We start from the raw sequence: 72,089 nt of genomic DNA, 5'->3' as shown, positions 1-72,089 counted from the left end.
TTCATAGTTTCAATATGAAGGGAATTAACATAGTGCATAGCTTGGTTTATTGAATTGCAAAAAGATTAACTTCCTGTATATTTGGGTATTTATTATATGAACGCATAGACAGGTAATCTAATTTGAAAAGTATGGGTCCAACTTTCTTGAGCTAAAATAAGTTTGGTGTGTTTCTTTTAAAATGGTACCATGGTTTATTCTTGAACAATACACGGATACTCTACCAATCGTACCTCTTAACCAAAAGATGTGGATTCGAAGATGTTTTTTTTTTGGGGGGGGGGGGGGGGGGGTCAGCTGTTGAGTCCAGGGGACACAATTCTTATTTTCCATGCACTGTGTAATAAAAAAATGACACAGAATGGAATTAAAAGTTGCCGACACTTATATTTAGTGACTCGCAATAGTATGATATTTAAATACATGCATAGTCAGCTTTTCGTGTCTCAAATATAAATATAAGAAAATTTACAAGTTCAAAATAACAAAATTGTTTTGTTTTTCAAAAAGAATGTCATAATTAAACTTTGGAAACATTTTAATGGATACCAACCTACTATAAAGACTTATTTACATAAATCTAAAAATATACCAAAAACCCTGTAAAAAAAATTGTGCAATATTATATAACAAAGGTTTTCTAAGTGATCAATGCTAAGTTACAGGAACAGAAATTTAAACCAAAATTTATCAGAAATACAACAAATGCTTTAATAAAATATATTTATATGTAAATAAATTTCAACTTTTCCAACATTTAACTCAAAATATGCCGAATGTGGAATAGCAATTATGCTTACTTTTGTGTTTTACAGTATTGAAAAATTCAAAACTAAATTTAAAAGCTTAGCGCGAAGATTCAAATTACAAAACGTACACAGATCAGTGTTGGGAAATAAACGTCAAAAACATACATTATAATAAAAATAAATTTTAAACATATTAACACGATTGGTTATTTACAAAATACTCAATTTATTAACTTTACTTTCGATGAATAAATTTAAACGATAAAAATATACAAAGGTTGAATAAAAATCAAGCTTTGCTTTAAATTGAAATCTTTATATTTTTCTTAATAACCAAATAAGATAATTTACTAAAACTTAGAATTAAAACTGTATCATGTTGTAATTTTTGCGTTTAACCCCCCCCCCCTTTCCCTTGTAAATTAAAAATTTACAACATGATACCAATTCGTGCTTTGGTCTCTGAAGATGTAATCCTTCAAGTGGATTATCTTGATTTTTTTTTTAATAAAAGAGTAATGAGGATTCTTATCATACACATGTACCTCTAAATAATATAAGAAGATAATTATTATTTCAACATCATTGTATATGGAGAAAAAGGAGCATCAGAATAATTCTAAAAATGGTATACATGTACACGTATTGTAGAGGTTGATGCGTAACTTTAAACAATTGGAAAAATTGTAAATTTTATTTGAATATACTGTTGTAATTTTATTTTTAAACATGAAAATTTTGACACGTCTCTTCTTGGTCTCTCATATGGCTAGTTTAGATTCGGTTCTGTTCAGTTAATAATAATTTATTGCGACGGGATAACCTTCTGCAAGACTTACCTGTAATGTTATAAATATGGAGTTTAAATGAAGAACCAATAAACCAAACCATGTACATTTATATTTAGTTTTTAAATACTTGTACGTTTAAAATAGCCGCTTTTCTTTGCTTCGTCGTGCATACCAAGAATGATTGACTACAGGTATGTGCACTTTTTTTACCTACTTCTAAACATTCATTTAAGCACATCTATTTTTCATGTTTATCTGTTGTTATATTATATCATTGTACTTTCATTGTTAAAAAATCCTGATGTATTAAATGTATTTCGCTAGTTATTTATCACTGATAAATGTAAACACTTTAATTGAAACCGGAAGTATATTACAGAATTCATTTCACAATGCGCATTTTCTTTTACCAATATCATGAATATTCATTACAGAACGGAGTCATACATGGCTCGTAGAGAATTTGTCCTCCTACTGGGCCTCATTATCTCGACAGAAGTTGTATTTTGTGGAATTGCTTCGACATGGGACTACTGTCACTGCAGGTGGGATGATTGGGCGGCCTGGTCGGACTGTTCGAGGACCTGTGGTGGTGGCCGGCGGTACAGGACAAGGAAAGTCTGGATAAGGACTGACATATGCACACGTGAATTTACCAACTGTGCCAGTAATGATATGGGTTCTGAATTTGGAGATTGTAACGAAATTTGTTACAATGGAGGGACCTTTAGGTCTTATGGAAGTTGCTCGTGTGTGACAGGCTGGCATGGAAGCTGCTGCTTACAGGGTATTTTTTAGCTAATCTCAAATATTTTCTGAATTTATCAGTTTGTCTGTTTATCTAATTATTCATAGTAGGATTCATTTACCTACCTGATTCTGACTGAAATAGATATCTACAAATATTTACATTACATATATTTTTTGCATATAAAGTGAATGGAAATATATTGCATTCAAAACGACATAACACGGACAGGGTGCCAAAAGATTAAAGCATGTGTTTTAGTTTGACGTCATGATCGTTGAACGCCGAGGAATTACAACGTCACAAGCGAAAATCGAAAAATCAGGCTCAAATTTTAAATAAAAAACACATTTGCATCTAAGGTAGAAAGTTCAAAAATGAAAATATAAACAATGAATCAAGATATCGTCTCATAACTGCAACGGTGAGTGCAAACGAGTATTCATAACGCGCTAACGCGCGTTTCTCAATTTGTACACATCGTTGCAGTTATGAGACTTTATCTTTCAAAAAATAATGATTCATTGGTTAATATCAATTCTCATAAAAATCAAAATTTTAAATAGGGTCGTGGACATGACATATCTCCGATTTAGCTGAAATTCACACCATTTACTATAATTGGTATGTCTTTAATAAATTTGATGTTAAAGTCTAACTTTTCAATTTGGTTGCCATGGTAACAGGGATGTTATATTTAGAACCCTCTGATTAAGCAAATTTTGCTCTGTTTTAAATTAAATTTGTGCACATTCAATTAATTAGTAAAAATTCACATGAAAATTATATTATGTGAGCTCATATTACTTAAATCTGAGAAATTAATTTCATTCAAAGATATTTGAATGAAGATTAAGCGAATTTTCATTGCAGCATTAAGGCTGTTAGCAAATTGGCAATTTGCCAAATTTGTCTTTTTTAGTCATATTCAATGAAATTTTTCACCATTTTTACAACTGATATATTTGTAACCATGTATCATTAAATAAACTATATATTCTAAGGTTTTATGAGAATAAAAAAAATTAATGGGTAAATCAAAACTTTCTAGAAATTATTGCATGAAAATTGGCAATTTGCCAAAATTGACTTTTTAGTCATATTCAATGAAATTTTTCACCATTTTGACAACTGATATATTTGTAACCATGTTTCGTTAAATAAACTATATATTCTAAGGTTTTGTGAGAATAAAAAAAATTAATGGGTAAATCAAAAACTTTCTAGAAATTATTGCATGAAAATTGGCAATTTGCCAAAATTGACTTTTTTAGTCATATTCAATGAAATTTTTCACCATTTTGACAACTGATATATTTGTAACCATGTATCATTAAATAAACTATATATTCTAAGGTTTTGTGAGAATAAAAAAAATTAATGGGTAAATCAAAAACTTTCTAGAAATTATTGCATGAAAAATTGTCAATTTGCCAAAATTGACTTTTTTAGTCATATTCAATGAAATTGTTCACCATTTTGACAACCGATATATTTGTAACCATGTATCATTAGATAAACTTTATATTCTAATGTTTTGTGAGAATAAAAAAAATTAATAAATAAATGGGTAAATGTACAGCTTTCTAGAAATTATTGAATGACATGAATGCATCAATGACCCCCCCCCCCCTTCCATTAATCACAAATAACAGAGAAGATCATCTAAGAACATGTTTTACCAAACTGAACAAATTGTTATGTAGTATGAATATATGCCAAGTGTTTAAATTTCTTTTCAATAATTAAATAGAACTTCTGAAATTAACTTGGTGACAGGTAAATTAAAATGTTGCCATGGAAACAAATCAGGCTTCTAGTTATTTTACGCGAGTGAGTTAAGGCTAAATATGAATATTTCTATACAAATGAGCTGATAAAAATTCATAAGCTGTATATTTTATGCTCGTACAGAGAAAGTTCAATTTGATTTTCTTATACATACTAAGTACCCACAGTTTATTTATGCAAGTGCATATTATGACGTCATTGTTCTCTCCCATTCAAGGTTATAAATCATATCAACAAAATCAAGTCGGTGCAAGGTCATGTCCTATCTAATTTAAAATAAACAATGTATAATATTAAGGGGAATATTATTAAAATTAATAAAATTGCTGCACAAATCCTATGGACTTTTTCAATCGATAAAAATTTTAGGAAACTTACACTGGACTGTGAATTTTTACCCTGTTTAAACTTAAAACTGCACAGATAGTAACTAAATAATTGCCGTGCCGACATTTGTGCAGCAATATCGTAAATCCTTGGAGTATCCTTCGTCCTTTTTATACCTTGCTTCTGTAAAACAAAGTAAGGTATGCCCTTGCGCCGAAGCGATTTTGTTGATGTTTCATATAAAATTGTGTAGTAGAGCTCTATGACGTCATAATATGACGTCATAATGTGTACTGGCTATTGCATGTCCTGGGTACCAAGAATGTATAAGAAAACAAATCTTATCATTTTCCGTGCAGTAGGTAGAGCAATTGTGGAATTTAATCAGATATTTTGCATAGAAACCTCCATATGTAGCCTTAACTCACTTGCGTAATCTAAATATGAAATAAAACAAGTGAGTTTCCAAAAATTCTTACAAATCTTTTAATGGCCTGTAATTGTGTCCAATCTTTTTGATTTATTCACTAAAATATGTTCAAATTCAAAACAATTGTTTTCAAAATGGTTAATTTTTTAAAATGTATGATCAAAGTAAAAAGGCAAACTCATATTTAATAAATGATATGAAAGTATTTTATGAAAATATGAAAGTAGGTCAGACAATATAATGTCAAAACAAGTTGGTACGACCATCTTGATTATAATGTTTGTTTGCCCTCTCCCAACTCGGGGTAAAATTATTAAGTCAGCTTGGTAGGTAGGTTGTAAAATCTTTTCCCCAGAAAATTTCATAATATTTGTTGATGAGATAAGATGGATAAAAAAAACCATCCTGTCTTGCAATGTAAAAAAAAAGTTTTGAATTTTAGTTAGTCTGTTGGGGGAAGGCAGCCAAATTTGTTTAAATGGCCTTATATGCTAAATATTGTGGAATTAATTTTTATTACCACATTGCTTATCAGCATATTCAGATGATCAGTTACATGTATACTATGTTATTTTAATGGGTATAAATATTTTAAATTATTTGACCTTGACCTTAGACATTGACCGACTTAAAAAAAACTTTAACCTTAACCACAACTTTTGAAGTTGGACTAGATTTTCATATTTCACAGTTGTTTTACTTGTGGCAAGACCTTTCATGGGATACCTCGTGGGAATCTTGACATAAGCTGCAATGTATGGGGGAATCTGTTTCACAATTAATCTTGTTCTCAGTTTTGTTAAAATGTATTCATATATATTCTAATCATACATGACATACTGTGTGAAGCCTGCCAATATAAAACTCTAAATTTGTGAGCCCATGTGGGGGTATATAATAAATCAATATGGCACCTCTCCTGCAGAGTGGGGATATAAAAAGGGAAGAAACTGCTTCTTTGCACAATACTGCTTTTATAGAAAAAAATAAACAAGACATTAATTGGAATGTATGCTTCACTTAAACAGTGACATTTTTTGAAAATACAAGAAATCAATTTAGAATACACATATTCTCTAAGGAAAACAGATGCCCTGCTTAAAAAAAATTGCTAAAATTTGTTCCTTCATATTCTCTCATTTGATGTCAGCTTGGTTTCCTCGAATTCACATTTCTTTATGTCCTTTTGTGTAAGTTTGAAAAGTAGCTCAGCCTTGCAATATTAATTTGCTGTGGATTTTAGTATTAATGATCATTAGAAAACCCTCTCTATGTCCATCTTGCACCAGTGACAACTTTTACTGGATCCTCTTTTCTTTCTGTTACTTTTCCTACTTTGTATTTTTCATGTAAAATTTACTTCCAGTCCACTGTGATTTTTTTTTGGGGGGGGGGGGGGGCTGTCCTCTGCTCTGGTCATTTCACATGAAAATAAAAAAAAAAAATAACATTAATTTTTGGTCACTTTGGATAAAAATTCATTTAAAAATTGTTTCAAAAACTTAAAACTGGAATCTTAAAATTTTGCAATATATAAAACATATACATTTTCAACCTATAAACATTATTATCTCCCTTTATGCATTGTTGTGGCAATCATGTCTTAAGTCACCATGAATCCATGCAACTTAATACACAATACATGTACCTGTGTGGTCTCCTTGCTAGAGGATCTGTAATCCTGAGAATCTTCATTAGGAAAATCTTGCAAGGGCTGCAATGATCAATTTAAAATTATTTTTTAATTTGAAAGTTTGGGTTAAAATCCTGAACATCATATATATATTACATGTACCTAATATTTACATGTTATCCTGAAAATTTTCTGAATCAAGAGGAATGATTGATAAAGGAGTGGATTTAATGTTGTCATCAAGCATTTTTTTTTCAGTTTACATATAAAGCTTTTCTGCAGTTTGGACAAATCGCCAGAGATATAGAGACTAAGAGTAGAAATGAATTTGACAACAATTAATTTCTAAAGTGGAAAATGAAATGTATTTATATTATAAATTAATTGTAATAAAAACATACATGTTTTATGGATACTAACGTAATGTGGAATAATTTATTTTGTTCTTTAATGCGACTATTTTTAATTTGTACAATATGTCCTTGACATGTAAAGTACACAGCATCAGAATGATCTCATCTGTACAGATCAATATTGTCAAAATAAAACTATTCATATTTAAAATGTGTGCAAGATTGATATACCTGCAATATATAGCTGAAAAACAGTGATCAGTAAAATTAAAATTATGAGACAGAAAGCTGCATCTTGGAAAGTACAAATGGGGTTGCCATATTCTAACACCCTTGGATAGATTTCTTTACCTACTTTACAATACATCACCTTGCAGAGCAAATAACTTCATTGTATCAAGGTCCCAAAAATGATTTCACAATAGTATGACAAAGTATATGTACTTAGATCTAGAACACTATTAGCATCTGTAAATCTGTGTGTCTGCATGTACTTTCATAATTTTACACTTACACTTTTTTAATCAATTCTTTAAAATATTCTACAGTCCTGATATTGCTTAAAATTTCAAAAAATCTAACACACTATTCTGTTATCATTGTCAGAAGTCAAAGGTTTAATATTTCCGAGGTATGATTTCTACAAATCCTGTTTGTAAAAATAGATTGGACACAAGCATATTATCATTTGGAAAAATAAATTCATACAAACAATTTTCATCAAATATACTGAATTTTATAGAAAATAAAATACCAGTACCCAAAACGGGCACATATATTGCACAGTAGTATTTGATTCAATGTCATGTACATGTAATATGTGCAACTGTGCATCCAAGTTTTCATGGTTTTGTTTGTTTTTATTGTCTTATATTTCATTATACAGTCAGTTACCTAATCCGAGATTCCTCTGACTCTAACCCCTGCTTTTATATTGTGACTTGTGCGTACACATCGTCGGAAATCCACGGTCGGTCTCGTTTCTCTTACCTCGAAGAGAAGCGAGACCGACCGTGGGTTTCCGACGATGGTGCGCACAAGTCACAATATAAAAGCGGGGGTTAGAGTCAGAGGAATCTCGGATTATCAGTTAGTGCATGCAGGTACATGTGACACCTGAATAGAATTATGAATAAAAAAAATACTTACACATTGCAATCGGGATCGGTCGGGGACTACCACACCACTACATGTATCTCTCGATCTCTATTTCAAAGACGTCTTGAAGGGAACAGCTAACATCCTCTCGGCCTTCGCCCCATACCACCCTGATTTCCTCATATTTTCTTTTCTACGAGTAGCTATACGTGTGATACTCATCATGTCCAGATCAACCCTTTGGCTTTTCTTAAAGATTATCCCAACTTTGTCAACTGTTTTTCATCAAATTCTGAGTCTCTTGAGGTAGAATTTTCCTGAACAAGATGTTTCAAAACAAGAAGAAAAACTGCAGATTTCATTGTCTGCCATCTTGTTTACAATTTACACATTTTGTATTCTTCAATGCCGAAGAGCTCCAACAAGGGAAATAACTCGGATAGAGAAAAAGCGCATTTAGACCAACTTTATAGTGTAATAAAATGTTTATTTTTGATTTACCCATAAATGTTTTAAATGATATTTGCAAAATAACATTTCTTGAATCTAAATCTCCCTACTAGAATTTTCACATCACTTGTTAAAGTCTTTAAATATTAAGTCTAACAAGGGAGGTAACGAGGACTAATTATTCACTTTTTTGGCATCAGAAAATTAGAAATTGTAAAATCTTTGTGACCTTGGCTATTTTTTACATAGATTTGATTGTCATGAAGGATATAAAAAAATATGAACATAAACAGCTTTGTCTAGTAAATATTTTTTTGATATTATTGATAAATAGCAATATCCACTATAATTTACACCTTCTAGCCCCGTTTCCATGGCAACCAGGTAAACTACCATGCTTTCTTTCATATAGTCAATCTTTTTATTCATTGAAGTTTCAGTGAGAAAAAAATTAGCTGAATCCAAGACATCGCGTGGCCACGTCATTTTGATATTTACGTAGAATTGGTATTAAATAGTTGTTAGAATCGTCAACTTGACGATTTTAACAACAAATTAGAGATATATGTCCCGGTCAGGAACTGGAAATGAAATCAATTTCCTATTTCTGATGGAAGCAATTTTTTCTCAATACCCTCTAGTTCTTATAAAATTATTGCCTTCATTTTATTCACAGAAAACTGAAATTTGGGCGTTTTATTCACTGTGAAATGTCAATTTATGTTGAAGGCTAAAATACATTATTATCAAATTTAAGATTTATAAAAGACCACCTATCTGATAAAAAAAGATATGATCTAAGTTTAAATATTGCAGAGATAACTTGTGGAAATCCGGGGACAATAGCCAATGGTGTCGTTTCGGGATCGACATACACGTATGGTAATACTGTGACGTACTCCTGTAACACACACTTTAATCTGACCGGTGGATCAATCTCCAGAACATGTCAATCAAATTTTCTATGGAATGGAACGCAACCAAGATGTGCATGTGAGTTTTTGAGCATCAATCTGAAATTCATAATTTTATTTTTTTAAAAGTTGTCAAAAGGTATACAAAATAATATTTATTTTTAATTGAATAATAATGAAATACACAGACAAGTCTTTATTTGCGTTTATAATCTCTAAAAAATGATAATTTGATGTCAAAGTAAAAGAAGACAAATGAATTCGGAGGCCCATATATTGGCTTTGTTTAAGGGTTCATTTGATCGATAGCGTTCTTGGACGTCAAATGCATGTATATATATATATATATATTTTCATCTATTAGTCACCATTTGTATAGGGTGATTTTTATTTCTTTTTTAAATTTTTTTTTTGGTGTAAACATGGAAAATTTCCAGTCAAGGTAAAAAAAGAAAATTAGCTTTAGAGCGATATTGGCATGTTCAATACAATAAGAGTATGGTTTAACTTTATTTATGCTGTGCTGACTAGCAGGTTTCAATATATGTTTATATGTTTGCTTTCTGTACGGAATTTGTTCGGTTCTTTCTCTGTACTTTTCCATTTCGCTAATGTTGAGATCAATTGTTCCTAACTGACCTAAGTCGACATTCTGCCCGGTAGCAAAACATATGAACCTAAAATGCCCCTGATACAGCATAATCAATTGTCTGAAGTTCGATTATTGTTTTCGATATTTTTCAATATTTCTAGAAGAAAAAATTACAACATAATTATACTGTAAAACCAGTTAAGTGCATTTTTTACTCTGTTTTCCATATTTCACTTTTATCATTTTTTTTAGTTGTGAATTCATGCGCCAGCAACCCCTGTCTGAATAATGGCACATGTGTAAATGGCTTAGACAGATATGACTGTCGCTGTACTTCAAGTTACAATGGCATCAACTGTGAAAATGGTAAGTTCATGCATTTGATATGTTTCCGTCAATCTATCTTGAATTCATGAATACTAGTTAAAGACCTAGGGATTAAAAGACTATTCTGTATGGAATTTTGATCAGATATTCAGCCACCAGTAATGAAGAATTGTCCAAATGACATGTTCCTATACTCCACAAAACCAACTATTTTTGCAAATTGGACGGCACCAACTTTTCACGACCCTGTTGGAACAATTATAGACATAACATCAAACTATCCACACGACAGCTGGGTGTTTCCATGGGGTGATTACGTCGCGCAGTATGTTGCACTGAAACCTACCAATGGTCTTCGAACATTGTGTCAGTTCAATATTACAATTCGACGTAAGTTTATTTGATTTGTTTTATATTTAAGGGCGTGAACACATTTATTTTTTGTGTTATTTCTCTCAAGCTCTTTGATAAACGTCATAACCTAAACTGTTAAATCGTTAACTTCCCTTGCTTAAATATGTAGTAATTTGATTTCATCACCTGCATACGGAGTTAAGATATCTCAGTTGATTCAAAACACAAGAGCATGCTCTTACATGTATGTACAGTATCTAAAACGAGGTAATTTATAACAAACAAGTTTCTGAAACATGAATATCAGCAGTCTCTTTTAAAGTCATTTTTTAAGTTCTTTGAGAGATGAAATGACCGTTTCAGTAAATATAATTATCATTGAGTTAAATGCTGACTGATGTTTTACATACTATTATTGACCAATACCTATACAATGAATTGACGACGGAATTTCCCTTTATTTCCTGAAAATTAAAAGGTGCACACGGCGCGTTTTGACCGGTCAGCAGGGGATGCTAAGTCCTTTATAGGACCTGATTCCACCTCTGAATTTTTGAGGTCCGTGTTTGCTCTGCACCTATTTGTATAGTTTTAAGAAAATTCGAGCTTGAATTCTGTTCTTTATCTCCATATCTTTAACAAAACGAATTTCTGTTTCATTTTTTTTTAAATTGTACAGCTCATCCATGCCCAGAGCTAAACGTACCAGTAAATGGTGCTCGTGTATGTAATGGATGGAAGACCGACTATGGTAAATTCTGTTTAGTATACTGTGGCGGGAACTACAGCCTGAGCTTACAGTTTGATCACAGTCAGTGGTACGTGTGTGGATCCAGTGGGAATTGGATTGCTAATGGACCCTTACCAAACTGCACAGGTAAATGCTTTTCAGACGATCTTATTTATATAACTGAGATAATTGCTATTCCTTGTAGCATTACACAGTTACATGTAACCAAAACGCTAATGTTTTAAACCAAGTTGCTGATTCATTTCTTCATTCATAAAGGAAACCTTTTCCCAACCCTGTTGCAACCACTATTGAAATAACGACCACTATTGAAATAATTATTTCAATAGTGGACGTATTTCAATAGTGGTTATCACCTATGTTTTTTATTAAAATGCACTCTCAACCACTATTGATATAGTTATTTCAATAGTGGTCGTTATTTCAATAGTGGTTGCAACACACCCCGCTAAAAATGGAATTAAAGCCTCAATTTCTTTAACATCCACATTGTATGTAACCAAAGCCCGTTGCAAGATAATTTTATCAGAGCATAAGAGTGATTACACAATATTTACAAAGGTGGATGTACTCTGGGTTTTTCTCTTTTAACTAACTGCAAAAAACCCTGCAAACAAGATGAATCTAAAATTGGAAACAGAGATCTTTATGTTAAACGTCGAAACAGTCGACATAATCGGGACACTTCCAAACAAACAGTTTAGGTTCTGTTTGTAATAATCTTTATTTTATACGAGGGTTGTCCCGTAAAATCGTGGACAACACGTTTTTCTCGAAAAGTAATGGGCGCACTAAGCTGAAATTTCAGTAAATGTTTATTTACCATATTTAAGTGCATGATAATTTTTTTGATAAAATATAGACAAAAATAAAGATTTTATTATGCTCGGATGTGCACGAGGTATTGTTCTACGGCGCACGGTAAACAAACCAAGGTTTTATTAAAGAATACACGAGTTTGAATTCAAAATAAAAGTTTTAAATAAAAAAGATTTGGATTAAAATTATCCTAATTTCATCCACAATCAATTTTGTAGTCTTTGTAAAAATTTTAAGGCATTTGCTTAATTTTTGGCAGTTTCTCGAGCATTGGAAATGGGAAAGTGGTAAACACAACACACGAAAAATGGCGACGTTTTATAACGTTACGGCGCACCGGAGAACAGTTCAGTTTTATTTCGATGTTGTAATGACACCTTTAGAGACTTGAAATGACCATAGTAGATAAAAGATTATGAAAATATCACCATATCTTATGTATACAAATGAAATAGGAGTTTTCTTAGCGAAATTTTTTTTGATCGAGTCCCTGAGAAGTACAAAACATATGGACAAACTCCTAATGTAATAGCAAAAGACGCAGTTACAGTAGACCGCCGATATGAGATTTTCTATTAGTTGAATGATGGTGAGAATATTGTCCGTAACTTACTAATAAATCTTTAGAAGATCGCATGAGGGTGCCAATTGGTTCTTCGGCTGTTTATGGAGACTAAAGAATGTGTATCAATGAAATTCCTAAATCTAAGTCGGACTCATCCAACTTCATTTTCAGGAAAGATGAAACGTGACGCTGTTTTATACACTTTGACGTTATAATCCATGCGCCGTAAGGTGATACAAAACATGGCATAAAATCTCATAATTTGTTTATTTATGCATATATTTATCTGAAATTTGCTGTGTATATTACTAAAATATGTACTAAATAATAGTGAAAATTTCAGAACGCAGTGATGTTTATTTTTCACAATAGACAACTTGTCCACGATTTTACGGGACAACCCTCGTAGATAAGACGCAATAATATCGTTCAATTGAGGAATTTCCAATCATATCATGCAACACTGAAAATCGTGGCTTCAGTCTGCATATAGTTTTAAATCTTTATCATTTTTTAATTTGATTGACAGAATCTTGAGACTGATCCACCGGTCACCAATTTAACGTGTGCATTCTTATTTCATAAAATGTATGTAGAACCCGATGCAAATCCATTACATCTAGTCCCGTAGATTATACAAGCTGTATACATCTCTGCTATGTTTCTATTCATATCTGTGTCCAAGGATTGGCCCCATAAAAGGATATGATTCGAACATTAAAGCATTTACCATTTATAACTCAACTAATGTTGGACAAATTCAGAAGTGAGCTGTATGTTTCTATTTCAAGATCAGATTTTGACGCCCCAGGTTCTGAGTTCCTCCAGTTCATACCGATACGAGGATTGTTCAGCCTCCAGCGATATAAACAAGATACAGAATTCTTACATAGAGAGACTGAAGTCTTCTAATTACAATGACTTTTGTGATGAGAATATAAACCTATGCTCCGCTGAAAATGTAGAAGTTGCATGCTGAATGTGTACTTGTCACCTTGTTAATTGTAATTGATTAAATTCACCATGATTTTTTTTAATACAGAGATAAAAAATGATTTAATCATTCTAAATATTATTTGTTTTATACATGTAACCAGAAGAGGTTGTCATTAATTTGCACTATACTTTGCATATGTGTTATAATTGTCCCCCCTTGAAAAATGGGGGGTGTTGATTTGGGTCTGTCCGTCTGTCTTACTGCCTTTCTGTAATGTTTTCGTTTCTAAACAAACGATATCTCGAGAACCCTTTGAGCTTTCGCAATGAAAATTCGCATAGCAACTCCTTATGGAAAAAAAGAAGAAACCTATTGATTTTGAGGTCATAGGTCAAAGGTCAAGGTCATACAATTCATAAATTCCTTTTGTTATAACTCTTTCTTTTCCGCGTGAGATCTAGAGAACCCTATGAGATTTCGCAATGAAATTTTATATTACCACTCCCTGTGGCCTCAGAAAAACTACTATTGGTTTATTGGTTTGAGGTCAAAAGGTCAAAGGTCAAGGTCATGAATGTATATATTCTGTTTTTGTGTAAGGCTATCGTTTTTGGGCGATATTTCAAGAAGATTTTGAGCTTTTGCAATGAATTTTTATACCAAAACTCTCTTACCCCTCTCAACGTGTCCCACCCCGTTTGTTTAATCAGGATAAAGTGTCAATTGGCACTCAATTATTACGTACGTGTATAATACATGTTGTTGGCAAACTTTTCATTTTATTACAGCTTTTAGTCCAAAACTGTTTAATAAAGGCTAAATTAGACACCATGTATTGTGTAAACTTTTGACAATAGCGAGCGTAAATATATAATAAATATGTATGTGACCTAATGTGTGCCTATAATTTCCGAAAGCATAAAGCGGCTCCTTGGTGAAGTGGTATTTCTCTCGCTTAACATGCAAGAGGAAATAGAATTTTGCTGTTGATTCTGGATGAATGATATGTTTACCTGGCATGAATCTCATATAATAAGTGAAAAATTTTACAAATGTTAAAATTTCTTATCCGTTAATAACAATATTTTTGTATGTTCTACAATATTCCCTTACTGAAGCTGTTTGTGAAATTTCAATGAATTGAATTTAGAATGTTTTAGTCATTAAAATATCCATACTACATGTATGATCGGTTTATATTTGTGTGTACTTGACTTGATAACCTTAATACACTGGACCTTGCAAATAAATTAGCCATTGAAATTGTTATCTCTAAAATTCACGTAATATAGCTCACTATGATGTTATCTCATATAGGCAAGTAGAATATTTGGCTGTAGCCTTAACATACCTGCGCGCAAATCACAATATCCGTGTTCGTAATCGACTTTTACGAGAAGCACTGGCTTCGACAGTTGACGATTTACTTGGACATTTAAACTTGTATCATGTACGGAGATACAGAGTTGATAATAAATAAGAAAACCTTTCTTGTGATCATAGGTATGATGTAAGGGGGACTTGAATGTGAAGGCAGGAAGTTGAGGATAGGTTGGTTGTTGTTTTCTTAAAGACAACTTATATGTACATTGAAATAACCCATTAATTTCGTTTGTTTAAGTCTTGAGCTAAATACATGTATTTAAATCGTAAGAGAGCTTCCATACATTGTCCTAGTTTAAAAGTAAGTCTTCTACTGTTAAAGTCAGTGCTCCTCGTAAAAGTCCAATAAACGATTTTTACTGTTACAAAAAATTGAAATATAGGAGCAGAGCAAACAGGTGCCTCTAAAACATTAGATGTGGGATCAGATGCCCTGGAGAAGTAAACATAGCATGCCGTCCTGTCACACCCGCCGCTTGCTCTTTGTCATTATTGGGGAAAAACAGAAAAACTTTCAACAATTCAGAGTGTAAATAATAATGCAATATGTATGCAGATTGTCAGCATTTGAATGAATGATAAATCTATGGAGACAAAGAATAACTATAAGTTAAAAATTGATTTTTTAACCAAAATATTAGGTTCATTGACTTTAGTCAACAAGTTGTTTTTTCTATTGTAAAATGTACAATTGTACATATTGCATTTAAAATTAATAAATTTGCAAATTCAAATAAGGATGAATAATAAAACACAGGCCCCACAAGTCCAACATCATCCCCCATACAGATCTTAAATCATATAAATAAAATATATTTAACTACCAGTATAAGTTGTAAAAGTAATTACAAAATCTTTAAAACTTTGATTCACTACAGTAAGGAAAATCTTGAGACTTTTATTTACTATAGAAAAAAACTTTGGAACTTTGGTTTACTATGGTAAAAACTTTGGAACTTTAATTGATTTACTACGATGAAAACTTTCGAATTCTGATTAACGATAGTAAACTATAGTATTTTTTTTTGTTACGGCAAAGTCATCTAATCTAAAAGATGTGAATGGCGGAAATTCTTGAAGGCGATCATCTGGTAAGTCTGCCATCTGAATCCATCCAAACATACCACAAAGTCATCTACAGGTAACACAGCAGTGAATCCCAGATGAACCATATGCTTGCTGCTGACAATTAAGGAAGCAGAAAATTGGATAACTCCTGTCAATTGTCTACCATGGTGATGTTTGCGTATTTTGGAGTGTGATGACGTAATATAAGGAGATAGAGGTCCATTCATAACATTATAACAGTAGCCTGTTCCGAAGAATAAATTAGTGATTCTAAAGAGATGTGCATTTTTGAACTTACATAAGAATTATTCCCGAAATGACCGCAAATATAAACTCTTTGCTTAAATCAAACCTTCTGTTAAATTTGAAAGGACAAAGAATCCTTAGTTGGTACTCAAAGAGAAACTTTGTTACAACGATAAACTATTTGAAATATGAAAGCCCGGAATTCAACAGGAATTTAAAAGGAAGGGTAAGGAAAACTATATTTTCACGAATTTTCGAGTTGATGAACATAAAAATGACACGTAGTTCTTCATATTTAGTTCAAGGTTGTTCTATAGCGACTATCTGAAAAACGTAAGACTTTTTCAATGTCTGTAACTGTATATCCGTACTAACATACATGTTAACAGCGTTGTCTTGTTTAAATAGCGATAAACTGTATCTAGTTACATGTATTTAGGTAAGCATTGGATTTATTTTGTGTATGTATTTTTCTGTTTTTAAAAACTCAGTTTGTACAAGTAGTCAAAAATATTTTTAAGCTTTTTAATGTTTAAGAAGCTGGTATGTGAATCTTTCAGACGCAGGTAGACATTCCAGGACTATTTATTTAAGTTTGTTTTAAACCCATTTTTTTAAATAAGTCTTCTCAAAAAGTTAAAGTGTTAACAATACGAACAAAAGAAGATTTGTAATTTTATTCAAACATATATATATATATTGTAAGAGATTGAATATTTGTCAATCGGACCAAAGGTTATCAATGTAGGATATTAGTTTAGGTGCAGTATATAAATTTTTGTTGTTAAGGTTTCGTCAAAGTTCAACATGTCTAAAAAAATCTTTTTGCAAAAGCTCCAAAACTGTGTCTGGAGTCAAAGCGTTTACAGTTTATAAATATATCATTGATTAATAGACAGAAAGTATCGCTTAATAACAAATATTTTTAAAAAGATTTTTTTTGAGAAAAATTGTATCAGAAAATGTGCATATTAAAAAAATGCACCTGCTTTATTCTGTCCTTTTTGTGAAAACCATCATTGCAGAAATAATATATGTTTATCATTGAAGGGTGAGTTGGACGTGAATCGTCTCTGAAAGGCTGTTATTAAAAACATGACATGTATAAAGACAAGACCCCTTTAGAACCCGCCATTTGCAATGTACTTTCACTTTCAAGTCTTAACATTTGGACAAAATAAACAGGGAAAACAACTTTCCAGAGACTATCTAAGTCCAACTTGCCCTTCATTGATAAACATAATTTGTTTCTGCAATAATGGTTTTCACAAAGAGCACGGAATTAATTAGGTGTATTTTTTGAGAATATATGCATTTTTAACAATACTTTTTCTCAACTACTATTTTTTCCATGTTTTTTTTTTATCAAGTGATACTTTCTATCTGTTAATCAATAAAAAATTGATAAACTGTAAAAGGTTTAACTTTATACCTCATATAGTTTTGGGGCTATTGTAAAAACAAATTTTTGAACATGTTGACCTTTGACGAAACCTTAACAACCGTTTTTCCTTGGCATATTACCGTTCACGGTAGCTCAGTCGGTAGAGTGCTCGCTAGGTGATCGGGAGGTTGTGAGTTCGTATCTCGGCCGCGACTGACCTAGTCGATAAAATGGGTAGCAACTGTTCCTTCGCCATGCGCAAGGCCCCGCCAAAGGCGTTTATGCATAAAATTATCACGCAAGCCAATCGATTGATCATCTTCATGAAATTGAAAAATCTGACAGTTATTCCTTATATTTACATGCTTTGATTCCGCCTATCCACGTGCACCAAGCCCTGCTCCTGTCTAGCTGTATGTCAAGCCCTGCACGTGGTTTTCTTGGAAAGGCGCCAATACATTGGTGTGGAAATGAAGTACATTTTCAATTGGTAATTTTATCTTAGACAAAGACATTGGAAATGTAAATATTAAAATATATCCATAACATTAAAAAATATGGAATACATAAGAAAAAATAATTTACTTTCAATATATTGAATTAATGAAACAAAAATACTGAAGCGTTGATTTTTTATGAGATAATGAAATCCTAGTAAAAATTGCATAAATCTGTCAGAATTTTCTTAAATTACTTTCTACATGTACAGGGTTTTTTTATTTAAATACGAATTTCTCTATGATTTTCTTAACTTTACTTTTGGTACCTGACAAACTACTATGACATTGTATTAATTGTTCATTTACCAACTGGTACAAATGAGAATTCCAATAGATTGATGGAAGACAGTTATTACCACCGTTATCAGGCACCGTTATTAACAGACCTATTTTTATTCTCATACAGTGCAGGGAACTAATTTTGTTACACAAACCAGCTTCAGGATCAGCATAAGTAGGATCAGGATAGAACTAGCATCAGCATCAGCATATAAAAATACAGCATTACTTGGATCAGCATCAGCAAGCAAAGGATAGAACTAGCATTGACCAAAGTGAAAACAAATAAATGAAAGTCATTTAATACAAATTACAAATAAAAATTACCCCAAAAATTATTTTTAATGGCTTAAAATAGCGATGCTGTTTTTGAATTATCCACTTCCGGCAGGATATTCAAACTTTTGGTAGCATTATTAGCATTGACCTATTTCAAACCAGCATCAGGATAAGGATCAAACCAGGATCAGGATAAGGATAACTAGCATCAAAATCAGCAAGCAAAGGAAGCATCAAAATCAGCAAGCATAGGAAGCACCAAAATCAGCATTGATGCTGTAACAAAATTATTTCCCTGCACTGTATGAAGCAGAAGTTTTGAAATAATCTTATGCGTTGAAAGAAGAAAACTATTGTTGTGGCCTTCAACTCTTCAACATTTAGATATATCGACGACGTTTTGTCAATTAAAAATCTTATGGTAATTTCCATTCTTATGTCAATACGATATATCCCGGTGAGCTTGAGATAAAAGATACCACAGAGTCTGACACATCTGATTCATATTAAAATATTTTACTTGAAACGATGTTAATGGTAATCTAACAACCAAGATCTATGATAAACGCTATGACTTTAACCTTTTCTATCATCCACTTCCCTTAATTATGCAGCAATATACCTTCATCATCATCACGGAACTTACATATCTCAGTTAATTAGATACGCAATAGCATGCTCTACGTATAACCAATTTGTTCAACGAGGTAAAATATTGACAAAAATGTTTATGAAACAAGAATTTCAGCACGCTCTTATTAAGTCATCATTTCGCAAGCTCAATGGTTGATACAATGACCTTGTCATCAAATACAATTGATAATTCAACCAAATGTTGACAGACTTTTCCCATACTTATTGTTAGTCCGTTTTTATATGCTGAATTTTCAATGGATTTTTCTGTTATTTCCCAATCATGACAAGGAGCACACGGCAGATGTGACCGGTCGGCAGAGAATGCTCACTCCTCTCTGGCACCTGATCCAACCTCTGATGTTTTGGAGGTCAGTGTTCGCTCTGCTCTGTTTCAGCTGCTATTCAATAAGTTTCAGTGATCATTCGGGTGTTGAAAAGATCAATTTTATTAATATAGTTGGTTTGGTTTATCGCTTTGATGAAAACATGATTGTTTATTGCTAAATTCATCCATAAAAAACACCATAATTTGTCCTATCAGGTCAATGATGACTTCCACATTGCACATTTTCTTCAAATGAAATTATTTTTTTTAAATAAATCAAATCATGCAATACAAGCTATACAAAAGAATGTAAACATATAGATATACTTATAAACAAGTAAAAAAAGACAAATATATGTTGCTGATTTCCATAAAATATTTAGGTATTCCAAAACAATTTAGAATTAATAAGATTATCAATTTTCCACCTTAATTAATTGAAAATCACAAAACATTATTTTTGATTGTTATTCTTAAATTGCCTCTTCAAAAATTAACCTTAAAGGTTTTAATTTTGAAGCTAAACATTGACACTGCTATCCTTTTTTTAATGTTGAAGGATATCCATCTCTTGTCCGCAAGCAATCATATGTCACTGAATATTTATCGATTGTGTGCTGTTTAACATCTCTCCCGAGAAGTTTTTACACATTTGGAGACAGCACCACTTGCGTTGGAGAGCTACAAATGTTGTCCTATACTCGGCATTCAAGGCCATTGAGCAAGGAGGAATCTTTTTTTCGTGTCAGCACTGGGGACCTTGGTTTATACGGTCTCATCCGAAGGACCAGTCTTCACGTCCCACAGTGGTATTGGAACCCGTAACGTAAGGATCGACTTTTTACTTCGCAACTCTAGAACAGACGCTCTATATAGCTATCCACTGCGCCAAGCGGGCGACTATACCACTGAATAAAATTTATACTACTGAATAAGATTTAATGATAATTTTGTACAGTCCTCATTTATAATGTCATTGTGCATCTCACATTTTGTACTTTTTTCAATTCACTCTAAGCAAACATGAACTTTGCCATTATTATCATATGAGGGACGGAGAATATCACTGAGTGACCTCTGTGCTCAGGCTACCTCATTTTTCTTACGTATTTACTTCATATTATATATACTTTTGAAAAACTTTTAATTGGGCAATAGCATCTGAATGGTATGAACAAGGGCTTCATAGTTTACACTGCATTCAATTTTACGAGAGTCTTCTTTAGGTATAAACATATCGATTAAATGGAGATTTAACTTATTTTGAATTTTTTTTACATGTGCCATTGGTTGCCATATGAAGGAATCTATATTTACCTGTAACAAGCACATCTGCTTCGAACCATTTTTTTTCAGTTGTATTATGAAATTCTTCATTATATTGGAATTTTATTATTTATATAAAAAAAACAATGATGCCTCGGATAAAATAAATTATACAAATTAGTAGCCTTATAAGTAAAGATCAGCACTTGACGTTGGTAGAATTCAAATGCAAAAAATGTTATGTTTGAACACACTGATAAAATTAGTGTAATTCTATATCGGTATCGGTATTTAAATGTTTATTCAAACTCTTCTCACGCTGTGTTATACGTTTCAAAACGTAACTAGGCCATTTTATTTTTATGAGCTGTTCCCATTTTCATCCAGGTCTGAATGAAATATGACAAAGATATCTGAACGCAATCAAACTCATTTTTTTTCGAAAATCTTTTTCGACATTACAACAAAGAAAAAACTGGGCTCGAAAGAAGGGAAAGTTTCCGTGCCAGAAAAAAAAAACATTGGTTTTTAAATATATTTGGAAAATATACTGGGCAAAATAAGTTAGGGGTCATATTTTTACACAAGAATAATTTTTTCATACCCATGAATTTATGTGACAACAAGGCTTAAGTAGTTTTAAAAACATGTCATTAACATGATTCGATACTTAAGTCATATGTGTTTATTGGGTTTTGTGACATATTGTTCAAAAAAGTACGTGGCGTTAAAAAAGTAAGTGGAACAATGGAAGTATAAAATTATCAAAGAGGGTTTTCTTTAGTGAACATAAGAAAATTTCAGTATATCTGGCCAGAACTAGTGATAAGACGCTATTAGGAGGCATATGAGTATGGACGAACACTCCATGGCAGCATGGATGCTGGAAAAACGCAACGTCACGTTGCAGAGAGACTTTATCTTTCCAAAAGCGGAAATAACGGTTATGGAACCGATATTTACAGGCAGAAAATTGTCAAAAAAGGCTAAAATCGGGACGTCCAAGGTGTACGACATGCAGTCCGTGAGAATCAGTATTTGGCCAATTTTGCTGAGACGCACCGCTTCCAAAGTGCTCTTAAGCTTAAAACTGGGCATTAGGGAGCAACGGACAGACAGATTTCTACTCAAACTGTTTAAAACAGACTTTAGGAAGCAAATCTCAAAGCTTGCCGACCAGCCGCACGTCCTGTATTAAAATTAGAGTGCCGCAGAAATCGACTACAGTGGGTAACAGAACACAAAAATTTGGCAATAACGTCATTGGTGTTCTGTTCTCTTCTCAGACGAGTCACGATTTTGTTTTGACATCCATGATGACAGAAGACTTGTTTGGATTGCAAATGGGGAAAGATATGCTGATTGTGTCATTTCTGAGCAATACAGATTAAATGGAGGTTTGATGATGATTTGGGCAGGCATAAGTATTGACTGCAGAACTGAGCTGCACATTTTGGAAGGCACATTACATAAACTGAAAGCATCTTAAGCAATACAGGAAGACTAAATAAAGACATGTAAATTTTAACTCTTTTCAGCACAATTTATTAGAGATATAGCTATATCTCTAATAATTTGTGCTGAAAAGAGTTAAAATTTACATGTCTTTATTTAGTCTTCCTGTATTGCTTAAGATTCTTTCAGTTTATGTAATGTGGCGCTCCTTTTAAAAGATATTAGTTTCTGAATACATATGGACTTGATAAAAAAGGCATAAAACCATGACGTTGGAGGAGGCCACGAAGCAGCGAGTAGCGATGAAATTTTGCTTTGCATTCAGAAAACGTCTTTAACAAAATAAACACATTTTGTATAAACAGGAAATGTATGAACATAAAGCCGTGTATTTGTATAAAATGGAAAATACAGTTTTTAAGTGGAAACGAGTTTGAATTGGACGATGGATGGTCTGCAAAGAAACATGTTATGTTTAAAAAGCTCGTCAAAAGAGTTAGGAACGTCATTAAATGGCATGTGTGCTTCACTGTTGCGGTACTAATAGTTATGCGGTAAAGAATTTGTTAACACTGAAAATCTAGTTCAAGGTATTTGCACAAACAGAACTCGGTTATAACGAAGTCACTAGGACCTATGAAATTACATCGCTATATCCCTAATTCGTTATAACCGTATAAGAAATTATTAAATTAATATAACTGGGGATCCAAGATGACTTCGCTATATCCGTGAATTCGCAATATCCGTGTTCGTACTAAACGAGTTTTACTGTATCAAGTGTGTTGGATAAGTTTTTATAAATGGAGAAGTTGCTATAAAACGTCTATGAAATCAAAAAGCAGAGCTCGAGTAATTTTCAGAAACATTCTCAACGGTTTTTTAAGATGTTAAAATGTTCATCAACCGTGCTTCGTCGTAACAAAACATGTTGCCTGAAAAATTTGCGAACATGAGTTCTATTTAATCAAACGGAATGAAACTTCACATTTCGACAAAATAAATGTTTTTATTTACGAAAATGTGCTGATCCCTAATATTGTAATAATAACATGACGATAAGGAATGCGAAAATTTACCTGTATATAGTACTGTAAAACGAGAATATGTGGCGCACTACTAATTTTAGCGCCTTTGGCGCAAGAGCCCCTGAGCGCTAAAATTTATTGTGCGCTAAAGGATTTCTAAATAACATTTTTGTGTGTGTTCAAAGCTTTAACATAAGTATTTGATAACTGTTTAACATGTGTGAAGTAAATTGAAATTAGCTGATATGAGTATTTCTCAGTGTCGATAATTCAAAAACTACAAGGGAAAAATCTTTAACAAATAGAAAATCAATGACGGAGTTGTGTATTGTTTTGAGCAGTGCCACACGTAAACTTATAAAAAATGTAAATTCCGCACTCAGGATCAAATTATTTTAGTAGGTCTGGCGAAAAAATGATTTAAAAAATCAAACTGTATAACTTTTTTCTTTATCTTCTCCCTTTTCAAAGTCACTTTAATATTTTAACATTATTTGACAATTTAAAGATCTTGAGGTCTACACCACATAGCAGTAGTTTAAGCATTTGTAAAGCCTTATACTCAATCTGTTTTTGTTTGAATTAAATTTATTCAAAAAACCAGTAATTACTTAAAGGATGAGTGCACTTAAGCTATGAGAATTGGATCCCGATGTTTTGCGAAAAATAAAATTCCATTTTTATGCTTTATAGGTAGTGAACAAAATCTTAAGAGAAGGTTTTGGTATATTATATTGCATTAAAGTATCAAATAATGCCGAGTGACACTAGCTTTTGAGACGGGGGTCTAACAATTTTATCACATTTCTATTGTCATTCATATGTATACCAGTTTTCAACGACATTGTTAACATCGAGCCGCAACTTTGCCATTGGTCTCCTTTGCTCAGAATGCGCCTTTTAAATTAAACGTATACATATCCAAAGGACAATATTGGCCAAGTTGCAGCTCATATCTAATTTAAAAAAATGTCCCCAAACTACGCTCGGGCTCGAGTTACCTACTTAATTAATAGGTCCTCAAGTGTCAACGATTGATAATATAATCAGTTTACTCCTGTGACATTCCACTTTTCGATACGCTAACTCTTTCATTGAACATTTCATTGTGTTTGTCATTGGAAGTTTCTTTTGTGCTTCTATCGTACTTCCAACCTCAAACTACGGAAGATGTTTGCACAAACTAAAATGGGATTTGAAGATTATATGTCTCTTATTTACTTTGTATTTTTTGTTAGGGGTGCTTTAAAAGAATTCTGATATTGATAATCAATGTTGTTAGTAAATATAGGCTTGTGTCGCCTCCGTATTTAGGTCTGTAGGGTGAGATATTTACCCTATTTCTATACACTAGAATCAATTATATTTTGTGCACCATGAAACCAAACAATCTCTCTCTTCTTCATTTAAATTCGTAGTGTATGATCTGATTGCGAAAAAACTTATTTCGTGGTAATGTTTACATTCCACATCCATGGGATTTAAATGTCTTCGCCTATTTGCGGATACCTCAAATTCGAAAGTGGTTCCGTTCAAATTTTCAGAATTTCATGCTTATACATGTTCTTTTCAATGACATTATCTGTTATTATAGAAATATTAATGACAAAAATTTCAGGGCATAAATACCAAAATTATATGCTTGCACAATAATCATAGATTAATTCAGCAATATAGTGTAATGTAAAGCTGAAAATGGGTAACCGAAAAGGTTAATTCCAAATGACGTACTCTAGTGCGCTCATTTTTATAAAAAAAATACAGATAGTTTGAAATTATCCAATGTTTGCTCTAAGAATACTATGAGAGCTACATTAACTCGATACCTTGAAGTACGAAACAGACACGAAAAGAGAAACAAGATATTTTTCCCAACTAATTTGACATTGATTCCATTAAAGAATAACATTTAAGTTAGAGACTGCATCGGAAAAGTCTTCCTCACAAAATTTGCAAACTTTTTAAAATGATAAATAAGCACTCGCTTATGAATCAATATCAAATTAAACATCATATTGTCAATTTTTTTTTTTTTTTTTGGGGGGGGGGGGGGTACCTGTCATGAAGAGAATATTGGAAATCGCAAAAATGCTTTTTCAAACATCGTCGTTTATAGACTTTATTAACTTAACAGTATGAAGCAATATTTCTCAAAAATATATTCTTTTTTGTTCAATTGACATGGAAGATTAGCCGTTCAATTGACATAAAAGATTAGCCAACTTTTACAATTTAATATAAAGGCAAATGAATTCTAATTTTTAGTCAATTTTCTAGCCTAAAATTGTAATTATTTTAAGAAGTCTTTGTCAGAGTATTTTAAAAATTTTTAATATGAAGAAGAACTTACCAAAATGATTGCAAAAAGTGATTTTAAAATTTACCTCTCTCCACAAACGAATGTTATTTGTCTTTACTTTTGTTTTACTTGCACAGGATTTGATTATTAAATGACTGTATCAGATTTACATTGTGAAAATCAAAAAATGTATCTTTCTATTTAAAACGATCATATTTGATAGAAGAAATGTAATCAAACACCAACCATTGAAAATATTCGTGAATAGTAAACAAATTATTAAGAATGGCAATGTACATCATTTTTATCATGGATTTCACACAATTAACACACAATTTTCAACAAATCTTTGACTCGGACACATTTATCAAGATATTATACTATATGCACAAATATTATTAATTGGGTTTTTTAATGACTCTCTAGCGCAAATTTAAAACGCCTAATAATAAAATTTGTTATATTAAACAATTCAGGTATACATGTGTTCTCGTTAAATCATTATATTCGGTTTTCTTTCACGCTAATCTCATTGTTTTTCTTCAACAGAGGCTCTTATTTATATCGATGAATTTTCTTGCAATATATTGCCAGTCTGTACTTGTGATAATTGCCTAAACGAAAAAAAAACATATTTTTTTTTTATAAATTATCAATCTGATGATACAATAAATGTTACAAAGTTTTCTTTACTTACAAACTGTCAATGGATGTTTTCAATGCGACGTTTCGCTCTCTTGTATCAACATTTAACTCAGAAGATAAGCTGTATTTCTGTTTATGTGACCGGCCTCTGAAAAGAAATTAAAAGCGTTATGAGTAAAAACATTTTTAAGGTATAAAATTAGACATTTATTGAATTCATTCATTATGTTTCATTTACTTACAAACATTTCCTCCAAATTACAGCAGACACTACAACAATACTAAGTAGAACAATGGATACCAAAACTCCAGTAATGATCAGAGTGGACGCTAAAAAAATATTATCGATTTTTACATAAAAAGAATAACAAGTTATCATGAAATATAATGTTCTTTAATAAATGATGATTTACTTTGACTTTTGGTTTCGAGTTTGACAGAGCATTCCGTCGCTATGCGCGACCCTCTTCCTGGAGTTGTCGTTTCATTTGGACATTCTTTACAAGAAAGCTGCCCCATTCGATCCTGGTATGTTCCAAAGTCACATTTCACACATTCGTTTTTCTTGTAATAGCGACCAGGAGCACATTGGACTAGAAAAAAGACACAATCGCTTTAATCTTAATCATTTTAAAGAGAAATAAGAGTATAAAAATATTAGAAAATCATAAGAAGCGAAGATATAAAATAACATACTGCAATAGAACTTGACTGGCACCATTCCAGTTGGACATGCTACATCACTTTCAGCTTGAGCACTGGTTGTGTTAATTTCATATATAATATCGTCTATATTAACATCAAGCGTGTGATTCATTGCCAATAATTGTAAGTCATTTACTGCAGTATATAGGCTTTGATAGCAGATTTCATTGCCGTCTGAAATTTTATTTTAAGAAAGTAATGGTCAATATCAAAAAGATTAAATAAACACTTAAAAAAAGGTTTCCCTTCTCCAAAAGGATCACAATATTAATATATATTAAAATAAATATTGCTTAAAGAACTCACGGATAGCAGGGTAACAAGACAAAGACACATCTACTCCTGCGGTGTTTGCAATGGTGGATCTCTTTTGTCGCTGATTACAGTTTGTGACAATAACCTGGTCTAGTTGACAAAGTCCGATAGAAATGCATTCAATATTGTTTATTGCAAGTTGAGCAGTTTCGGCGATTTCTCTGTGTACAGATGTGTATTTGTTCCCACCGTCACATTCTAATTGGTTGTATGACGCTTTATAGAATACCCGGAGAAGTTTACTCTCTTGAATTTCTAAAATGTGAACAGACATTTGCAATATAAGCCAAATATTGTAAGAAATAAAGAAACAGTTATCTATTCAAATGTTTTACAATCAACACGGTTTTCATTTGTATATATCAAGTTATCATGAATATATCCCTTATTTAACAATCCCAAGGTGAATACTGAAAACTCGGCAAGGTTTTAGGCACAAAGGAACATGAAAAAAATATGTAATTTTCTGACAAAGGTTTATGTCGCTATTTGCATTCTTATATGTACCTGAGCAATAAGGCATTTTCCCATCTGGGTTATCATCCGTCTGAAAATCCCAATGATAGAACGTATCTTTTCCACACAAGTAGTAAGGTTTTATTTCATGGTCAAAATCATATCCAGCGGCACATTCAATAGTACAGTTTATGTTCTGGCTGTCGTTATTACACGTCCATATTACGTTCTCAAGCCGTTCTAATGTACTACATTCTAGAATAATATTTAAAACGATATGAGTTTGTTATTTGAAGTCTTTTTTTCCTTTTTTTTTAAGAAGGACACGTTTTACCTTACCAGGACATTTTCTTTCATTACAACTCTTCTTTTCTGTGCTGCTATCGTGGCAATCCATTCCCCCATTATCAGGGACAGGATTGTTGCAAACTCTTGATCTCTGCTGGGTCCCATTCCCACAAGATACACTACATGATGACCAGAAACCCCATTCTCCCCATAATCCATCAACTATAAATAATTGCATCAGATATGGATGTATCTAGATACAGCAGACTGAAATATTTTGAGCACTTTACAATACCAAATTAAGGGTTTGTGTTCAATTACCAATTGCTATTTCACAAAGCTCTCCTTTATATCCCTTCTCACATTCACAGGTGTAATTTGCTGCACCATCTACACAAGTTGCGTTATTTTCGCATGCATGGTAGGCGCAGTCATCTATGTTTTCTTCACATCTGGCACCAGAAAAGCCGTAAATACACCGACATTCGTATCCATGGAGGAGATCGATACATTCACCATTCAAACATGGCTGAGATGCACAGTCATTCACATCTGGTATAATGATATATTTTAAGTATAACAGAAATTTTCTAGTTAAGTGAGTGAATGATTGTACAAAGATAAATTTTATAGATCCATGATTACGTTGTATAAAAGAGTTAGAATACGTTAGTTCTCTTACCATCACATTCACTTGGAGTTTGTTTAAAGACATTGTCGCTCATGGTAAATTCAAAGTCTTTCCAGTTCACTAGATCTCCAGTTTTAGCAAACTTACATTTTTGGATTGAGTTGAGTATCTTTTGGGAAAAGGTAGAATTGTCTTTCCAAATATTTAACCTTGAAAGTGTCCCCTTTCCTTTCAAAATATTTTTATTCAAATTAAAGCAGAGTGACAAAGGTTACAGTAAAATACCATGCTACAAATATATTTAGAACGTTTTGCTAAACATACCTTTAAAAGTCAATGTAATATTTTCAGAATAATTAAATGTAAAAATTTTCAATTCTGTTTCTAACTTCCCGTCCACATAAAGTTCTGTCAAATCATCATCTTGTTTTATTGCGTAGAAATGCCATCTTTCATCTTGAAGACTGATATTTGTCATTTTCATTTCTCTACATGTAAAAATTTTATTTTGATAAAAAATATTGTTTAAACAAAATAAGAAACTCTTATAAAGATACCAGTTATTAAGAATAAATAGAAATAATTATCTGTGAATACGATTCAAACTAATTAAATGTAAAATGAACAAGAGAATTCGATTCCTTTTTTAACTGACAACCTAGTCAAAAGATGCAATCCCAGAAAACTAGTGTACATGTAAGCATTCTTGATTTGTAATCGAATGAACATATGTTCGATCCGATGGAAAAAGCGGTGGTACTATTTAGAAGCCTCACTATTTAGAAAGACGACTTGATATGAAGCTGACAATGCTTTCATATCTATGTGAGTGAAATAAACATAAAAAGAAAAAAAAACAACAATATTAAAGCCATCAACCTGATTCCTTTGGAATGAATATCATAATTTGGGTAAAAAAAGAACCTTTTTCATCATTATTATATTCCTTGTTCGCTTTCTAAGGTCTATCAGAGAATATAAATGAAAAAAAGAGTAATAATTCAAAAAAAAATTATTCCTGACATTTTTGCTTCATTTTTGCATGAATGCTTCATAATTCTGAATAATAAATAAATATCATTAATGAATCAAATGCTGCCAAAAATTAAAGCATACTTAGTCTAGTATTAGATACTTACGAAGGATATGGAGAATAACGAACAGTATTCCATCTCAAAGTCAAATAAACAATACAAAATAGGAGCAAAGCAAGCACGGACCTCCGAAACATCAGAGATTGGATCAGGTACCATGGAGGAGTGAGTATCCCCTACTGATCGGTCACACCCGCCGTGTACTCCTTGTCATGATCGGGAAATAACGCAAAAAACCGTCGACAATTCAATGGACTAACAATTAATATGAAAAACGTGGGTCAGCATTTGACTCAATGATAAATTGTATTTGCTGCCAAGGTCATTTTAACTTACAAAATAATGTCTTTAAACGAGAAATCACTCGAGAATTTCCCCCATCAATTTATTCTTCATTCACATATACTGTTTGATTTGAAAGTATGGAGAAAATTACAGAAGATTGCACCGGTCACCGTAGCCTACTGGTATAGCGTTCGCTTCGTGATCGGGATCCCCGGGTTCGATTCTCATTCGAGGCGCCGTGTCAAACCTAAGACGTAAAGACAGGTAGTGATTGTTCTTTATCTCCGAGCGCTCGGCATTTGATGTGAAAGTCGCAGGTCTTTTAGATATGACCTTAAAAATGTAGGTCCCGTGTCACGGAAGAGGCTGGCACGATAAAGAACCCTCACTGCTCAATGGCACTGAGAACCGATAATAGGTTTGAATTTGAAGCCTTTCACCGGCATACGTTGACGTCTTCATGTGAGTTAAAAATTCTCGAGAAGGACGTTAAACGATATACAATCAATCAAAAGACTGAAGGAGTTGCAAAATATTTGAAATTGAATCAGTGTTTGATGTAGAAAAAAAAACAATGATGAGCGGCAAACACAGGACACACAGACAAAAAAACAACATGTAGTTTAACGAAAAAATCATACTTTTCATTCCCAATGATAATCTCAGAGCCAATGGCGATAAAAAATATTGTCATGTTTACATCGTCACTCTTCAAACCAAGGCGAAACTGGTCGCTATGGGAAATTTCTTTTTGTAAACAGAATGATATAAGGACGGCCTTGGGATTTTCAGCAATGAAGTTTATCGATGCTTCACTTTCAGCTTCCGTCAAGCGTAAATCGTAATCTAAAATAGAAAAGAAATCATTTAAATCTTCCAAAACAAAATTAAAATGTCGATTACGTTTAATGTTTTTTTATGTGATAATTTAATTTTGTTTTTTAACGTTTTCGAAATTCTTCATTACCTTGACAATGAGAAATACTGCTAGCACCCTCGTTTATAGTAGTCGTAGATCCTGGACAGCTTATACACTGTACAGAACCATAATCCGTGCTAAAGGTCCCAACTGCACAAAGAGAGCATGTAGGTGTTCCACTCACTGACCAAGATCCTGGACGACATCCGTCTACAAAATTATTATAATAAATTAACGCATGTATACATGTAGCTGCATATATTGTTTAAATTTTATCAAAGGTAAAATTGTTCCGAACCTTCACATTGCGATGAAAGTTTGCCACCTTTTGTCTTCGTTGTTTGACCCAATGGACATCGCAAGCAATGTGCTTGTCCAGTAGTTGGCTGATACGTACCACGAGGACACATTTCACAGGTTGCGTTTTGTTCATTAAAAAATGTGCCAGCTGCACATTCAACTAAAAGTTAACATATAGATACCATTGAAATTGTGGCTATCTCAAAAGACCCCCCTTTCAGCAACAAAAATAAAAATGTAAGGTAGCTGAAATGGTTTTATTTTGAAGAGGAACATTTGTGTACTATAACTAGATATGTAGTTTGAGTCTAAGAGGTAAAAAAAGTATGTACTCTCTGTAAAAATAGTTAATTTAAATAGGAAAATTTAAGAAGTTCATCCTCTATAAATTGTCGCATATCTTTAACAAAACCTGGAAGAAAATAAAAAATGATACGTGTTCAAAGCCATTTGGTAAAAACTAGACTTCTGGGGAAAGAAATTCTGTAAAGATTTTAATATTTTATTTTGAGGCTATTGTTGACCTCAACCCTTGAAAGTTGACATCAAGATCACAACACATGCACTGATCATTTAAACAATACAGCAAAGGAGAGAAGATATGCTCAGGAAAAGGATTTTTCATATCCTTCTGCTTTGAACTTTACCTTAGACCCAGTAACATGGTTTAAAATTACTGCACAATCTTTGCCTAAAGACATTCTGTGGTAGATGTTTCAACTAGATAGAGCCGAGGCGGGTGGAGACATGCTTCGGACAAGAGATCTCAGACGGGTAGACTGACGGAAGGAGGGCAGAATGGACCGACTGATCATTATATGCCGCCCACAGATCTTACAGGTTTGCTGTAATTTGCAATTGATTTGAAACATGCAATAATCGTTCATTCTACAATCTTTGAAATTTGTTTGTTTGTTTGTTGTTAAAAGATTTTGTAGCTTGTGAACGCGCCTCAAATTGTACGGCAGACAACTGCAAACTTTGACCTTTTCTTGGTACTCAAGATCAATTAACAGTGAGAGACAATTATTCGTGCTAACATCAACCTCCATTTCCATGGTCTCCCCATCCGAGGGACATGTCAGTATATTTCTCACTGACCAAAACCTTTTCTCTCTACAGTTTTGCAAGTTGTGCTAAATACAACTTATTTATTTGCCATGCGTGTCTCTTTGTCTCTTTCTCTCTCTTCCCGACCTTAATAAATATTCCTGAACACATAGATTTGTCGTCAAATTTACAAATATTTGCAGTACATATTGTCATAAGACAAATGTGCAAATGTATGACTGTAGATTATGTCGTTTGTTATGCAGGAAGAGGAAACAACTCGTCTCGGTATATATTGTCGACTGGAAACATCTGGATATAACGAACAGAATTCAGGATCAAAATTCAATAAAACAATACAACATAGGACATGGCATAGCAAGTACGGACATCCAAAACATTAGAGGTGGGTTAAGATGCTATAGAGGAGTGAACATCCCCTGCTAGCCAGTAACACCTGTTATGTGCTCCTTGTCATGGTCGGGAAATAAAAAAAAGCGTCATTGATAATTTTTTGCAGACAAGGTCCTTTCATCGACCATACATGTAGAACGTAGGAAATAAAATGGTGTTTTTAAACGAAACTGCTCAAATTGGTGTGTCAAAAACTTGTTTGTTCATAACCAACCTCGTTCCGAAAAAAGCAATCTTAAAAGCTTCTTAAATCTTGAAAAGTAAAGTTAAAATTAGTATTGAATACAATTACCACACGATGTAGTCCTGTAGGACGGTATTGTATTTTCTGGGCATTCCAAAACAACGTCAAAATTTTCTACATCTTTGGCCTCCATATAACCATGAATACTAGCATTAAAGTCCAATGTTCCTGCAAGCATAGCTTCGATAATCTTGCCAGTAATATCAGATTGGTGACGTCGAAACATTTTGAATGATTCAGTAAATATTGCATTATCAAATTCTGCAAAAATATCAATGTCAATCTGCAAATCCCCACCACTAGAACGCTTCCTTCGTACTTTTTGACCACAAATCACCTAAAATGTTAATAGGATATCAATAGTTTTACATTTTTGCATGAAATCTAAATAAAATGTATGGGTCCATTTAAGCTATGAAAGTTTGGAAGAAGTGCTTTAAGAAAAAAAAAATTAACGTTCTTTATCAGATTTGTTATTGCAATGTGTTAAGATCAGGGTATGATACATTATGTTAATTGTGAGTATTGATACCGTGCGATACTGGCTATGGGAGGAGGGTCTAACAGTTTTGTCCCATCTCTATTGTTATTCATATGGATACCATTTTCATTGTCTTAAATTACATCATGCTACAACTTGTCCAATCCTCTAATTTACAAAAATGTATTTTTAAACCTTAACATATCCAAATGACAATGTGGCTCATGTCTGATCTTTCGAAAATATCCAAACTACGGTCAAGTTAGTCACTAAATTATCAGGTGCGCTTAACCCGATTCATATTAAAATCACTCTGCACACGTGATATCTCACTGTTCGACATGCTTACACTGTTGGTCATTGAAAGTTTCTTTTGGGACAGTGTCTATAGCAACCTCCGACTTCAAACAAGAGTTTTACAAAACGTTATTATTGATTAAAGATGATGTATTCTTTTTTACTATACATTTTTGTTTGAATTTTGGTATTGTCAATCAGTGCAAATCAGGTGCATGATTGGTATATGTTTAAGTATAGGGACATGTCCCCTATGAATTATTGTATGCAGGGTGAGGCATCTACAGACATGACCGTCCCTTAAGACTAGAGTCATTTATTATTTGTGCACCATGAAACTACATGTACACCATCTCTCTCTCTCTCTCTCTCTCTCTCTCTCTCTCTCTCTCTCTCTCTCTCTCCATGAATTTAAATCCGTATTGTGGAATCGGAAATTGAAAAAAATAATGTGCAAATGTTAAAATTCCATATCCATACGATTTAAATGTCTTCGGAAATTTTCAAATGTAAACCTATAGGCTTTGAGACAATTATTTTAATCAAGAAAATAGAATAAGATTATTAAAATGTACTCGTGATAGAGTGCACTGACCCCTAATTCAAGAAGGATACAGAAGTGTAAGACTTTTCCGTAAAAGTAAACAAACAAGTTAATCGGATTAAGTACTATATAGCATACCAGGATGTTTATCTATCTACGGACATATATCCAGGAACAATAACTGAACATTATTAAAGTTTATATTAAAGTTATACTTACTTTTGCCTAATACAAGGACACTGACCACCAGTTTACAAAAACTTATGTTTAGATTATAAACTGTTTTGTCAAAATTCCAGGATTAAGACCCATTTATTGAATAACTTGTTTATCGTATATGCAAATGACTATTATGTATTGTACATTATAAATACTATCTACGACGATATGCGATTTGTCTTTGCTTTTCACCACTATATGATTCACGTTTGTTTTCTCTGCTAATTCCAAAACTGTTAAATAAATTCTAAAAAAGACAATTATTCTTTCTCATTGGTTCACAAAACCAAATTTGATGCCGTGACCAGGATGTGCGAGGTACTGGAAGATATCAAAGGTGAAAAGGAAAACTTAGCAAGGTAGGAGAAAATGGTGATGAAGTTAACGTCAGATTCCTTGTCTCATTTTTATGGATTTTGAAAATTGACTGAATTTGTCTCGAAGTTTCTACCTTAATTCGGACAATATTGCAACAATTGTCAAAGAAACATTGGATTTTATCGTGGACTGCATTTGAAGCATATTTTTATTATATGACGTTTGTACATTGTGTGATACCAAGGGCGGAGAAAACGTCTGATCCAGTGTTTTTGGGTCCGTCATATGTGTTTGTACTGATCCTGAATTAATTCGCTCAGAGATGTTTATGTTTTTAGTATATTACTGTGGAAATCACAAGAAGTCGTGGAAATGAAGAATACGACAGGTGATAACAGTAAATTAGATAATGTTTACAAATAAAAACGACGCTAGAAACTAATGATATAACTGATTGCTGTTGCAGTATTGTACGAATTTATCATTGCTTTTGTTAATTACAAATTCCGATCTACAAGAATATAAACTGTGAGACTGAACTTAAATAAGACGTACAAGGTATACTTATGACTTTTTACAAACACCAGAAATGTTTCCATTTCCTCAACTGGTAATGCGTAACAACTTGCATCACCATCAATCCTGCTTAAAGCAAGGAACCGAAAAGTACACATCCAATATGAGTGAAATAAAAGTGAACTTTTGTATATCCATAATTTAGTATAACTATAACTGTATAATCCACCGTATTCGTTTATCCTTTTGATACTATATAGTAGTGAAATAAAACTTGTACAAAAAGAAGAGAACCTTGAAACACTGTTTATATCCAATGACCATGATGGACGTATTGCGATTACTCATGTGAACCATTCGTGAGATTCTCGATTTTGCAAAGGATTTACATAATCTGTTTCCTATCACAGTCATGTGAACCAAGTCAAAATAATTCTCTTGTTTTAGTTCAGAAATTTCCTACCGAAATTTCTAATTACATGGGGTCAAATGTAAACCTATAGGCTTTGAGACAATTATTTAAATCAAGAAAATAGAATAAGATTATTAAAATGTATTCGTGATAGAGTGCACTGACCCCTAATTCAAGAAGGATACAGAAGTGTAAGACTTTTCCGTAAAAGTAAACAAACAAGTTAATCGGATTAAGGACTATATAGCATACCAGGATGTTTATCTATCTACGGACATATATCCAGGAACAATAACTGAACATTATTAAAGTTTATATTAAAGTTATACTTACTTTTGCCTAATACAAGGACACTGACCACCAGTTTACAAAAACTTATGCTTAGATTATAAACTGTTTTGTCAAAATTCCAGGATTAAGACCCATTTATTGAATAACTTGTTTATCGTATATGCAAATGTCTATTATGTATTGTACATTATAAATACTATTTACGGCGATCTTCGAAATAATCTTTGCTCTAGCTCACTTTCTCCCTCTTCTCTGGACCGCACTTCTCAGAGCAAGGCTCTTCGGAGCCTTGTTCTAGGAGGGACCGAGAGAAGCTATACGATTACGAGCCAATTTACAATCGAAATGATCTTTACTCTTAACCACTATACGATCATTGTTTGTATTCTTTGATAATTTCAAAACTGTTAAATAAATTCTAAGAAAAGAGAATTTTCCTTCTCATTGGTTCACACAAATGCTTCAAAATCGAGAGAGTGTTTAAGTTCAAATTTCAAAAAAGTGAGGCTGATACGAGTTCGTATTGATGATATTGTCTGTAATTATAGAAATATGTTTGACCAAAAATTGTAGTCATAAATATCAAAAGCATATAAAAGCACAATAATGAAGGATTAATTTAGCGATATATTGTAATTCAAAGCTTAAAATAGATAGCCAAAAAGGTTAAAAATGACGTCCTAAATTACACTCTTTCTATTTGTTTTAACAAGAAATGTAATCAGTTTGTTTTAATATCTATTACTGTGACTAAATGTGTTATGTTGTGTTAAACACTTACCCGAACATTTTCCGCTTTACAATCTTTAGCATGTATCAAACATGCATCTTTGTATAAGGACGATGACAACGTGGAAATGAATTTTCTCTTTATCTCCTCTTGAACAGTCAAATTTGTGCAGTCACCGGAAAAGTAATATGAGATTGACATTCGAAGAATCCCTCCTGTTCCTCCAAGTTTTCCATAAATTTTATCAGAAAACGTCACTCCATTATTTCTTTAATTATAAGTCTATATAACACACCATTACTTCTACTTACTTGCGCAATCCGGGAGAGGAAGTGATCCAGATGGTAGCCATTGTCCACTGGTGCCACAAACAAGCATATCAACAGGATTATAACCAATTTTGACGTCATAATCATCATTGCAAAGCATTTGGCAAAATTTGCCACCATACCAATAATCACAAGCAAGGGCGCCATTCTGAGGGACATTTGGTTCCTCATAACAATGCTGAGTAACTATATTGGGAAGAATCAAAGTATTGTGTTTAAAAATTACAACATTAGAGGTAGATTTCAATTTAGATTTTCGAAAATCTTTCGGTACCTTGGCAAAATGGCTGCCTGTCATTCCAAGTCCAGTAACCAAAGTTACCACTCTTGCTCTTTTCACAAACGACAATTCTTGATCCGTTGCGCACTGATCCAGGGTCACAGTTAAATTCGCACTGACTACCATATTTCGTCCCCCATGGACAAGTAACACTTAGAAAAGGCGTAGGATACACAGCAGGACATGTCAGTACTTTAATTTAAAAGATAACGCAATTTCAGAAAATTGTAATCATACATGTATGTGCATTGTCAGTATTGCAGTTTAAAGAAAATATCTGCTTAATATGTTTTTTTTTTCAATACAAGGCAAGGTACTTAGGAGTTTTTGATAAACAGAAGTGATTTAATTCTTCAGCATTTCAGTTACCCCTTAAGACGATGTGAGTCACACAGCTCGGAGCTTTGTTTCCAGCAGCATCAGTGGCTTTGTACACTATCTTGTAGTTTCCTGCTAACAGCTCGTCCCCTGGTGATACACTTCCCTCCTTCACAATACTAACACTTATATCATAGTTGTCTGAGGCGGTAGGCTCTTTCCATGTTACGACACCAGTTGTTGAGTTTCTGTCCGCAAAAGCATATATAGTGTGTAAACAACCAATCAATTTTGGGGGATCAACATCTGCAATGTAGATATTAAGTATAAAATAAATATAATACATTAAAATCTTGCTGAAAGAAAATGTTGGTTCTTTTTTGTTTATATTTATATATACCTTTGCAGGTTGGCTCCTCTCCCCTCCAAAACCCATAAGCTGTACAGATTCTAACACGTGACATTCCTGGAGTTATATCAAACCCGTTTGCGCAAGAATAAGTGCATATACTGCGAAAATTGTTACTATCTGTACAAGTATAATTGAGGATGCCTACAGCGGGTAAAAGTGTTGGACAAGTCCTCTCTATGGAATTAAAGACACGTGTGACAATGAATATTTATAATTTGTAGGAAACGTAATGCACCTGTATTCACTTTCATGCTTTCATACTTACTTTTGCAATGTGGAAAATTATAGTTCCAAAGTTTGTTTTCTAAGCATTCCAGATGCGAATTTCCCTCTAGACTAAATCCAGGGTAGCATCCAAAGAAACAAGTCGCTCCATATAGATACTCATCACTTGGATGACATATGATGTATCCATTGTTAATTTTATAAGGGGTCGGGCAACGTAAAACTATTCAAGAAATCAAAGTAAAACGTACAAAAAATCTCTAACATGAATATCGGTATATAAGATTATGATATAATTGCAATAGCTGTAATAAAATATTCCACACCCGTAACGGTAACTGTAAAGGTACATCGAGCCATATTTCCACTTTTATCCCTGGCATAATATCCGATAGTTGTAACTCCAGCACTAAAGTAGCTTCCGGATGCTTTACCCTCTCTTGTTGGCCTATGAATATATGATTTGCAGATCAATTTATTTATCTTTTCATCGAACAGGCGGTTTTCTATTCACAGTTTGTTTGATAAAGAAAGTTACTCCTTTAATGACCAAAGATTTTTACAGTAAAACGGGCTAAAATATCAACAAGAAATGAACACATTTATGGTTCTAAAACAAAAAGTACTATGTTTCGTAAGATTAAGATATTCAGTTTTATAAATTAATGTACATGTACATGTAAAAATAATTCTCGGCTAAATGGGTGACAAATAAGACTCATATTTTCTTAAATATGCGGCTACATGTTTTTCCTCTTTCTTTATCATGAACAAAATCTGTAAAGAACATAATTCGAGTTCAAAGGTTAATTTTACGTTACAAAACAGAAGCGGACTAAACATGGACCTCCAAAACATCAGAGGTGGGATCCGGTGCCATGAAGGAGAAATCATCCCTCACCGACCGGTCCTACCTACTGTGTGCTCCTCGATATAATCGGCAAATAACTGGACAAAAAAATCACGGACAACTCTTTTTTTAAACTGGTAGTAATGTGAGCAATGGGGTATTCAAATGATACCCCCAGCATTCCTTATGAATATAATGACAGTGTCCATATTCTATGAAAGTATCATCAAATTTCATTCAGTGGTATTCGATTGATTGATTGATTGATTGATTGTATACTGTTTAACGTCCCTCTCCAGAGTATTTCACTGATATGGAGACGTCAACATTGCCGGTAAAGGTCTTCAAATTTAGGCCTATGCTCGGCACTTACGGCCTTTGAGCAGGGAGGGATCTTTATCGTGCCACACCTGCTGTGACACGGGGCCTCGGTTTATGCAGGTGTGGCACGATAAAGATCGCAGTGGTATTAGAAGAGTTGTTGATAAAATCTTGGTGCCAACAAAGCGTAACAGGCGGACGCACAGACGGACCCTCGGACATCACTATTACTTTGTACCATCCAATTCTTCAAAGCAATTTATATAATGATCTCCTTTTGTAAATATTTTACTTACCGGTAATCAATGTATATAAATAAAGAAAATTATAACTTTTAAGAAGTACCCGTTTGCTCATACATCTTATCTTAGTTTTGAAGAATGAGTTAAATACATTTACTGTAAATGATGAAAGAAAATCTTTTATTGTAATAAATCTTTCTCCGTACCCCTTTAAACAAGGAATGTACAGTGCTATACTGACGTGATATGTCCGTCTCTATCATCGTGTGCTGTCGGTTCATGCCAGGATACAACTTTCCATGTTTGTAGTTTTTCAGCATTTACTTGTATGTTTTGAGGACATGTTAAGCTAGGCTGTGTATTGTCTCGAGGTCCTACACAGATAAAAAGAGTGTGAAACTTGTAATTCTCCAAATGATTTGTAAAGGTACCGGTCCTTTTTTATCAATAACATGATTCAATACTGCAAAGCAAAAATTGAAACTCTCAACCGTAAAAAATGGTTTAGTTATTATTGATATAAATACTGATACATATATTTGCAAAACATATCACATATTTAAGTTTCTTATTTTATACGTTTACTTTTCGTCCTTAAGGAGAAATGACTCTCTGTCGGTCGCCGTCCGTCGTGTGTTATACGTAAACCTTTGAACAACTTCAGCTTTATTATTCTCATGATCTATTTTCAGTCCATGTATTTTAAAGCAATAAGAAGAATTGTTGTAAAAATGTTTATTTTCATAAACCCTGTCCCAATGGGTCCTAGGTGTTGGAATTAAACTATAAAAGTAACTGCTTTCTGGAAAAAAAAAGTTCCATTTTAGATCTGAATATAAGCATAAACTGTTGACTAACCGGATAATCAATAAGCCATCACCATGTACCAATTTGTAAAAAAAAATATGTATAGAGGATATATTAGATCTTTTAAATATTTTCTCACAAAGCGCACAGGCAAAAAATACTGTCGTTAGGATTAGGCATAATTTATCCTTTAATGAAACTTGATATTTAAGCTCACCTTGGCTGAAACCTCAAGTGAGCTTTTATGACTACCAAATATCCATCCATCTATAAACTTTTCATATTTTCAACTTCTCAAGAACCACAGTTCCAATTTTAACCACCCTTATTACAAAGCATCATTAGGTTAAAAAAAAGAGTTTCAATTTTTTAAATCGAGCGCCATGTCCTTCCATAAGGGGAGATAATCAAGAAAAGAAAAAAAAATAGGATGATTCATTAAAACATTTCTTCTCAATAACAACTGGCCCACAAAAGCTAAATCCTATGTGGCAGCAGCCCTGGGAAGTGTAGATTCTAAATTATTCAGATCATGATCCCTGGGGATAGGACGGAGTCACAATAAGGAATCAATGTTTTACATGAGAATATATAGTAAAACTCTTCAAAATATCTTCTTCAGAAACACTGGAGCAAATATGTGAAATATATGCCAAAGTATCTTGGGGTAGTTTAGATTCTAAATTGTGCTCATCATAAACCACGGGAGTTGGGAGATGGCACAATCGGGGATCCAAGTTTTACATTGATATATACATGTATGGGACATGTCAAGAGTCACTGGACCAGAAAATATGAAACTTAAGTCAATTTAAGCATCATGAGCTACTTTGATTCAAAGTTGTCCAAATGAACACCTCCAGGGATCAATACAAATGGGTTAGGGCGGGATCAAAATAAGAAATCCAAGTTTTACATGGTAATATTTTGGAAAAGATATGTATGCCGTGTTAAACAGTATTTTTGCACAGCTGAAACCAAACCAAAATTTCTGAAGTATAATAAGCTATCAAAAATGAAGCACTCTTGCAAATTCGACGAAATGTTAAATATTAAACAAGAGGCCCATGGGCCACATCGCTCACCTGAGAAGCTTTGACCATTCCGTTCTTTACCAGATTTCCCCCTTGTAATACATATCGTGACCCCACCCTACCCCAATGATCATAATTTAGACAATTTGAAATCTACACTACCCCAGGATGCTTCCACATAAGTTTCAGCTTTTCAAAGATTGTCCAATATATTTCTATGTAAAACTTTGAATCCCCATTGTGGCCCCGCCCTACCCCCCCCCCCCCTCGGGTCATGATTTGAACAATTTAGAATCTACACTACCCCAGGATGCTTCCACATAAGCTTCAGCTTTTCTGGCCCAGTGGTTATTAAGAAGAAGATTTTTCCTATATACTTCTATGTAAAACTTTGATTCCCCATTGTGGCCCCGCCCAACCCCCGGGGGTCATGATTTGTACAATTTAGAATCTACACTACCCCAGGATGCTTCCACATAAGTCTCAGCTTTTCTGGCCCAGTGGTTCTTGAGAAGAAGATTTTTAAAGATTTTTCCTATATATTTCTATGTAAAATTTGGATTCCCCATTGTGGTCCCGCCCAACCCCCGGGGGTCATGATTTGAACAATTTAAAATCTACATTATCCCAGGATGCTTCCAAATAAGTTTCAGCTTTTTTGGCCCAGTGGTTCTTGAGAAGAAGATTTAAAGATTTTTCCTATATATTTCTATTTAAAACTTGGATTCCCCATTGTGGCCCCGTCCTACCCCCGGGGGGCATGATTTCAACAATTTAGAATCTACACTACCCCAGGATGCTTCCAAAAAAGTTTCAGCTTTTCTGGCTCAGTGGTTCTTGAGAAGAAGATTTTTTAATAAACCCACCCTATTTTTGTCTTTTCTTGATTATCTCCCCTTGTTAAGGGATTTGGCCCTTCATTTTAACAATTTAAATTCCCCGTCACCCAAGGATGCTTTGTACCAAGTTTGGTCAAAATTGGCCCAGTGGTTCTTGAGAAGAAGTCGAAAATGTGAAAAGTTTACGGAAGGACAGACGGACGGACGGACGACGGACACAATGTGATCAGAAAATCTCACTTGAGCCTTCGGCTCAGGTGAGCTAAAAAGTACTGATCGGGAAAATAATAGATATTCTCATGCATATATATAAAGGACTGACGTTTATGCTGGATCAGCGCATGTGCGCGGGAAAAGCATCGCGAGAATTATCAAAGCCTGTTAAGCAGAGTGAACGTTTGCGAGCGCTCGCCAAAAGTACTCTAGTACTATTGGAGATTTAAGGAATTTTGGCGAGCGCTCTCTTGAACAGGCCTCAGGTCGAGGAAACTATTTTTGTGACACCTGTTCACTGAGGAACCAACATGACTGAAAAATCGACTAATCAGCTAAATGAGTTGCATTTAATGCATTTCTGGGTTACTTCATAACATACTACATGTGTTTTTCGAAAGGGCTAATTTTTGTTTGTTTTTTTTTAAATCACTCTCGGAAAGACGTGATGCATTTTCCAAAGTACATGTATTAACACGCTTAATGCATTATGTGCATTATTATCTACTAATACTATGCTCACATTTGCATACAAATGATTAACAATGATAAAAATTAAGAGTTTTCCTCAGTCCATTGTACAGTAGCCTGGTTCCCTGTCCCTGTTTTGCTTCGTATACTCCGCGCCACCAGGGCCAGGTGGAGAACAATGGATTCAGGGCGAATATGCCTTGAATCTTATCCCATTGTTACGTCCAATATGGCTGCGCTTCCGGTGAAGACGTTCATTGTGACGTCGTATTTTTCGACGTCGTCGACGTAATGTGTCATTGTTACGTCGATATTTATTTCTGTGATTAACGGCAACGGCTCAAAAACCCACGATTTAGCGCGCATTGTTCTGACCAATCAAAGGAAGGCATAGTAATCCACCTGGCTCTCCTGCCTTGGCAAGGGTGAGCCAGGGGACCAGGCTAATTGTACACGTCCGTTTATTTACAGTTTATTTAGTTTAGTTTTATTTAGTTTTCCCGTGCAAAAGACAATTTCACGTGACTATTCCTCGATACAAAAAGCAACCAACTTTGAGGTGTGCTCACGTATTGACAATGTCTACAATGTGTACAACTTCGAAACATACAGTATGCTACTCAATACACGTTCTACGATCAATGCAAATGAGAATTAATATAGATGTTATTCTAAAAAAACATGCAACTTAAGTCTTTCTTTATAAATGCATAAACTTTAAATTTCTATGTGTAGTAATAACTGAGCAACGACTAATTCAACTTACATGGCGAATCTACCGTCTTATTTATTATTTACTTTATTATTTACAAAGATTTGTAAATTGGCTTTCCATCCGTCATTTGAAATAACATTCTAAATTTTCCTAACCCACGTGTTTGTGGTAAAAATGTAGTAGACCATCATGTTTTTCTGTTCATTCACGAGATTGGACCATTGTTTGCTGTGAGCATGCGAGACCACGTGATCCTGAATGTTTCAATAAGAGGCGGATTAATATCCGACTCGGAGAAAAAATAACTTTTACCAAATAATTTTAGATAACTTTTAAACGATTTGCATTAAGTATATAAATTACATAACTTGTTGAGACACCCCATACTCTTTTTAAATAAAACAAACACTATTACAGCATATATATCTTTAAAAATTATTCTTCTCAACACCAACATATATGTACACGTAAGAGGTGAAACGTATGTAAAAAGCATTATGGGAAATTCTAAATTGTAAAAATAAGGAGAAGGATCGGGCGAAGACACAATAGATATCACAGAGGAAAATTTGTTAAAGAACAAATTTACTCCGGTGAGCGATGTGGCCCATGGGCCTCTTGTTCTAACATATTCTCCTTTCTATCTGCATATTTAAAAGATGAACCAGGTGCCTAGCTAGAGCTTTTAAGAATAAGCTAAGATGCTTTAATTTTTCAAAATTTTGAAATTTGTTCCATAGATCAGGGGTTCTGGCACGGTGGGGCATTGATGAAATATTGTGAAGATGCCTAAATTCTGAAAAAAAATTGTTTTATTTTATACTTCTTTTAATTGGTTATACTTCGTGAATGACAAACAAAGTAACAAATTTCAAAAAGACTTGGAAATATAGAGAAGCGCCAGACTACGAATTCAAAAATGTGAAAAATATAGTCAAATGAAAAACAAGGAAATGTTGTCAGTCTTTGTTTGATTTTTAAGCTGACTTATTAAAAAGTCTCCACCTTTGTTGCAAAAAAGACGAACCATAATGGTAATATCAGAATTTTACTTCGAATTCTTTTCTTATCGTATCAGCGTATAGTTCATTTATGCTGCATGTTTTAAATTTGTATATGTAATGCTAAGTATATAAAAAATAAAGAAAAAAAAAATTTGAAAATATTTTTTTTAAATTTTGATGAAATATGGACTTACTAGAACGTCTCGAACATCCTCCAAACAAGCATTTGAATGATTTAACAATAAAGCCTAAGAAGCGTTTATGTCGTAAAAGACGACCGTTGCTAGAATCATTTGCTTTTGTAGAATCTGAAAACAATAAAACAAAATTATAAGAATATATTTAATTCAGTATATATAATGATTAAGCATTATGAACACTGCTTACATGTAAGGAATGAGTCATTCCACTGTCCCTCATCACATGTGACGCTCACTTTAGTTGCCTTATCTGAATTTATGATGTCACATAACGACCCATCCGGGACATAAGAGTCAAATGTCACAGGGATACTGTCTTTATCGTAACAACGGACAAGATTACCATTCTTCAGATCAGCAACATCACAAGCTGTATAATCTGGCTAAAAACAACAAATTTCAGAGGATAAATATTTTTATATTCACAACTTTTCCACTAGTAACAATAAATCCCGTAATGTGAAATGCCTTTCCGCAGCTTGTTCTTGTTGCTTTACCCACTAGAGAAAACATGAGAAATGAGTTGAGTGAAAACATGTCATTTATTAACTAGATAAATGACGCAAGTGAACAAAAGCACATAAATATACAATATTACATATAATCTTATAAATTATAGCTGGGATAAGGACAAATAATGAATAGTTTCAACTTAGATATAATATATTGCGACTTATTGCTTATCCCAGCTATTGTTATATAATGATGACCAAGTTTGTGTAACAAGAAGGTGGCGTAAAACAAGAGGCCACACAGCATGCCTAATGCTTGCATGAGGCATGCCGCGCCACCCAAGGAAAGGGCATTTCATAATTTTGTTATAGATTGAAAAAACATGTACCTGCATGGACTTACTTAACCCAAGCATAAGACCATATTTAATCATAATCATAAAGTTATATCTATAAGAGTAACATATTTAAAAGCAAAGTTTGCCAATTATATGAATGAAAAAAAGTTAAATTAGAAAAAGAAGGAGCAACTGCTGCCTCGTGAACAATATTTAAAAACAAAACTCAGTCTCATGACTGATTTTTGCAATCATTTTTACAACCAGGCTGACTTTATGTATAAGTTTCAAACAAAAACCTTGCTAAGCTCCAACTACCATGTACAGTTTTTTATAACCAACCATATGCTTATCTCATACACAAATTTATGCAAAAAAAACTTCTGCTGAGCTTGTAATTTTACTATAAATACATGCTGATCTCCAAATACAAGTCTCACGTACCCGTTCGAGGCTGAAATACCAGTTCACTTTATACAGTTTCTTTGTGGGCAATCGTACGCTGTCTCCATGTATATTAGCTCGCAATTTCGCTGACTTCACGCACAGTCTCAACACCCAATTTAAGGCTGAATTACAATTTCCATAAGCTATATGAGCAACCGTATGCTGACCTCCTGTAGATAGCTTGTACTTTGGGGGCAAAATTGGGGGGTAAATTGTGATCTCGTAAATGAGCTAACACTTTTCAAAATAATACCTGCCAAATTTCTAACCGAATTACTGTTTTATATAGGCAGCCATATGCTGACCTTAGTAATTCCAAATTTTAAAATTTTGTAATCTGTCTGAGCAACCATAGTCTGACCTCGTAATTAATTTATATGCTTAATTTTGGACTTGACGCTAAAAATTTTTAATCAGATCCTATTTACGTTCTGAAGAGAAAAAACCACACGCTAACTTCTCTTTTGATAGTCAGTGGCAGTACCTGTATGAGGGGATCATTTAGTTTGAAATTCTCATAAAGGGTTGAAATTTAGAACTTGAAAGCATTTATTCTAATGTAACGTCTGCTTGCATTTGAGTGCCAACGACCCAGTTGTTGAATTACATTTTCAGATAAACCGTTCTTAGCTGCCTCTGTGGCAGCACCAATGCGAAAACTATGACCGAGGTAAATTGATGAATTCAAACCAATAAAATTTATGGCATGTTTCAAATGAGATGTCACAAAGTTGTGCGGAACTGGTTCGCCAGATTTAAATGTGAATAAAGGACCTGATGTGTGTTTATGTTCAGCAATGTATGCTTTTAAGGCATGAACTGGACAGAATTGACATTTTAAATTATTAGCTGTCAGAGTAATTATTAATGGCTGCCTATCATTCATAGTTTTTGAATACCTGAATGTGATCTGAACTGAATTATCGTCATTGAACATTATGTCTTGTCTTTGAATTACTTTTGAGTTAAATGTTTTGTTTCTAGGAACGAGTTCACCTAACCGCATAAAGGCATGAAAGGCAAGAAGGAAAATTGCTGACAGCAGAGTTCTTGAGTCTGCTTCTTGAACAGTGTGATCTAAGGCAGATAATAATTTGATAAGAATGGGTTTTGTAATTGGAAGTCTAGTGTCAACAGTTCTTGCTAGGTTTTGGGCTCCTTTGATAACTTTTCTCACTATAAAAGAGTGGGTAGGGTCATGAAAGTCAAAAATCTTATGAACGAAACTAATTGCCGAAACATGTGAAGTGATGGTGGATGGGCTTAAACCCTCAGTGAATAATTCACCAATAAAATTGCAAATAATTCCTTCTGCAAATGGGAGAGAAAAGGGTATACTATGAGTGTCACAAAATTTCTTTAACAAATTCCAACTTCGAAGGTATAACTGCTTAGACGATAAAGACAGTGATGCCTGAAGTAACTGCCGACTTGGTTGGCTTAGATGTAAATCAAATGTTCTGGTACTGCTGTTGGCTTGAGGTCCAACCAAGGGGCAAATTTCTTGGCTTCCTGGAATTTAAAGCGGGAAAGGTAATCTGCAAGTACATTGTGTTTCCCTGGAATGTGTTTTGCTTTAAATAGTATGTTATATTTCATTGCTGCAACAACTAATCGGCGTACAAGTTTCATCAATATTTTGTCTCTGCATGACTGTTTATTAATAACCTCAACAACTGCTATATTATCAGTTAAAAAGAGAATTTTTTGATCGCTTAAATAAGGTCCCCAAATTTCTACCAACAGAACGATAGGAAACAGCTCTTTAACAGAAATGTGATAATCTGTATGAATATCTAGCCAAGCTTGTGCAAACCATTTTGAACCATATACAGCTGCATAACCCAAGGCACCAGATGCATCTGTATATATATGTAACTTCTGTGAAGACAACCACTCATCCTGATGAAATATTGACTTGCCGTTGAAATGATTGATAAAAAGTTGCCATGCTTTAATGTCCGCACGTTCGTCAGTAGTTAACTTTATATAATGATTTGGTTTGGACACACGACGAGTCAGATCTATTAACCGTCTCAAAAATGCACGACCAGGTGTGACTACTTGACAGGCAAAACTGAGAACACCTATCAAAGACTGCAACTCTCTTAACTGAATTTTTTTTCTATGGACTGTCTTTTCCAACAATTGTCTCATATTAGTGAGTTTGTCTTCTGGGAGTCTACTTTGCATGAGAACAGAATCTACCTCAATTCCATAAATGGTTAAACAAGTTGTTGGTAATACATTTTTGGATTCTTTAAGAGGGACTCCTACTCTCGAACATAAACTTTCAAAATTTCTAACATCAGAGAGACATTTTTGAGATAAAGCTGGTCCAATGAAGAAAAAATCATCAATAAGATGAGACATACCAGAGGCCTGATATTTATTTAACATAATCCATTGCAAAGCTGTGCTTAACCTCTCGAACAACTGACACGATGAACTGGCGCCCATTGGTAAACATTTATCATAATAATATTGATTGTTCCAAAGAAAACCTAAAAAATGATAGTCTGAAGGGTGTATTGGGATGTTTCTAAACCCATCTTCTATGTCTAACCTAGCCATAAGTGCCCCTTTCCCAAATTTCTTAACTAGCTGTATTACATTTTCAATAGAATCATAATGCACAACCGCATTTTCTCGCGAAATGTGTTCATTTACTGAATTACCCTCTGGAAAGGATAGATCGTGTATGATTCTAAATTCTCCGGGTAGCTTCTTAGGCATCAGCCCTAATGGCGAACAAATGAAATTTTCAAAGGGTTTAAGTACATGAGGACCTGAAATACGATTGAGCCCCAATTCCTTATTCAACTTATTGTTAACTACCAATGGACTTCTCCTAACAGATGAGTGATTGCTCTTAACAGAGGTTGGCAGAAATTCACTGCAGCCCAGTTTAAAACCAAATTTAAATCCATCAACAAGAAAATCAAGTAAGACCCTGTCATAACCTTGCAATTCCTGACAAAGAACTTCATGTTTTATTGTTGTTGGTATTGTTTGGTTTCCTGATAGGATTGTTTCGGACCCATTTGTTACATTTCTTTTTGGGATGCTGCTCGCCGCAGTGTTGGCAGATGTGCATGTATTTACATGGTGAGGTTTTACAAGGTTTACCGTTGTTGTAGCTGAAGCAGGCCAACTCCCACTGTTTTGTTTTTGACTGATTGAAAAGGTTCTGGGAGGAGCGAAATGAACGAGTTAAAGTGCAAGCTTTCACCATATATTCAGTAATGGGAAGTTGCCAAGGTATCTTTTTTGATTGTCGGAGTTTCCTAAAGTTTTCATCGTAGTATCTCCAGGCCCCATCCCCATTAGAACTCCCAATTTCCCTAACAGTGAAACAGTATTTTAGTAGACTGGCATGTTCTTGGGGAGACTTCTCGGTGTAAATTGACATGAATATCACAAATGCTGATGTCCACTGATGAAGTGACATCACTGACTGTTTTGTTGAATGAGGATTTAATTGAATAGCATTATTTTCTATTTGAATTGATATGTTTTGGTCTTTGTAATTTGGAAGTAGACATTTGAGGTCAATGAATTGATCATTCCAGATTTTATTTTTTATGCGAACTGGAACGTTAGCACCCAAAGGAATACCATTGTCAACTGATAATGGGGTAGAATGTGTGCTGTTACCATTTAATGTATCTGCCACTGACTCACCTGCACCTGAAAATAACTGTTGCAGGGTGTTTACCAAATTTAGACTACTTGGATCGCTAGAAGAGGTACTTGATGCAGAGGGTACAGCCTGTGAAGTAGAGGGAGTAGCCTGAGAAACGATATTATTTGAGGAAGCACTGCTTGGTGTCAAAGCCTGTTGTTGTCTAAGAATTGCTGCTGCAAGCTGGTCATAGTCAATTGGAGGGTTGTTTGTGCAGCTCGCTTGAGTAGCTGATGAACTGGCATCAACTGCGTTGCCCAATGCCGAGTCTACAGGGGGTGCCTGAGCTGGTTGGCTGCGTAGTTTCATCCTCTTTTTTGGTGGCATATTTTCTACAATAAGTCTGAGCAGTTGTAATTGCCATAGGTGTTAATATAATCATGATCAAAGTATTAATAATGTTAGTCATTCAGCTATAAGCACATGTTATGCACCAACATGTTACATATTTTCCATCTTTGTCATTTGTAAATGAATTGTTCATAAGGCATTTGAGCCAATCATATCACATAATAATTGTCAGCTTGAAAACAGGTCAGTATCCTGGTTAAATCAAAATTCATCATAGTTGCAGCTAATAAAAAGGAAAAACAAAAACAAAAAACCTGTGCTCATTCCACTAACAATGGAAATGCACTAGAAAAAACAAACCTAGCTGCATTTAACATCATAGTGACAATGACAGTCAACTCTCTTATGTTATAAATAAATAAATTCCTCCCGACCTTCATTATATATCGGGAAGGTAAAGAAAATTAAGCTGTCACCGTCATATGCATAAAAAAACATTGGAAGGCAACCACTTTATAAATAAATAAACAGATCTTCCCAACCTTCATTAGATATTGAGATGATTAAGAAAAACAAACTCCTTTTTTTAAATAAACAAACAGATCTTCCCAACCTTCATCAGATATTGGGAGGATTAAGAAAAACAAACTGGAGCCTTCATAAACATATGGTGGAATCATTGACGATTCCCAAGGAATCAACTGAAGATTCCCCAATTCTGACCGATACTGACACTGACCGCATGACAATAAATCAGGCGACATAATGTGCAGAAACATGTCGAGGTTTACATTGAAATTAAATAAGCATTCAAGCAATTGTCAATATCATATTTATATATTGAAAAATATAGCAGAAACATATTGCAAAATTTCCATCACATGCACAGTCATTTATCAACATATGTGCATGTTTTACTTATCCTTATTCTCCCACCCTGACAGATGGGAGGCATGGAGGACAGCACTCTTAATGCTCTGGAGGTATTTCCTCATGACCCGGTGATCGTGACTGCTGTCTTTGAGGTGGACCCCATCGCTGGCCAAGAATTTCATTTCTGGATCCCAGAAGCCGTGATGGTGCCAGAACAAAATGTTGCTGGTAGATCAGTGGCACTGATCATGCAGGAGTTTATTAGTGTCAATCACTTTAAAATTATAGTGGTCCCCTACTTTGGATGGATGTCTGCGTAATAACTGTCCAATTATTACAAAGGAAAATTTGTTAGTTAACAGTAAGAATTGCGCTAACGACATAATATTCCGAGCGACCTTGTTTGGTGTTGCTTGTGGATTTGACAAATCATTCCCGCCAATTTGCATAAAACAAATGGCGCCCTCAATACGTATGCCCTGAAAGTCCAGCAATTCTCGAGAGTTGGCTAGATCTTGTGTCTTGAGGCCGCCCCTGGCTCTAATTAACACTTTAAATTTATCTTTATATAGTCGTAAGTTATCAAAATCTGGTTCATTCTGCATCAAAATTCCGAGTCTCCTGATGAAGGAATGACCTATCACCACCACTGTGCGCGGTTTTGGATCATCAGTACTTGCCGCCTCCATGCCGACTTATACATTCAGACAATGAATCAAAGGTTCAAATAATTACGCACCTTAGATAGTGTCACAGCAAAATATAACTGTATATTAAATTGATGAAATCGATATCCTTGTGTTTCTGCTGTTTAAAAATTTAATCACAACCTCGTGTTTCCACAGTCAAATATAATGGCCGATCACGCTGAACCCGATCTTAGCAGGAGTTCGATCCCGATGTCAAAACAATAAGTCGAGAACAACTGTAATTTCATCTTTGTCAAACAATGTAAAAAAGATTGCATATAAAATATTTTATGGAGCATAAAATTTTATTCCTGTCAGCAGTCTGTCGGGGTTTTATGTGAATATATTAATTTTAAAGGAAAAACAATACCTTCAATCCATTACATTTTGAGACAGTGAGTGTACAAGAAATCCAAAATGCACTAATGAATGATACACAACTGCCGGCCACCATTATATCTCTGTACACTTCGCAAAAGCCTTTAACAGAAATGCATAAATAAAATTGTATTACATTTAAATTTCCCTGTCTTAACCGAGTAGGGTTTTTGTTATGAACGTTTTATGTTAGGTAAGTCATTTCTTGGCATGTTTAAATTGCTCAGTGATGCGGCAAAAAAAAAATGTTCGCCAAAATGTTATATATCTACGACGGCGTATTAGTGACATTTTGACAATGTAGATTTTTTTTTTAAATCGTTTGTACGATTTAGTAAATCGTTTGTACAATTTAGTAAATCGTTTGTACGATTTAGTAAATCGTTTGTACGATTCAATACATCGTTTGTACGATTTATTAAATCGTTTGTACGATTTAATAAATCGTTTGTTCGATTTAATAAATCGCTTGTACGATTTAATAAATCGTTTGTACGATTTAATAAATCGATTGTACAATTTAGTAAATCGTTTGTACAATTTAGTAAATCGTTTGTACAATTTAATAAATCGTTTGTACAATTTGTTTGTTAAATCGTTTGTACAATTTAATAAATTGTTTGTACGATTTAATAAATCGTTTGTACGATTTAATAAATCGTTTGTACGATTTAATAAATCGTTTGTACAATTTAGTAAATCGTTTGTACGATTTAATAAATCATTTGTACAATTTAGTAAATCGTTTGTACGATTTAATAAATTGTTTGTACAATTTAGTAAATCGTTTGTACAATTTAATAAATCGTTTGTACAATTTGTTTGTTAAATCGTTTGTACAATTTATTAAATCGTTTGTACGATTTAATAAATCGTTTGTACGATTTAATAAATCGTTTGTACAATTTAGTAAATCGTTTGTACAATTTAATAAATCGTACAAACGATTTATTAAATCGTACAAACGATTTATTAAATCGTACAAACGATTTATTAAATCGTACAAACGATTTATTAAATTGTACAAACGATTTATTAAATCGTAAAAACGATTTTAAAAAAAATTCTACATTGTTAAAATGGCACTAATACGCCGTCGTATATATCATATACAAAACAAATTCTCTTTACGGTATTCATCATGACTTATTAAAAGTTTGAAACATTCAAACTCAGACAACTGCATATATTTCCAAAAAACTACGAGCTTAAGGTTTGAAACATCCATCTTATATAAATAACGAGCAGTTATCAATCTAAAAAAAACTTGTTAACGAATGACGCATTGTCTGTCGCAAAAGGCCACAAGTTTGTTTTGTATCACGCACATACATTTTGTTCACATTAGTCTACCACAGCTGTGCATGTAGGGCAGTTGCCGCACCGGACCTAACATTTAAACGTAAGGTAAGATGACCATTCTTTTGTCAAACGTCTATTTGTTGTCATTAAGATTTAATTACTTCTTTCTGATGGCCTTGAGTTTCAAGGTAAAGAAGTGGAATTGTCATTAATATATTTCCTGAATGCACAGCTAAGGTTTAAATATGAAGCTCCTTTTCGGTGTCTTATTGTAGGACTTCTTAATAATTTTACTGTTTGTTTATTTGTTTGTTTGGTTTTTTTTGCAACTTGTTTAAAACATGGTTTAGGTTTATACGGTCTTTTCGACTCTTGAGCAAACGCACCAACCTCTGTGCCGCCCTTGATGGTGGAGTGGTTAGAATGTTACAATTCCTACTTAATAAGGAAATACTGACACTAAAGCATGAAGACCTTTGGGAAATTATTTACTCAAGAGCCACATCCTCTGTAGGAAGACAAATTAAGGTCTTCCGTTTCCAACGGAAGACCTTCTACTGATTCTGATGGTAAAGATTTTTTATTTCTTCTACTTCCTAGACTGCAACTTTGAGGCCTCATATCTCACTCATTTCTTAACGGATTTCGCTCAAATTTTTAGAGGTTATAGACGTTTATTAACTCTATCAGAATGCCGACTAAAATTTCAAAACGTCACTTCCGGTTTTGAGTTATTTCCCTTTAAACGAAAATTAATAGGCTTTCGTTTCCAGACAAAGGCTCAGAGACGGCTTATACTGGAGCAAAAATTCTACTGGTTTTATACATTAGAAGGATTGAAGTTGTGCACATCGGTTTTTGTTTTTCGATTTTTCTATTCAAAATGGCACTATAGAGGGGTAAAAAATCAAAACGCTTAAAAGAACCAAAAATTACTTATGTTTTGCTTTTTATCTTTTAAACTAAAAATATTAAAATATATACATTGTAGAATATAACTTGTGTAGGATTGGAAGATCTTTCAAATGATATGTCGGAAAAAGGGCTGACCCCTAACGTAAGGGATTTAGAGAGGCCAAAAGTTTTTTCCCAGGTATCTCAAAAAGTATTGAGAATTTGTTATACATCAAATAAGCAAAGTTGTTGTAAATGTCAAACTTAATCTAACAGAGTCGTCAAAATATGTCCAGCATCGTCACTTCCGGCCAAACCAGAAGTAGTCGGAAAATGCGTATTTTTGCGGTTATTGACAAGTTTTCGGGTAACACATGTCTCTGAGAGCTTAAAAATTTATTTTCCGTGCGTCGTCGTCACTTCCGGTCAAACCGGAAGTAGCAAAAAATGGCTTATTTTTGCATTAATTAACATAGCTTTAGAGGATTCAAAGCATTTTGGGCGTTATTTCTCATTTTTGTGAAAAATGAAAGCTACTTCCGGTCAAGCAGAACGGAAGACCAACTCGTTGCTTTGCAACGAGCTTTGCCCTAGTTCTACTTCTAGTTGTAGAGTCAGGACTACTCCTGGCACTTAGTCTTGCATTTCAAACATACAATCACTATTATAATAGAGATATATGTAATTGAGGTCTCTCTTTTCCAACGGAAGACCTTCTACTAATATTAATGATTAAGATTATTCTTATTATTCTGTTTAAGGTCTTCTGCTTCCAACGGAAGACCTTTTTGTTTTTGTTCGGTTTCTTTTTCCCTAGATAGGGTCTTCCGTCTTCAGCGGAAGACCCTTCTGTTATTATATTGTTTCATTTTCACTTTTCTTATTACCTATTCTTTTTTCCCTACCTATTTTATGCAAGAGATATTTCGAAGAGTGTTTATCAATTCGATTCAAGTTTTCAGAGTTTTTTTTTGTTTCCATCTGAAATTTGTACCGGCAATTCAATTAAAAAAAAACCCTCTATATTATGATTTTTATATAATAAAATACCGTAAATCTGGAAATTTTTACGTCGATTTTATTTTGTGAATTCGTTTGCTATCAATTGTGCAAATAGCTTGAACTAGTTTGCCATTGTTTTCAAATTCCTTAGGCCTACTGCGGAACCCTATTACTTCCGAAGCAGTTAAACGCACATCACGTTTAATGACGTTCATAACTCTTTTGACAAGATTTTCAACTATAACCTGTTTCTTTCCAGACCATCCATCGTCTGATTTAAACTCGATATCACTCAAAAATTGTATTTTCCATTTTATACAAATACACAGCTAATTTTCATACATTTTTTGGTATATACATCCCTGCTACGTGACGTCCTACAGCGTCATGGTTTTTTGCCTTTTTTTAATCAAGTTCATGTGTATTTAGAGACTGATACCTTTTAAACGGAACGATACATTACAGTACCTGATAGCATCCGAAGTAATACAGCCAAACTGAATTTAAACATGTAAATTTCATTATGATACGACTCCATTTATTCGATTTCTGGCTTTAGATACTATAAAGTGAAAATTAGTAAATTACTCAATTTTGACGTTGCTCCTTGACCTCATTTTTGCTGTTCTATATCCTTGATAATTTGTACAAATATAAAGAAATATTCTAATTTTTAAATTCAAATTATTCAAATTGGTTGTTTAAATATGTGTACCAAATGTGGATGTAATATGACGTTAAATAACAAAGTTACAACAAAAGTCTACGAACTTTTTGAATGACCCTCGTATAAAGAGGGGACACAAGGTGTCAGAATGCTAAGTCTTTATCGCTTCATATCTCGAACATGGGGAATATTTTGGTAAGTAAAAGTGAACAAAAGATGTTCAAAATAATGTTCTGAAAATGTGCAACCTTTCATTTTTTGCTAAACCTTACCATTAAAGAGCTGAGAGATTGGTCCCTAAATATTTCTTTCACTAGAATCTCTGAAAGGAAAAGGAATCTCTGAATACCTGAACAGAAAAAAAATCATAATTATAGGCGCTTTTTTGATAATATCAAGATAAAAGAGATGAATCCAAAAATTATGGACTGAGGAGGGTGAAAATTTTTATCAACAACGCGTTAATGATAGACATTTTTGTACAGTTGTTTGACTAGTTTCGATAAGAAACCGATTGGGCTGTGCAATAAATATACGAGGAATATTTCTTCTAAAAGTAAACTCTCAAGGCTGTTCAATGACTTGTGAGATTAAATATTGTTTCATAAAAGTTCAGCCCCGCCCCTTTTTCTGCATGCTTAAGAAAAGTTAAGATAATTGCTTACAAACAAGTTATTTGTATTTCCAAAGGATAACTTTAATGATCACTTTAATGATACCCACACCTACTATATGATTATTATGACAAAGTCAGGTTTCTCATGGGAGACCCAAATCAAAAAGTTAAATAAGAGGTTACAAAGGCATAATGTAATAAAAAACCATTGAATTTATCATTCAATTTTATTCAAATTCTATAATTTTATAGCAGGCATTGCGAATAAGAGATCCTTCAATATTAGAAAGAATGAAAGTTGTCAAGTATTATGAGAGTATTTCAGTATTCAAGGGAGTTATGTCCAAGACACAATGTAGTTAAGACATCGACACATTACTTTTTTTATAATTTACTTTAAAATTTCTCCATCTTTGTGTGTTTATTACAATACTTTCTGTTTTAAGACGATTTCCTTGCTGTTAATATCCTCGATATCGTGCCGATATCGAATCATGGTTGTTCCAAGAATTGTGGTTTCAATCCTTAATATGGTTTTTTTAACAACTGTTACTTAAAACTTTCTAAAAATATCGCTTCGATATCGAATCATGTTTGCTCAGCCCTTGGTAAATACCTTCCCCTTACTTTGAATGTGATTATGTTAAATTACTTTACTTTTACGAAAATGTTATTTGCCGTCGATATCGGCGATATCGTATCGACATCGAATCATGATTTTTAAAAGCATATTACTTTACCAATCTTCACCCTAATACAAAAACTTTATTTTTACATCACTTCTGTGTTTAATAAGTTTACCTTACTGTCGATATCGACGATATCGTATCGATATCGAATCATGATTGTTAAAACATTTTCAAATATTTTTACCCTAACCCAACAGCTTACACTAAATCTAATCTCAAACAATAACAACCCTAAATTTTCTTAATTATAATCATAATCTTTATCATAATTTATTTTAATATTCATGCCAGTAATGAATCAATTTTGACTTAACTTGTGACTTTGTAAAATTATGTTATACCTCAATGTGAAAAAAATTGTGTAAAAAGGATCGATATCGATACGATATCGTCATGATATTGTCGATATCGACGACATCGACGTAATATAGAGTCTCAAATATAGCATCAGGTATTTTCAATTAATAGTGCTGATCACGATCGATATCGATACGATATCGACATAATATTGTCGATATCGTCAATATCAACATCGAATTCGTTCTTGGACATGCATGTTATACATGTTATGGGTCAGATAAAAAAAAAATAAAGTAGAAGGTGCACTTCGGCACGATTCAACAAAGATTCTGTGAAAGTCTCATTAAATCCTATGAAACCTCATAAAGTTTCATTCAGTGGTAGAAGAAGAGTTGCAAACTAGAGCCGAGCTCGTTGCAAAGCAACGAATAGGTCTTCTGTTGGAGCTACGGATAAGAGGACGTAACCTTGAGTCTAGGTCAAGCCACATTCTAAAGTTCTACAAGTGAAAATTTAAACCTTTTAAGAGAAGCAACTTGCAATGTTTAGCTAGGAAAAAGACTGTAAAGGAATATATGTGACCTTGAACTTTCCAAGTGACCTTGAACTCTCCAAATGACCTTGATCTAAGCAATGACTAGCTCTTGTTATAAAAATATTATCCATGTGTTACCGTCTGGAAAATTTCAAACATTTTATTTAGATATTCTTTCTGTTCATGCATCCAACCAAAAACATCTTATCCTTGGGGACTTTGAACTCGAGTAAAGGTCACGTCCCACCCTGCATTATATCAGCAATGTTTCACTAGTAGAAAAATGGTAGCGAATTTACAGTTTCACTGTCACTAATCTTGACTCGTCCAAATGACTGGATATGTTCAGCTATGAGTTTTTTTCTGACTATAATCGAGGCAAAATGATTCATTGGGTTCAACACAATGTCGAGACTATAGCTCTACTTGTTTGTACTTATAACAAAGGAAGAGAAAACTAGCCATTGCCATCAGACCAAAACTGTAGAAGGAGTAGCGTTTTAAAGGAATTTCACATAAATTTCTATTTTTTGTAATCATGACAACACCGTTCATCGAAATCAAAAACGATGCACTTAATTATGTATCACATTGAAGTCTACTTGTGTGTCCAGTTATATTGAAATCAAACTAAAACTGTAGGAGGAGTAGCATTTTTAAGGAATTATATACAGAAATTTCTATTTTTAGTAACCATGGCAACACCATTCATCTAAATCAAAAAAGGATGCACGATATTTTGTATCTTAGTGAGGGCTACTTATGTGCCAAGCAATATTGAATTCAGACAAAAACTGTTGAAGACGTCGCATTTTAAAGCATTCAAAAACCGATGCACTATACTATGTATCTTAGAGATGTGTACTTGTGTGTCAAGTTATATTGAAATCAGACCAAAACGGTATGAAGAGTAGTATTTTGAAAATTTTTTTATAGACAGACAGACAGCTAGACAGACGAACGGACGGCAGACACTTTACTATCGCATCCCACAGACAGGTGGGACAGATATTTATATATCGAAAATAACCAAATTAAATAAAGACATCATTTTTAAAGCATTAATCGTAGCAAAAAAGAAAATATCAATGGATGCGACACTTTTCAGACGAGGGAAGAGATATGAACCTCTCAAAAATACGGTACACATGTATCAGATCATTGCACGTCGGCAATCTAAAATGACACATATTATTTTTTTCTTTGTATAACTAACCCCCCCCCCCCCTAATTTCTTAAAAAATGTTTGTACAATCAAGAAAATCGGTTACTTTTCATAGAGACTACGACGTTTCTTTCATTTTCAAGAACCGTATAATAGCGAGTGCAGCGAGCTCAATAGAATAACCTGTAAGAAAAGAAGTTCGGAATTGTACACACGTCAAGCAAATTTTGTTGTGCAATATTCCCAGAGCTCCTTTACTACCCAATGTCCTTTGCGCGAATAAATAAACAAATAATAACACAAGTAACAGCTTTTTAAAAAGCTTGGCTGACTATGTCATCAATATCTATAGAATCTATGAGCATGATAAACTATAAACGTTTACATTTGGGGGGGGGGGGTTAAATTATTTCACTGGAGTAAATTATGGAGATGTTGCACAAAACATAAACCATATATAAAACTGTTTGTATCTCAAATAAAAAATGAAATCATGATCATGTCCCGCTGTAGATTCGAACCCGGGACGAAAAGATGAACACCTCTGTCCGCAAGTCTAAAATGGTTTTAGAGGATGACGTAAATAAGGAAAAACATTTGATTAATGCTTGAAAGCATGGCTACATATAAAGGTGGCAGCTGAAAATATGATAACTACAAGAAATTGGGGATCTAACAATTATGACTGACGTGTAGAATATGATTGTTAGTTTCTTGGGTATGCCAAAGTATCAAAGATTGTTGGAAACGTGGGAAAAATAATTAAAGCTTTAAATGACCCAACAAACTTGACGGCGATATATGAATGCCATGGTGCGGATTCAGGAAGTTTTTCCCAGAGATGAGGGATCAACATCAAATGTTTTATTACTTTAAATGATGTAACTTCTAACTCACTTCACAATGTCACCGAATTGTTTGTTTGTTTTTTTTCCAAAGCTCGACCAGGATTCTGACAAAAAAGAACAGACTTTACATAATTCATGCAGTTTTCATTTTCATTCAATAGAATAGTCCAGAAAAAGGGTGCAAAAACCTACACGTGACATTTTGGCGCGAAATAAAAGCGTCACCCCTTACCTAGAAGACAAATGGACTAATCCAGTAGTATAGAAACGCAGAAAAAAAGGTCAAACGGACATATATAAGAACTCGCATGAAATTAATATATGCTAGCAAAAGGCTAGAGAAAATAAATACTTCAATGTATTGTATTAGCAATAAGTTTATTTTTCTGCTAACAGAATAGATAACTGTTGTTGCTGAAATGCATGTAACAAATCCGATGATAATCAGCATGCACAAAATTTTGCTGGCTAACTGTGACCTCTTCGAACCCTATTGATCCTTAGCGTGACATCAGGCAATAAAAGGCTTTCAGTTTGAAGAAATATTTCAAAAACTTTTCCGCAATAAATATACAGTTATTACTAGCTTACCCTAAAGTCTTCTATCGTACATATGTACTAGCGTACTCTGTTTAGTAGGACCGTTTTTTTCAGTGGGTGGCTCAGTACAACTCTCCTGTCTGTTATTTTTTTTTTTCTGCAGCTGTACTGTGTATGAAGTTTGATTATTTTTAAAAATATCTTGGTTAGTTTGTTTGAAACTGAGCTTTGAACTTAGCTAAAGGCAAAGTGTGACGGAAGGAGATAAGGCAGGATGGAAGACGTCCGACATGACAAACATTATATCCCAAGTCATATTCATGGCGGGGCATAGAATGATTATTGGTTTACATAAAAAAAATAGGTTGTGACTTTCTTTCGGAATTCAACACCAGCCTTAATCTACATGTATATAAGCATGTACAAAAACAAATCAACCAACTAACATTCTCGGCTCAGAAGGAAGACATTGTATATTCATTTTAAACATGTTAAAGGGGGGGGGGGTACTTATAGTGATGAGAGGAAATTTAACCACGTGTCGGTCCATGAAACATGAAAGATTATTTTTGGAATGTTTGTATACAACAGCGTGGCTTTCTTTGAACTAAATTAGAATTTATTGAAATATTTAAAAATAATTCTTTCAGGGACGCCGTGATATATTTGATAGTCTCTGTAATAACTGTTCGGATATAGCACAGGCCTTTAGATCGCTTAGAAAAAAATTGAGGTGTTGGAAAAAAAATACACACAATTTTTTTTTCTAAGCGATCTAAAGGCCTGTGGGATATAGTGTCTTTTGAAGGTACAACACCTTTCTTTTACAGGGTTTTTTAGGGGTCGTAGGGGGCCTTATAAGGCCCCATTCCCAATGGTAAAAAGTATGTGATTTTCCCAATTTCATTGTAGAAAATTCCCAAAAGAGAATCGAAACAAACAAACCGATTAAAAAATGTTCAAACGCAGTAACATTTTTATCAAAAGTATTGTTCTAAATAAAAATCTAAAAGGCATTCTCCCAAAACTGATTGACTGAATGCAAAATAAGTCAAAGAAATACTTTGCAAATAAAACAAAAACCCTCTTATTTGAATTTATGTAGAAAAAATATTAAATATGATACTTTTCCCAATATCAACCAAATGTCGCTATTTTTCCCAATTGGAAAGGCACTGGCCCTTGTTTTTAAGACCTAGAAAAAACCCTGTTTTAATATTACCAAAGGATTTGCTGATCCTTTTTTTCCGTATAGTCGAAATGCATGGGAGAAGGAAAAAAACGTATGTGGATTTATCAAATACAAATTGATGCGTTGTGTTTTTAATTTAAATAGACACATTTTTTTCTTCTCGTTTTCCTTTTTTGTAAAATGCCGTTTGCTTTGTTTAAAAACTTTTTCCTACGCGTTACCAATGTGAGAAGAGAAAACAAGACGTCCTCAAACAATTTATTTCTAATGATAAAAACACCGAATGACGATGAGGATAATTAAGGTGAAATAATTTACTGAGACCCTTGTATCTACATTTCATGTCACCAACATTAACAATGACTGACCGGGAGGACGTTTGGTAAAGAATTAAAATTGATGTTCTATCGTCGAGATACTGGTTAATGATAAATAGCATTAACGAATTTTCAATTTTTTAAAAATCGTATTCTTAAACTCTGGATGTATATATTTTGGCCGTTATTCAAGGCAAAAGTGCATCCATGTGTATTTATACTGACATCGACTGAACATGTACAAGCATGTCAAATCGTGCAATGTTGAGATATTCTGTTTATTCAACGAAAAAGTATATTATTTTTGTACAATAACATTTTAAAGTTTAGTAGCAAATAACTGCATACTCAAAAGTGCTTAATTTAACGTTGGATGTTTTCCCGTGAATTAGAAACGTCACCTCCACTTACAACTACCATGCATGCGTACATGTAAGTTTAATATTCATAAAACAATATCCACCTCGATAAAAACAGGGGGGGGGGGGGTATTGCAAACCAAGCTAGTGTTTATTCGGCTATCAAAATACATAAAACTTACAATGAATAAATGTACAAGCGATTACGATTGATTTAAACAAGCTGAAATAGAGTGAAATGAAATGATATGAAAGAAACGACATATTTCAAACCCAATTTTCTATTTGTAACTATCGGAGTACACAATGGATTTTCATATATGCCCACTGTTCTCTGCAACCACGTGCTTGTAAACGAGGACCGGGCAACACAACTTTAGACACAAAGTGACAAAGCTGGATATAACCTGTTTGTTATACCGGTATTACAAATACGTGAACAATAGTATATTATAAATTACTTTTTATGTTCAATGTTTATTTAATCTTTAAAAAAATGATACCCCGGTAAGAGTGATCATGGTAAAAAAAAAACGTACATATACAATATTACCTATCACTATCCATCACTAATTATAATTATTTGCCGAAGCCCCTTCTCAATTACAATTGAAATATAATACATTAACACAGAATAAAGTTTTTTTTATTTTGCGAGAACAGGCCAAAGAAAGCGAACACAGTTCAAAATGATTTTATGCACCAGTGTTTGGAATTACGATTAAATATGAAAGATGGGTAGAATAATCTTATTGAATCGCGATGTAATTAAAAACACAGTTTTCTATTAATTGTTAGGTCTTTCTACACAATGGTCTAATACAATCACAAACACTTGCTTTGTTTATTTTGCGAGAACAGGCCAAAGAAAGCGAACACAGTTCAAAATGATTTTATGCACCAGTGTTTGGAATTACGATTAAATATGAAAGATGGGTAAAATAATCTTATTGAATCGCGATGTAATTAAAAACACAGTTTTCTATTAATTGTTAGGTCTTTCTACAAAATGGTCTAAAACAATCACAAACACTTGCTTTGTTTATGTCCACAGGTGCCTGGTACACTCGTGACCTAGATCGACAGCGTGGGATTTGCGGCTTTGATTACATAACTGTAAAACATCTCGCTGAACAATGGGATCGTAATATGTATACAACTAATAATCGTGAATTATTCAATGTATAAAGTTTAAGATTAATTATATAGTTTGTTACAATGATAAACGTAGAAAGGCAGATTTTATATCTTCCGCTTTTAAAGACGTGTTCACTATAAAACTAATTAAATCTTATAAAGAAAAATAGAAAAAGTAGTTGTAATACATGATTTAATACTTAATCATAAAACACGTTTAAAACCTTATTTTGAAGAAAATCAACATAAAATACCGTAGGGTATATTATTTACAGCAAGTTAAACACATGATGAGGTCAGATTTACTTGCCGAATGAAAACGCTACATGTTTACCTGACCTGCTTTCGACTGCATATTATGCAATAACCCCGGTATATTCGAACAAATAAACATTCCTATCAGATCAAAAGGGTGTTAAAGAACAATTTTGCTCGTAATATCTAGATCGAAATATTTACCGTTTTTGAGTTATAAAGCAAAAACTTTCAAGCTCCAGAGATCCCTTATTTTAGGGGCCAGCCCCTTTTCTGTAGTATTAAATGAAAGCCCTTGCAATTATGCACAACTTTTGTACAACATGCCTTAACAAAATATTTTTAGTTTTCAAGATAAGAAGGAAAACATGTGTAAATTTTCGCTCTTGTAGGCGTTCTATTTTTTGACCCCTGTATTGCGCCATTTTGAATAGAGAAATCGAAAAACAAAAACCGATGTGCACAACTTCAATCCTTCTGTTATCTAAAACCAGTAAAATTTCTGCTCCAGCTCTAGTGGTCTCTGAGCCTTTGTCTGGAAATGAAAGCCTATAATTTTTCGTTTAAAGGGAAATAACTCAAAACCGGAAGTGACTTTTTGAAATTATTGACGGCAATCTGATAGAGTTTATTACCGTCTATAATGTCTGAAAATTTGAACAAAATCCATTAAAAAATGAGCGAGATACGAGGCCTCAAATTTGGCGTCTAGGAAGAAAAAAAAAAGAATAATAAGAATAATCTTAATCTTCAGAATCAGTAGAAGGTCTTCCGTTGGAAACGGAAGACCTTAATAAGAAATGGGTACCCAAAAGCGTAATAGGCGTTCGGACGTACAGACAGACGAACGGAGGGATGGACAAACATCCCATCACTATCTACCCCTTCCCTCTGATATTTAATCGGGGGTATGATAAGTCAAGTTTACAACGAAGAAAACAGCGATAAATGATTATATAATGGTTTTAGAATGGGGACGAAAGACCTAATCGTTATTTACAACGAAATCTCATCTTGTTTTTTTTTTCCTTTTCCTAGACGACTTCTTTGAAGCTTCATTTACTCCTCATTACTGATCGTTTGTTGTTCAAATTTTCAGACCTTTTAAACTTCACAAAACACTCATAGAATATTGTAAAACAATTACCTTCTGTTTACGAGGCATTTCCCTTCGATTGAATTTTAATGCCTTTGATTTCCAGACAAATACGTTGAGACGGTAATAATTGGAGCACAAAACCCATTGAAATTGAAAAAAAACATTGAAGTTGAGCAGATCGGTTTTTGTTTTGTGATTTTTGCTTTAAAAGTGGCACTAGAGAGGGGTCAATAATTAGAACGCAGGAAAGAGCAAAAATTATGACTTATTTTTCTTTAAATCTTGAAAACTAAAAATATTTTGTATAACATGTTGAATTCAATTTGTGCATAATTGCAAATACTTTCCTATGATATCATTAAAAAGGGGCTGGCCCCTAAAATTAGGAATCTAGGGTTCTTGAAAGTTTTTGTTTTATAACTAGAACCGGTAAAATATCTCGATATGGTTGTCGATTAAAATTGTTCCTTTATATCATCTGTGATAAGAAAATATTATTTTGTTGGAGTCTTATGTATAGTAGGAATGAAACTAGATCCGTAAACAAGGGTCCGTTTTCATTTGACATTGAAGGAGAACTCCTTATGCGTATTATTGAAAGAAACCTGTCTTCAGTTATATTATAAATATTTCATAACAATGTATCCTATTTTTTTCTAAATCAGGGTTTAACGTGTTCTTTGGTTCCCATTCAGAGTTTTCGATAACAACCTTTCTTTTTATTAATAAAGATTTTCTCAGAGAAAGAGAGATGCAGTCTCTGAAATGTCCTACTTTCCCATTCTTCCGTTCGCTCACTGTTCGTTCAGAGTGCGTTCACCGTTCGCTCTATGTTCAAAGATTTGCGTTCACTGTTCACTGTGAGCTCGCATTTACCGTTTACAAGACGTTCAGCGGTTTTATCAAACTTCAGTTTGCTGATAGATATTAGTTAAAGCTATTCAATTGTATCAGACACTTTTGACCTTGCACTTTTCTGCGACCTTGACCTAACTTGTCTTTAATTTGCATTTTGATAACTTCGTATTAAAGAAATCGTTTCTAATTAAGATATTTTTTATGTAAGCTTATGCATTTATACATAATTTAAAGGACTTTATCTTCTATATCCGTTTTTTAAGATTTCAATTTCTAAGAAACTCTTTAAGTTATTCTCAACGAAGTCGTCATGCACTAATACAGATTTTTATATTGCATGTCTGTTATACACTCGGCGGTGCATATAGACATAGTCCTATAGACATATTTCTAGTTAATTAATTATGTTGAACCCGAAAAATAATTTTGACTATATATATGGTCATAAAAAAATAGGCTGAATAAATCCAGTTTTTTGGACGAGTCACGGTTACTGACAGAAAAACTGTAAATTCTCTACCTTATTTCTGCTAGTGAATTATTGCTAATAGAATGCACTCAAGGTCACTCAGGAAAAGATTTTTTTTTGCTGGTTGTACATGTGTATGGACTATCTCGTAAAATACATGTGTGAACTTTTCCAGTCGGTAACACATGGATTGGATTTTTATAACCTGTCATTACTTGACAAGAGGTCATTTGAAACGTTCAAGGTCACATATACATTGTATTCCTTTGCACATCTCTATTCATAGCGAAACATGTAAGATGCTTTCCTTAAAAGGTTGCTTACTTGTATAACTTCAGAATGTGGTTTGACCTAGACTCAAGTTTACGTCTTTCTGTCCGTGGCTATAACGGAAGACCTGTTTGTTACTTTGCAACGAGCTCAGTTCTAGTTTCGTCCCCAATCCTTTACAGTGGCCCATTAATTGCCACACTTTCATTGAAAGTGAAGGATATCTATTTGAATATGAGTGTCCATCTGTCATTCAAGAGGTTTTTCTTTTTATCTGGAGATACATAAAAATTAGTCAATGTCTTGTTTCAATGTATTGTATATTATTTTGGAACGACTTTTATTAGAATATTGATATATTTAATACATTGATTATTTTGAAATCAACTAAAGTCATTGAGACATCACGAGCCTATTAAATTCGACGTAATCGTATGAAAAAATCTCCTATTGCATAATCAAAAATGAGTTAAAGGTTCTGAAAGTTATTAAAGGTATATAAATTATTATATCAGCAGAGGACAAACAAGCAATTGTTTTTTATAAACACTCCCAGATAGCAACTATGTTGGGCCAACATTAGCAAAAGGTTGTATGGTTGGCGTTGGGGGAACAACGTTGGGCCAACGTTGGACCAATGTCACCATGCCAACCTTCTCGACCATGACAGAATGCTTACGTTGGCCCAACGTTGGTCCAACGTTAGCAACTTCCATTCACTTTACTTCCCAAGGAAGGGGGGATGTTGATGTTGGCCAAACGTTGGCCCACTGTTTGTAATACACCCTTAAAGAAAGTGTTTTTTAAAGTTGGTAGTAGTATGTTGGCCCAACGTTGGCCCAATGTTTGTAATACACCTTTAAAGAAAGTGTTTTTAAAGTTGGTAGTAGTATGTTGGCAAAACGTTGGCCCAATGTTTGTAATACACCCTTAAAAAAGTGTCTTTTAATGTTTGTAGTAGTATGCTTTCCCAACGTTTGCCCAATGTTTGTAATATGCCCTTAAAGTAAGTTTCTTTTAAAGTTGGTAGTAGTATTTTGGCCCAACGTTGGTCGGATGTTTGTAATACATCCATAAAGAATGCGTCTTATCAAGTTGATAGTAGTATGTTGGCCCACTATTTGTAATACATCCTTAAAAAGTGTCTTATAAAATTGGTAGTAGTATGATCGCCCAACGTTGGCCCAATGTTTGTAATACACCCTTAGAGAAAGTGTCTTATCAAATTGGTAGTAGAATGTTGGCCCAACGTTGGCCCGATGTTAGCACGAATGTTCTTTTGTTAAGGTGTTTCAAAGATTGGATAATTATATTGGGCCAACGCTGGCCCAATTATTATACTGCCAACTAAATGATGGTGTCATTTTTAGCTGTGAGCTTTACGTTGGGACAACGTTGGTTCTAATTAAGTTTTAATTTAGATGCACATTCTGAAATAATTAAGAGGACATTCTATGTCCATGCTTTTAATTTTGTGACTGTTTTTGTTTAGATCTGATATTTTCAATATTTTAACTTTGATCACAGCACCAAAGAGTGTTTTATTATATTTTTTGAATTGTGCATATGCATGCTTATTTATTTGAAATAAAAACTTTGAAATAATGATTTTTTTTTCATGAGCGTTGTATTCATGAGAATTTGGAGAAGACTGAATAAGTTCTCAGGAACAGGATGTGAATGAAGCCTACATTTACTTAAACAAAATGACACAGCTTTATAATTAAATTGAAACAAAAGTTAGGCGTTCACTAAAGATTGGAGAGCGGGAATCAAATTACACCAAACTGTGGAGTGAGCTGTCAGATTCAATTGCTCACAGGTGGTGAGGTCATAGACTGAAAATGCAGGGCAAGCAAGAAGTGAAATTAAAATTGTGGATTATACACTTGCTATAGCTGCATTTAGATGCGATGTAAGTATATTTATTCTTATTTATTCAGGTTAACTGTTAAAATTGATTCGGAATTCATTCTTTTCATGTTTTTGCACACAAGCAATATACGTTAAGGTTATTAAAATAACATCTTTTAAGTTGTTTCTATCTAATTCTTAACTGTCTATTACAGACACGATTGTAACAAGGAAATTAAGGTGCATTAATAGAAGAATACATTATTCTCTTTATTAAAAGACTTAAGTAATATTTATTCATAGGTTGGACCAGTTCTGTATTGTTTCTAATATCAAACTATTTTGTATTTTCAGTCAGTGACTGCAAGGAAAACAAATGTTGTGGCGGTAAATAACAATTAAATCGAAGCCCATGCATAAAGAAGTGTATAAAGTACGAGTACGTATGACTAAGATCAAGATGAAGAAAACGGGAGGCGATGAAGGACAGAAAAAGAGCGGGAATACAACAAAAGGACAGTAATAAAGGAAGTGAGCCCTGATTAAGAACTTTGAGTTGATAATTTTTCATCATTTACCTCTATTGTCTATTTTAAAATTTATTTTGTAAATTATGATTGAATTGATGTATATAAAATATTTTCAGTGAATCATCAGTAATGTTTTCATTGAACATGTCCATGTATGCATTATGAATGCAGATTGATTTGTGTATTAATTTTTTTAAACAGTCATAAAATAGGTTTATGTAAAGCATCACTTAATTGCAAATGTTTCTATGTAATAACTACGTTGGTCCAACAATTTGCCATCTGACATTGTAAAAAAGGGTCAACATTGGGCCAACGTAACCAACCAGTTGTTAAGGTTGGCTGTTAGTTGGCAAACACTAAAAACTACGTTGGCCCAACAATATGCCATCTGACATTTCAACAAAGGGCCAACGTTGGGCCAACCGTAACAAACAGTTGTTAAGGTTGGCTGCTAGTTGGCATACACTAATAACTACGTTGGCCCACCAATATGCCATCTCACATTTCAACAAAGGGCCAACGTTGGGCCAACCTAACCAACCATTTATTAAGGTTGGCTGCTAGTTGTCATACAATTATACCTACGTTGGCCCAACAATATAACAACATGTTGGACCAACGTTGGGCCGATGAGCAAAATTACCGTGGGCCAACGTAAGGTTACCAACAGTGGGCCAACGTTGGAAAAAAAATTGGGCGAACGTTGCCCCAACTATGTCTTGCTATCTGGGCTCTTTACTGACCTTTTATAAGATTGATATTGTTTGAAAGCATATTATTTCTTTGGGTTTTTTTTACAACAAGTATCCTAGGTTTATTTAAGAAAAGATCAAAATGTAAGACCAATAAGTTCTTGTCCCGGTAAATAGTCATGTGGAGGGTTAGTTGAAGCACTGTTGCCAACAGTTCAAAAGTGAGGGCTGAATAGATATTTGGTAATTTTTTCACAGAAGCTGGGAATGTTCAAGTCCATGTATTGTATTGTATTGGCGATATTCTTTCTTGAAACATAACTGCAGTATGAGTCATTTCGCTATGACCTACATCGTCAAAAAGTATAGTTTTGAAGGCCCGAGAAAGTTTGAATATTTCCAGAAGTTTTAAACTTTAAACTTAAACGACGAAAAAAAAAATGTGCTGTTTGCTAAGTTTAACTGACTTCTTTAGGACCTTTTATCAAGTTAAGCAGAGCAGAAATTTATATTTGTTTAGCTTTTAAAGATAATTAAATAAAATCAACATTGAGAGTGCGACACGTCTCGCTTCGTCCTAAACTTGCAAAAATCACTCATTTGCTGAGTCCCTATTGGTTCTAAAATCAGTCAGAAGAAATAGTGAGATAATAAAGCCACTCGAAAACCAGATTGTTGAAATGTAAATCAATTATTCTCATACTTCCTTGGACATTACAAAGAAATGAAAACAAACAGGACATTCTTTATCAAATCTTCTGATTCAATTGTAAGTGAACTTTTCAATACTGTTATCAATTTATGAAACTTTAAAGCCTTTCATATATAAAAAAACGTACAAAATTTACAAAGGATAAATAAAAATAGACTCAGAGGGGACAACTCCCTCTACCTCAAAATTTCGTTTTTTTTTTAATCAAGCTAGTCTTGTTTATAAACTTTACAATGTAATTAATCATTGATTTTAATGCATAAAATTGTATATACGTATATAGATCTATACATAGATAAGGACTCCACTTGATTACGACAGCATAAAATTCGTTTGTCAGAGTTTATTACATAAATATACACTGTATCACATATGATCAATGTAACTTTTCGTTCAGACAAACTTGAACAGTCTGACTACAAATTGAAACAACTGTGCATATTTCATATTTGGCAATTAAAAAGCAATCTATGAGGGTTGTTAGAAAAGCTCGCGGACACATTGATTGATGGAAAAATCTATTGAGTACTGTGAAATATGCCCTTTGTCTGATTCAATTCCTATCTTTTGCCTATAAGTATATTAAAAATGTCCATTTTCTACAATTTTAGAAATTTACAAAGATTTTTACTATGCAGTAATTTGATTCACGAAGCAATCACTTGACGTTAAGTGACGTGAAAGTCAGATTTCGAACCCGTAAAGCCTTTTCATAGTTTTAAATATCTTTCAATCTTTAGACTTGTCTTTTCTTTTTTCTTTTCTTAAAAATGAAATATCTTTATTAAGACATTTTACTTTTTGTTCTATAATGTCTTGTGTACTCTTTCAAATATTAGTGAGATATTAAAATAACTGGAATAAGTGGGATACTGAGATATCGCAGATTAAGTTAATCATTGAAGATGTTAATACTTTTATTTTTATCAAGGTACTATTATAGCTACCTTTTGAATTTTTAAAAACTTTTTTGTAGGCAATGTCCACTAGCACCAAAAGCATTTTATACGTCTCTTTCAAGCCTTTTTCGTATCTGCGCACATAATTTTTAGTAGCTCTGTGTTCATTGACGTTCCAATTTCTTGGTTTTGTTATACTCGCGCTGATTATTTATACAATGATATAAAACAGTCATATAGCTTCTAATTAAAATAACAATTTCACCAAATGACGTTTTAAAAATATTTCAGCGACATATTAAATATCAAAAATCTTTTTGTACAACAATTGTGTAATATCAATAAGACGTCTATGGAATGCAAACGCGTGAAAATGAATTATGCTCCGCACATTAACACAGCAACTCGGTCATACCATGTGTTGTGAGGTGTGTTGTATTTGTATTATTTCATCATGTATATTATTAGTAACATTAAGTTTCTTGAACATTCCAGAGTGGTCAACATGTTCGGTCATTTTTTCTAGAACATTCTTGAACTT

At 33.5% G+C, this 72,089-nt stretch overlaps 3 protein-coding genes and 1 long non-coding RNA gene across 5 annotated transcripts; 1 reads left to right on the top strand and 3 right to left on the bottom strand.

Annotated features, from left to right (window-relative positions):
* Nucleotides 1-1,969: 1,969 nt before the first annotated feature.
* Nucleotides 1,970-13,728, top strand: LOC134246513 (protein jagged-1-like). Of its 2 annotated transcripts, none has more exons than XM_062728900.1 (6): nt 1,970-2,327; nt 9,187-9,363; nt 10,129-10,242; nt 10,348-10,593; nt 11,237-11,434; nt 13,484-13,728. In XM_062728900.1, the coding sequence occupies exons 1-6, from the start codon at nt 1,988-1,990 to the stop codon at nt 13,669-13,671; spliced, it is 1,263 nt and encodes a 420-aa protein (XP_062584884.1). In that variant the 5' UTR covers nt 1,970-1,987; the 3' UTR covers nt 13,672-13,728. The 2 variants fall into 2 exon arrangements, with proteins under 2 accessions (XP_062584884.1, XP_062584885.1); XM_062728901.1 differs by having other exon boundaries at nt 13,489-13,689.
* Nucleotides 5,605-8,878, bottom strand: LOC134246516 (uncharacterized). Its single transcript, XR_009987643.1, has 3 exons — nt 7,972-8,878; nt 6,472-6,550; nt 5,605-6,248 (listed from the first exon to the last, which is right to left on the bottom strand). It is a non-coding gene; the product is annotated as an uncharacterized LOC134246516 (long non-coding RNA).
* Nucleotides 13,729-26,170: 12,442 nt separating the features above from the next.
* LOC134246515 (uncharacterized) lies at nt 26,171-52,502 on the bottom strand. Its single transcript, XM_062728903.1, has 26 exons — nt 52,337-52,502; nt 45,379-45,574; nt 45,186-45,299; nt 40,150-40,282; nt 38,822-38,943; nt 38,536-38,718; nt 38,259-38,444; nt 37,910-38,164; nt 37,535-37,732; nt 37,243-37,446; nt 36,983-37,152; nt 33,172-33,460; nt 31,414-31,575; nt 31,164-31,325; nt 30,838-31,042; nt 29,142-29,305; nt 28,869-29,045; nt 28,508-28,738; nt 28,238-28,408; nt 27,950-28,153; nt 27,434-27,697; nt 27,119-27,301; nt 26,836-27,015; nt 26,665-26,752; nt 26,475-26,570; nt 26,171-26,391 (listed from the first exon to the last, which is right to left on the bottom strand). Exons 1-26 carry the CDS (start codon nt 52,418-52,420, stop codon nt 26,337-26,339), a joined length of 4,476 nt encoding a protein of 1,491 aa, XP_062584887.1. The 5' UTR covers nt 52,421-52,502; the 3' UTR covers nt 26,171-26,336.
* On the bottom strand, nt 49,415-52,109 carry LOC134246514 (uncharacterized). Its single transcript, XM_062728902.1, has 2 exons — nt 51,323-52,109; nt 49,415-50,445 (listed from the first exon to the last, which is right to left on the bottom strand). Exons 1-2 carry the CDS (start codon nt 51,357-51,359, stop codon nt 49,415-49,417), a joined length of 1,068 nt encoding a protein of 355 aa, XP_062584886.1. The 5' UTR covers nt 51,360-52,109.
* Nucleotides 52,503-72,089: the final 19,587 nt, after the last annotated feature.

Source organism: Saccostrea cucullata, unplaced genomic scaffold, assembly GCF_032062105.1.
Source record: "Saccostrea cucullata isolate Sc308-1 unplaced genomic scaffold, CSIRO_AGI_Scuc_v1 ctg2244, whole genome shotgun sequence".
In the NCBI taxonomy this organism is placed as follows: Eukaryota; Metazoa; Mollusca; class Bivalvia; order Ostreida; family Ostreidae; genus Saccostrea; species Saccostrea cuccullata.
This window is presented reverse-complemented; position numbering and strand designations above follow the sequence as displayed.

Excerpts from the sequence above, each read along its gene's own strand:
- LOC134246513 (XM_062728900.1), top strand. The coding sequence starts at position 1,988 with ATGGCTCGTAGAGAATTTGTCCTCCTACTGGGCCTCATTATCTCGACA. Across the intron at positions 9,364-10,128 it reads AACGCAACCAAGATGTGCAT|TTGTGAATTCATGCGCCAGC; the intron begins GTGAGTTTTTGA and ends CATTTTTTTTAG. Across the intron at positions 10,594-11,236 it reads GTTCAATATTACAATTCGAC|CTCATCCATGCCCAGAGCTA; the intron begins GTAAGTTTATTT and ends TAAATTGTACAG.
- LOC134246514 (XM_062728902.1), bottom strand. The coding sequence starts at position 51,359 with ATGCCTCCCATCTGTCAGGGTGGGAGAATAAGGATAA. Across the intron at positions 50,446-51,322 it reads GGGTGGGAGAATAAGGATAA|AAAATATGCCACCAAAAAAG; the intron begins GTAAAACATGCA and ends GACTTATTGTAG.
- LOC134246515 (XM_062728903.1), bottom strand. The coding sequence starts at position 52,420 with ATGGTGGCCGGCAGTTGTGTATCATTCATTAGTGCATTTTGGATTTCT. Across the intron at positions 31,576-33,171 it reads CTACAGGACTACATCGTGTG|TTGAATGTGCAGCTGGCACA; the intron begins GTAATTGTATTC and ends GTTAACTTTTAG. Across the intron at positions 27,302-27,433 it reads GTCTTGTTACCCTGCTATCC|ACGGCAATGAAATCTGCTAT; the intron begins GTGAGTTCTTTA and ends ATAAAATTTCAG.